Below are 72,089 nucleotides of genomic sequence, written 5' to 3' on the forward strand. Positions count from 1 at the left end.
CATGGTGTAAATAGTGCAGCAGAAGAATGTTTTTGTTTTTTTTTTGTGAAAATTTTACAAATTATTTATGTTTTGCATAACCCCTATAAATTGATTTAATCACCCAAGTTGTAAGCTCTGTGCACTAATTAGTTCTGCTTTGGTGCATTATTATCAGAGGGAGTGCTAATTGCCTCTGCATGCAGAATAACCGAGCTGTATTTGCTTTTAGTTCATAAAAGAGATTTGTGAGCCACACATTCTTCCCTGGAGTCTGACTATGGTACAGCTTTTCTTCTCATTGTGTTATGAGCACCAATGTCCTTGTATATTTCATATTGCATAAACATTTGACATTAATATTTAACAGTATAACATTGCATTATTTTCTAATTTAGTACAGTCTATGAGATACAATAACTCGAATATACATTTTCAAATTTTGATGTTAATGTGTCCGTTTATCACAAGGTTCCTATCTACATGAATATTTCAAGTAAAGAGCTTTACTGTATGTAGTGACGAAGGGAAGCCAATCAGTTCATGTGAATTTCATCTTTGGAAGTACCTATAAGCTAGGCTTTCTCACTTTCACTGGCTTTCCCTTATGGCTTTTATTTTTTTGGGGGGGAAGGCTGAAAATATTCAGTTGCAAGGGATTCAAATGGAAATCTGTGTTTTTTTCTGTCTAAATGTGTGTGTATGTCTTTATAAGAGTTAGAATGGACTGATTTCCTTATATCCCTTTGACAAGCAATTTCCTGAGTATATAGTGCACTTTTGATTACTAATCTATAAAATCACATCAGCAAGCTTGAAAGTGCTCAGAGAATAGCAACCAGTTCAATTAAGGGAATGAGTAACAAATCTTATTATTCATCTCCCAGTCTGTCACTCAAACAACTGGCTGGTTGCTAGGGTAAACTGTACCCAAAACCGCAGAGCTTTTAAAAAATGAGAGTTATTCAAATATATATATATAGTTTATTATATAAATAATATAATATAATATATTATTATATAATTTATAGTTAATATATATATATATATATATATATATTATTTACAATGTATATATATATATATATATCCAAAAAAGACCAGCAACACCGAGTTATGTTCCAAAAACAATCAATTGTGTATTAAAAACGCATGAACAGCCTGTTCATGCGTTTTTAATACACAATTGATTGTTTTTGGAACATAACTCGGTGTTGCTGGTCTTTTTTGGATATTTAATTCATTTACCTTGCACCCGAGCTAAGAGCTGAAGCAGAGTGCCACCCTGGGTTCGCTATATATATATATATATATATATATATATATATATATATATATATTGTTTGTTTTTTGTTTTAATATATTTCCCTCCCTAGGCGTGTATGAATTAATGGACAAAATAAGGTTTCTTTATTGTAAGTGCAGATATACATTCTCAACTGATATGTACAGCATAGAGCAGCCACTGCAGCAAACTAACCAAAGCACTGTTCTAATGAGGCAAATAAACCAACCGACCACTGTAACAGCACAACCTTTCTGTGGTGCTATTAAAGCACTTATACCCATGAAACAAACACAGCTGCAGTCACTCAGCTCCTTATAGTAGTAGTTCCCAAGACAAATACAGCATGAAACAACCATTGAATCAGCATAATTGATTTAAATTAGTATTAAATCAGATATCGCTTTGGAAAACACATTGAATGAATCAACTACATAGGTGTAATAACCCCTAGTTGTCCTGAATTGGAATTCTGTGAGATGTCAGGGATGTCTTTCACATTTCATGGGGTATCTACTGCATAATTCAAAACTCAGACTGCCAGAAAGCCCTTGAAAAATGACAGTGATCTTGTTGTCAGGGGCACAGCATCTTTAATTCTGTTTAGTTGTCCCCATGACAACCACCTTGTGATTTTCAAGGACTTTCAAATGACATGATTGGACTTATGCAGTTGATTGCCCATGAAGTCCACTATGTTTCACAAAAAAAATCTAGTTTAAGGAGGATTTAATGACACAGCACATTAGAAAAGAACATAAAGGTATGAAAATCAACCTTTAACAACAATTATTACCCTTGCCATATGAACCGTTTCCCATGGCCCTACTCACTGCCATTACTGCTTATCATAGGCAGTTATGTATTATTCCACAAAAATTTAATTTACATTCATGTAAGTCTCTAAGGATTCTTTATGGAGTGAAGGGAAAGGAAGAATAAGTAGCTTCAATGAAGACTGGAGAGTAACGGGTGTATTTTTTGGAGACCAACATCGGCAGTGATCCGATCTTTGCTTTTGTTTTCTAACTTGTAGGTGAACGTTCAAACCTAATTGCTGATTGGTTGCTATGGCCAACATCACCAGTGATATTTGTCTCCAGTGTTAATAAATACACCCTCAGTGTCAGACTGAGCTAGTTTACTAACCTTTAGTGCCTCCCTCTCCCATGACTGCAACAGATCCTCTGCACACCCCCCCCCCCCCAACACCACACTAACACTGCGGATCCATGATACACCACACAAACTACAGCTGATCACTTCAGCATCGGCCTCCATAATTTCAGTGGCACCATGGCAGGTTGCAGGTGGGACTACTGGGAGAGGGGGCTCTCTGGGGTTTCCCAGCAGGCCTACTTGACCATAAGCTCACTTGCTGTGATAGTAAAAGACATTCTATAGACCTGCATTATATTAGGAACTCTAAATCAGTTACCGAGGGCCAGAATTTTTCTGACCTACGTGGTGGAGGGCCGATAATGGAAGCCAGTTCTGACCACTCCCTATTTAAACCACACCTATTTCAAACAACACCCATGTTATCACAAGAGCTTTTTAGACCATACCCACATTAATGGTGGTAGCACAGCAAAAAAAAAACCAAACAAACAACAAATAATTGTTGCTCTCTGCAGGGATATCATCCTTCACTCATATGTGAAAGAATTTGATGTCATATTAGGACATACCCTTAAATCTGTATGGGTCCTCCTTCTCTGTGGATAGCAACCCTCAGACAAAATTACACACCTTAGGGATCCTCTAACAACTATTTCCAAATGCTAACAAACTCCTAGAACAAACCCCTGCCAAGTTCACCTACCACAGGCATCATAATGCAGGCAGACTATGGCACACACAGGCAGCATAGGGCAGGCAGAGTATGGCACACATGCAGCATAGGGCAGGCAGAGTATGGCAGGCAGAGTGTGGCACACACAGGCAGCATAGGGCAGGCAGAGTATGGCACACACAGGCTGGGTAGGGCAGGCAGAGTATGGCACAAACAGGCAGGGTAGGGCAGGCAGAATATGGAACACAGCAGTATATGGCAGGCAGAGTATGGCACACACAGGCAGCATAGGGCAGGCAGAGTATGGCACAAACAGGCTGGGTAGGGCAGGCAGAGTATGGCACAAACAGGCAGGGTAGGGCAGGCAGAATATGGAACACAGCAGTATATGGCAGGCAGAGTATGGCACACACAGGCAGCATAGGGCAGGCAGAGTATGGCACACACAGGTAGCATAGGGCAGGCAGAATATGGCAAACAGCAGTATATGGCAGGCAGAGTATGGCACACACAGGCAGCATAGGGCAGGCAGAGTATGCCACACACAGCAGTAGGGTAGGGAGAGAGTCAGGGAAACCAAGCATAGGGCAGGCAGAGTATAGCACACACAGGTAGCATAGGGCAGGCAGAGTATGGCACACAGGCAGTATAGGGCAGGCAGAGTATGGCACACACAGGCAGCATAGGGCAGGCAGAGTATGCCACACACAGCAGTAGGGTAGGGAGAGAGTCAGGGAAACCAAGCATATGGCAGGCAAAGTATGGCACACACAGGTAGCATAGGGCAGACAGAGTACGCCACACACAGCAATAGGGTAGGGAGAGAGTCAGGGAAACCAAGCATAGGGCAGGCAAAGTATGGCACACACAGGTAGCATAGGGCAGGCAGAGTATGGCACACACAGGCAGCATAGGGCAGGCAGAGTATGGCACACACAGCAATAGGGTAGGGAGAGAGTCAGGGAAACCAAGCATAGGGCAGGCAGAGTATGGCACACACAGGCAGGGTAGGGCAGGCAGAGTATGGCACACACAGGCAGGGTAGGGCAGACAGAGTACGTCACACACAGGCAGCACAGGGCAGGCAGAGTATGGCACACACAGCAGAAGGGTAGGGAGAGAGTCAGGGAAACCATGCATGACTACACAAGTAACTTATCATGATTGCATCTTATAACAGTTTGTACTGCACTATGACACAATGCCAGCATTGCTCCTACAGTCTGTCTGAGGTCTAAATCTGAGGTCTCACAGGTAGGAACAATACAGGAGCTTACAGCCTGAATCTGAGGCGTGAACAATGCAGAGGCCAGTTAATCTCAGTCCTGATACCATTAAAAGCTTACACAAATGTAAGCAGTTACAGCAGCCAGACAGATAGGGGGCCACATGTGGGGGGGCAGGGCTGCCAGTTGGACAGCGCTGCTCTAAATAAATGATCATCAAGGCTTTAGAATATCTGTGGCTAATTTAGAGTGCTTATTAAAAACTGCTATTTCTGTTGAATCTAAACAAAAAAGTCACTTTTTAATGGTTTCAGTAGCAAAACTAAGCTGTAAAAGGATATTTTGGAAAATTTGCATAACAAAACATTTGTTGACAAAAAGTGTCTGGAGGAGTAAAAATTTTGCTTCAGATTTAAATTATAACAGTTACCTTTTTTCATTAAAGCAGCAAAAATATGAATCCATTTTCTAACTCAAATACAGTTGAAGTTTTCTCAGGGGTTTATTCAGTCTGCATTCAGTTTGATGTCCCTATCGCTGATTAATTTGGCTGTTAGCAGAACTGCTGATGTGCTCAGATATATCAGAAAGTAAGAAATACAAAAAGAAATAGTTTCTTACATCTATCCGCAAAAACACAAACAAATGCAGCATCAAATGCCTAAGGTTTCTAAAGGGATTCTATCATTTCATTTATTTTTTATTTAAGCAGAGATAAAATGATTGATTTTTAACCCTACTTAAACCCCTCAAAAATAAATTTTTTTTTTCTTGTTGGAGGGGGGAAATGGACTTGCCTAGGTAGCAGGTTAACCCGCACATCACTACCGTAGGGGATAAAGTGTCACACGTGCCCAGGGGCTTGGCTTGTTGGTGCTGAGACCCCTGAAAAACAATCTTTGCACAGCACTACCTACCTGGCCCTTTGATTTTTTTATACATGTTAAGCTAATAATTAAGGCATGTTTGTGAAATTCTGGCATCATTGAAGAAGCAAATGGGCAATTCTGTTGGAGCAATAGCACTGCACTTAAGTCTGTCTGGCAGCATTTCCGATGTTCCTATGCCCCTTATTCTTTTGGTGCATGTGAGCCTGTATCGACACCGGGCACTGAGGAACAGGGCTGGAACTAGGTGTAGGGGGAAGAGACACCTACCTTGGGTGCAACGATGGGGGTGCTATGCACATACCCCTACTCCACACTTGACACGACGCACTCCCCTCTTTAATCTGCCTTTCCAGATGCTGATCTGGGATTTTCACATATTTAATCATTCCCCTGCCAAGACTTGTGATTCTGGAGCAATAGAGGTCAGTAGGAAGGTTATTTCTACATGAAATAAATGCCTTGCCCCTTCTAGCCCAGCTTTGTATTTAAAGGGTAGAACAAAACATGATAAATAATGCAAGCTTCAAATTGAAACTGTCACTTTAAGGATATATTTGTCTGTAAAACATATTTATTCAGAACTGTCAGACTTCATTCAGCAACATGAGGAAAGTGGTAAAAAAAATTGATTGGAAATAGTTGTTTACGCCTCAAACAAAACCAGAAAGCATGTAAAAAAGCAACTGACATCCTTGTGATTTTTTAAGAATTTTTTTTACTTTGCTTTTTGTTATTAAACTTTATGGAAACAGGTCTTAACCATGCCAAATGGATATAATATTTTGCTGAACTGAATTTTTACTGCGATATTAATGGGTTGGAAATAATAGGACAATAAAAGACTTTAGCAGCGCCACAACCTTCCGTACACCTCTAACAACACACAATGGCACTTGCATACCTACAATAGATGTGGAACAAATGAATATTTACAATTTTACAGCTGTATCTACACTGGCAAGTTGCATCAATGTATTGCTCTGTGATGTTCTAATCATTTATTTAGAAAATGCAAATGTAAACGATTTTGTGTATGGAAAGACCATTCTGCTTGATCCACCAGTGGAAATGTAAGTTCCATTTCATTAATCCTACTCATCACTTGGTTGCACCTTAAATACAAGAATGTCAGTTTTTATTGTTTGCATTGAGATTTTCCCCTAATCAATCAGCCTGAATTGCAGGGAATGCTATTTAAAGGCAGAATAGTTAAGTGCTCTACAAAATAAACATTAGCAGCTCACACTGTGCTCACTCAACATGCAATAAAGTATTTCTGGGCATTTAGACTTCTGAATTTTGGTCATGGAATTAAACTTCAAATTTGCGTCGTGATTACAGTAAAAAAACATGGAAATAGTCTTGAAAGGATGATGGAAATTGCACTTTAACTGCAGTGGCAGAATGTAGAACTTGGATAAAGCTTGGATATTAGCAGTCTTAGGCTGATGCTCCATAGAGCGAGTTAACTGCTTGAGATAGATCTCTGCTACCACGGGCGACTAACCTCTCCAAAATGCCTTTCCAATGGCAACAATAGGAGTCACTGGAAAAGGGAAGCATCTATAGGCCTTTCCCCCAGCAACTCCTAGAGGCACATTTACTAATCCACGAACGTTCGAAAGCGCCCGAATGCATTTTTTCGTAATAATCGGTAATTTTGCGATTGTTTCGTATTTTGCGCAACTTTTTTGTCACCATTACGACTTTATCGTATATTTTCTGCGACTTTTTCGTCGCCGTCGCGAAAAATTCGGATTGGTTTTTCCGCCATTTACTATAGCACAATACGAAAAAATTGCGACGGCAATGAAATAATCGTGCAAAATACGATAAAGTTTTGTTTCCAATCCGTTTTTTTCCCATTCGGATTCGAGGATTAGTAAATGTGCCCCCTATTGTTGCCAGTGGAAAGGCATTTGGGAGCGGTTAGTCACCCACGATAGCAGAGATCTATCGCAAGCAACTAACTCGCTCCATGGAGCATCAGCCTTAGATTAGTTTAGTTTACTTTTTCACATATGAGGGAATGAAGAAGTTAGCAAGAGATTGTCATATTCTGCTTCTCATTACTGTATCAAGCCTAGTGCCGCATGTGATTTTGTTATACTGTACTATGGTATGCCGTATATGCAATAATGGCAGTTTCTCAGTCTCTGTCTCCTGATGGAATACAAAGTATTTTTACTATATTTAGAAGATGCAATGCCAACTATAAGGGGGTTATTTATCAATGTTTATATTTTTTTCAGGATTCTAGTTTTTTTTGCACCAAAAATCATGAATTTGAATAATGATTTTAAAAACACAAAAACGTGTTAAACTCTAATGTAAAGCTTCAGCATCTGAAAGCTTGCAAGGTCATGTAGAAGGTCATAGGAGCTGGCTTGGGCAAAATGTTAACTATTTAAACATGAATGTTACCTTATTTAATAAAAAAACATGAATCAATAAAACCATGAAAAAACTAGAACTAGAACACCACAAATTCGTATTTAACTCATCATTTTTAATTTTTAACATCGACAGGGCTCCTTCATGACCTTTTTAAAATTTCAAGGTTATTTGCAGTAGAAAAAAATATGAAAATGTGAATACAAATACAAATTTATACAAACACACATTTTAATAAATAGGCCTCTATATGTCTGTCAGTGTGGAGGCTTCACTAGACACATTGCCCTTTTGTAAGGAGCTGTTCCTCTGTCTTTTCAAAACTCAGATCCAACCTCTTGGATCACCAGCACAGTATCTGATCTAGTCATGGCCAACAACACAACCATTGCACTAAGCTATTTATAAATAAAAATATACATACATACATACATACATACATACATAAAACAGCAACACTCATTATTCTCCCTCTTAGCTTGTATCTTCTATGAGGCATGGATCTCCCTCCTCCTTCCTCCCAGCATGTCACTGAAATAATATATATTTATTTGTTGCAATAATTGTTTGTTTCATATGATCATAATTATTATTATTATAGATAAATGTCAGTCTTGTGACAAAAATGACATCAGTAAGCACCAATTATAACTGATGACATCACTAAGCACCATTTCTAAGGATATAATTTACAGGATATTCATGGATCTTGTGTATTTTATATATTTATACTGTATATAAATGATGGCATTTATGACTTCATGTACTAAAGGCACAAGTGTATCTGCAAAAAACGCTATACTGTAAGCAATGGCACCTACATTATCTTTTGCACAGAGCAAATTTCCCCATTACACCAAAAATGTGAGATGGGATATGTAGCATTAATGTATGAAAGGGTGCCCAGCTCTATTACATTTACTCACACAATTTATAATCACCTTATGCTGATTTAAGCAAGATTTTTTATATATGTTAAGATACAAGTCATTGGCCCTCTACATTTATGTTTGTATTTCTGCTATTCACATTTCTCTGTTTACTCCTTTCCTTTCAGATTCTGCTGGCCTTGCTTTATGCCTGTGATTCCAGCTGACAGGGCATCAATCAGACAAGTCAGGGATCCTCTCCTCTAATCTATTCAGTAAATCACTGCAGGATTAAGGATTAATTGATGTGTTTAAGGGAAATGACTCACAGTGAAAGTTTGGGTGTTTTGTTTTATTCTTTACTCAATCAAACAAACAAATAAATAGTGTCAGGATCCCTAACATTGCCCTCAATTGGCCACAATGAGGATTCATTGAAAACAACCGCTTTTTTTTTTTACTAAAAACTCACAATCTCCTTGCACCCCTGTGTGCCATTGAAAGGAAGCTGCATACCCTACAACAGAACGCCTGCAAAGCATTATATACTGTAAACAAGGTCAAAAAATTACATAGGAAAATTATAGCAAGAAAAGGATTTAATGGCACTGCAACTGCACCAGGGAGCATAGTTATTAAAAACTCAGATTAGTTTTGAAGATTAAAACCTGCATAAAATGTGTGCACGACTTTTCCTGTATTTACATTTTGTTGTGATTTGAATATTTATGAAAAATTTTAAATGGGCAACAAGCTTGGCGACCAAATGTGATAAGAAAAAAAATCTTAACAAATAATACAAATATTGAAAAGGACTAGGCCCACACTGGCCCCCAATGTTACATTCAGCAGTTGGCTAGCTATATATGTCTCATTTACAATAACTGCTGTCTGTGCACAAGTTCTTCACTTTGAGTGTATGGTGTTAGTAATGCTATTAGCTTTAGTTTACTGGTCACAAGTCAGTAACATGAGTAGCTACCATTAAGGGAACCCTGGAAGTAACAATTCCTTTGGCTTAATTTCAGGGTTCCAAAATACAAATCATTTAGTAGTGGGACTTGTACCTGGTGTTGTTAGTCACAGTTTTTCTTGCGCTCTCCATCAGTGTGTGTCTAATCCAAAAACAATACATGTTATAAACCCGCAGATGCCTTTATTGTGTGATTCACAATATGTTTCAACATAACCTACCTTTATCAATTCTTTGGGGCTGATTTACTTACCCACGAACGGGTCGAATGGAGTCCGATTGCGTTTTTTTCGTAATGAACGGTACTTTGCGATTTTTTCGTATGTTTTGCGATTTTTTCGGATTCTTTACGAATTTTTCGGATCCAATGCGCAACTTTTCGCATAAGTTTTAACGCTACGCAAAATGCGCAACTTTTTACGCAACTTTCGTAATGGATACGAAAAACTCGCGTTTTTACGCAAAAATCGTATTGGATCCGAAAAATTCGTACAGAATCCGAAAAAATCGCAAAACATACGAAAAAGTCGCAAAATATTCGTTTTCAAGTCGGAACTTTTCCAATTCGGGTCGGATTCGTGGGTTAGTAAATCAGCCCCTTTGTGTTTGAATTTCAGGGATATCTTGTATCCATGCATCCCATTCTTTACACTTGCACACTTTTCAAAAGAGCAGGCTAAATAGGCACATTGGCACCACGTGCAGCTTGTAAGGAACAGGCATGGGATTAATGTACTTTTATGAGCAGTGTCCATGTTTGCACAGATTTCTGTTAATTTTAGCTCTTTAGCTCTTTTAACCTTTTTGTGTATGTGGGCTGGTGGATTTTGAATTTGGTAGGAGGGGGCATCTCTGGGCCAATATGGTTTCATTTTCTGCTTTTTTATTGTATTGAATACTACGGGGCCGATTCACTAAAGGTTGATAACGCTTATCGCATGCTTTTTTGCATTAAAAAGCATGCGATAATTAAGTCCTGATTCATCAAAGTCATTTCGCATGCGTTAAGATGCATATTGCATGCGCAAAAAAACGCACTATCGCAATGCGTTATTTACCTTGCATTGCATTAATTAGCGAATAGATATAATACTAACGCATGATTCACAAACACATATGAAGCGTTAAACGCGCTAAATATTGCATTAGTCTGTGCGAAAATTAACACCTATTTGGGGCAGGCGGTACTTAAAGAAAATTGCGGTTCCTGAGCTTTTGGCAACACAACATGGACTTTGCAGTGGGATTTATTCAAGTCTGTGTTGGTCCTTGAGTGATGCAGCCTCCAGTTTTCAGGGAAATGGTAATTTTTAGAAAGTAATGGTTACGTGCGTAAAATCGTGCGCTAAATATTGCACGTGACAAAATATATCGCGCGCGACAGGAAAAACCGCACGCGGCGGGAAATAACGCAAGACAGTCGCTCATCGCGAGTTAAATAATGCAAAGAACATTGCGTCTTAATTATTACGCCTGTCCTTTTAGTGAATCGAGCGTTTAGTCCCAAAAAATAAGTAGCAATAAAATTTTTAACACATGCTATAAATAGCTCTTGTTTTATCGACCTTTAGTGAATCGGCCCCTACATGTTTTACGTGATTTTATTTATAATTATTATCACACCCAATCCCTCATGATTCAAAGCCCCTACATTCATTTTATGATCAATTTCTGTCTGTTGTATTTGGTGATCTTCTTATTCTTAAGATAACTTAGATCAATATTAACAGGCTTTTGATTTTTATTTTTCATCTATGTTGAAAACCATTGTCTTTACTGAGCCTGAATAATTTCATATGGAAACAGTGTGGGACTGCCCCACCAGGATACCAGGAAAACTCCCGGTGGGCCCAGGTGTCAGTGGGCCCTCCTGCTCCTGACCATTTGGCCTGCTTCATGGTTATTCCCTATTTCTGAATGGGAAGAAAGAGGAGAAATAGATGGAAGAATAGATGCTAGCATGTAAATAAAAGAGACTAGGAGAATAAAGAGGTTGGGCGAGGAAAGGAAATAGTTTGGAAAGTGGGCCTAGGGTCTACGGATTTCTGGTGGGCCCCTGGGGTCCCAGTCCTACTCTGTATGGAAAGGCTTTTTATAGAACACTTTTGGTTTAGCTGTCCTGCACATTTTTTGGGATGCCTTAAGGTTTGTCTTAGCCCTCTAAGGGAAAAAAGATAATATTTCTAGGGTACTTTAGCTCCCCCCCCCAACTTATGGAAACATTCCTAAAATCCATTGAAAAATATTTTAAAATGAAAAAAGAATAAATTGTTTTGATAGAAACATAAATGTATACTAGTTTGTTTAGAGCAAGTGAAAGGTGCCATTATTGCAGGTTAAGAAAAAATCACTCAGCTATAGTGAATGGTTGATTAAATGATGCACTATGGGAAATGGAGTTCAACAAAATAAGTGCCATACATGATCATCCATACAAGTATCAGCATTTAATTGTAGCACTTGAAATTAAACATACAAATTATTCTCATGGATTGCAAACTGATAAGCCAATTTAAATAAACCATTAGTAATAATTTAAGAATTATGTCTTGCTTAATTTCAATTGCACATAGCAGTGTTTCTGATGCATAGCCAATATAGTTTGAACTCAAATCAATTTAAATAATTACCACTGTAGATGGGTTTGAAATATGTTCTCAACATGACTGAAATGTTGTTCTCATATCTAACATTAAATTATTCAGCAGGTTTATATTTTCCTTCCAGCTTACATTAATTGCATGGCTAAATGTACAACCTAATCATGCCTGTAAACAAGAAGTCATTAAAAGCTCATTAAATGATTATGGTGAGCGGATATCCTTGTTATGGAGACCTCTTTTCCAAAGCTTCTGGGTTCAGCCACTGAATTGGCTCTTCCCTGTGGTTAAACATTCCATTTGCATGGAATCTACATATTAGTACTATGTATGTATGCATATATATCTTTATTTATAAAGCACTACTTATGTACGCAGCGCTGTACAGTAGAATACATTAATACAGAAAGGGGGTTAAAGATAATGGATAAATACAAAGTACAACAATAAATACAAATAAATACAAGGTGCAGTTGCAATAAGAGTCAGAAACACAAGATGAAGGAGGTCCCTGCCCCGTAGAGCTTACAATCTATATGGGAGGGGTAACTAACAGACACAAATGGGCATGCTACTTGTACAATGTACTATGCTACCTTACATAGATATAAGGGGAAATTCAGAATAAATGGCATTGTAGTCAATGAGAATTGAAATATCCACTGGAAGCAGTAGTAAATAACATCTAGAATCTACACAGTTGGAAGGAAAATTATAGGTCAGGGATATTTTGCTTTTTTAGCAACCGTGCAATGTAAATAAAACATTGGTAGGAAGCCCCCCTTTCAGTAGTATTCAGTATAGATAAGTGTAAAGTTGCAAGAGGTGGTTTGATTGCATCTACTTGTAGTGTTGAGTATAATACACACTTTATATAAGTCATCATTGTCACCAACGGGAAAGGTTATGGGCCATTCTGTGTGTTCATAACAATAATAATCATACAGAGGAATACCTGCAGTGCACTCAGTGGGAAGTGACCCATGGAAAATGGCAGGTCCTTTGACTACTGCTACAAGCAACAATGATCAACACATGCCTAAAGAAGTCATTATTAAACTCTACTGCCTTCAGGTTCCACAGAAAGTACAGTTTATCATGATGCCATGCACACAGACCTTCCAGAATAATCACTTCAACAAGATCAATATCTGTCGTAGTGGCAATTTATCTTCAGTTACTGCCATAATAGAATCTAGAAAGAGGTACAAGTCTGACTACATTCTAAACTTTAAACTAATCATGACTGCTCTGTCGGGATAGCCAAAGGCATATATCCGCCCAGGGCTGCCATCAGAAACTTTGGGGTCCCATTCAAGTTATTTATATGGGCCCCCCAAGAATGCAAGTACGCAGAGCCAAAATTTTGACCATTCTCCTTGTGTGTGCAATATAAACAGCTGATGTTACTCTATAATAAATAGTTCAATAAGAGTTCAATCAATGTGCTAATCAACAGTCAGTTCATTGGGGGTAAGTGGAGTTTGCCCTACCCACCCACCGGCCCCTGTCACCAACTTATCTGCCTGCTGTTGCTTAATACCACTCCATAACTCATGTAACTAATGACACTGATATAATTCAGTTATAGATACCGATATAAACAGCTGTTACTCTATAATAATGTGCTAATTAGTCAGTCAGTTCATTGGGGGGCAGTAGAGTTTGCCCTGACTAAGCTCTACACACCACTGCTTCCTGCCCCTGCTCTGCACTGTCATTGCACAATATGGAAGTTATGTTAGTTTTTGCATAAGTTATGTAAACTGCATAAGTTTAGGGGCCCAATGATCTTGCTGTGGGGCCCAATAACTAGGCAGTAGTAGTTCATACAAAATAGTAAATATAATTAATGTGCTAAGTCAGTCTTTTAATTGGAGGTTTATATGTAAGTTTCTTAGAAAGTAGTGTAAGTTTTTGCATGAGTTATGTTAACTGTGTAAGTCTGGGGGGCCCAGTGATGTTGCTGTGGGGCCTAATAACTAGTCATCCCACTGCTGGAAAGTTCATGTAGGAGACACTCATATCATTCAGTAAATAGTTGCCATTAGAAACAGCTGAAGTTACTCTATAATAAGTGGTTTATATAAAAAGTTAATAAAATAGTTAATTAATGTTCTAATAAATCACTGAGTTCATTGTAGGCAGTGGGATTTACCTTATGTTTTATAATTCATTGGTGGTCAGGGAAATTTGCCCGTGCCTGCCCCTATCACACTGCACTGTCTCTTGCTTGGTACGCAAGTTAAGTATGTTTCTAGGCTGCTTTTGGACAAAGATTTTGCCAGGCCGGCACAATAGTAGCCCCTCTCAGCCCCCTGATCCTCACTTGCCTGGATAATACTGGTCTGAGCTCAGTAAGTGATAGTATTGCAAAAAAGAGTAAGTTGTTCTCACTGGTAAATTTTAAACCATTAGGCAGTGGTGCAATAAGGCTGTGACCACAAAATTCAAACAGCAAAAACAGGACCTCTGCACCCACCCATTATCAATATATCTAGAACATTAAGACATTCTATGCATTAAGCTACCATGCAAAGCCCCCCCCCCTTTAATCAAAACAGGGATTGCTTGTCCATATAGTGCAATATACTTCAAGCTGGCCAACTGCGTCAAAGTCATCCCCATTACGAATTCAACTGTTTCAATGAGTTTTACCTGCAACTTGCTTATTTTCAAGGCTAAAATATTTGCTCTATTATTGTCTCCACTCGGATCACCTGACAGTAGCTTGGAAGTAGGCCGGATTTGAGGAAAGGCCACAGTGACCCAGGCCTAGGGCAGCAGAGTTTATGGGGCAGCATGCCATCCACCTTCTGCAATAATAGTGTGCTGTGCTGGGACTGTGCCAGGTTTAAATACACAAAGTAGACTAGATAAGTATAATCTATGGCTACAGTTATTTAAAGGCACTACATTTATTCAGTTACTTTGTGTATGTATGTTTCTATATGTGTGTGCTTCTCTAAATTACCTATGCAACTATGCAATGTCCATAAGCAGGATTTTCATGGGTGAATTTCCTTAAATTGGCTCTTTAGCATTCCATAAATCTCCAAAGCAGACAGTACTGACTTACAGATGTAAGGGGATTCTCCAGTGAGAATGATATAGTGATACATCAGTCATCTCATCGTTATCGGAATATACTGAAATTACCATTGTTACTTGGCATTATTCATTATTACACTTCAGATGGGTAGGTATAGTGCTATTTAGGTATCCCAAACTAGACAAAAAGGCTGAACTGATGCATCCTCCAATGACAATTTTGCCTCCAGTTTTTGCATTGACTCTCTCTTTGTGAATTCATACAGTCAGAACACTTAAAGGGACACTAAACCCTGCTGCACAGCGCTGCTCAACCAAACTTTACTCAGCTGTTGCTGGACTACAAATCCCAGAATAATGTAACATATAATGAAGGGTGAGGCATGCTGGGAGCTGTAGTCCAACAACATCAGGGTTGTATTCTTAAAGCAATATTGCACAATAAAACTTTTCAGGCTCTCCAGGGCCTGCGGCAGTATTGATATGCAAAATAATCCTCCAATGAGAATCCCAGTTGATGTGAGTAAATTTGGCTCCCTGTTCTCTGCAATCTCTCTCTCTCTGCAATTGGAGTTGGGAGCATTAAGCGCAGTTTCCCAGCACTGAACAAGTCTGTCCCTTTATCCCCATGTCTGATTCCTGTGCCATATAATGAAGGGAAGAAATGACATATTTATCTCTATATGTAAGATAACAGCAAGATGCCTGGCACAGTGCTGGGAATCAGCATTCTCATTGGCCAATTCTCTTGCATCTTTAATTAGGTTTTCAGTCAGTTGAATCCTTATTGGTGAATTGGTTTCCATGTGTAATTATGTTTTTCATCAACTTCTATAGAGAACTAGGGGGCGCAGTGGGACAGCTTTACGGTTGGGTTTAGTGTCCCTTTAAGCAGCACAACATCTGCCCTCGTGAAGTTTCTTTGCAGTGCAATACTGACAGTAGTTCCATATATGTTAGATAGCAATGAGATGTCTGATGTACAACTGCTTGAACCTGTAAATAAGCTGGAAGTGTTACTTTGGAGAGCTTCAGGGAGCTGTGTCCCCTTTAAGTTTGGGATGTTGGTGAGTCCCTAAGTGCAGGTAAGTTTTATATCCCCTTTAACAAACTGGATTGTAAAAAAAAAACAAAAAACACACAGTTTGCACCTCTATGCAATTCGCCTGTGGGTCGTAGAAATAAATGTGCTGCATTATTTATGCATGGGCAATGCATGGCCCTGGGGGTTTTTAATTATTTGAACTGCATGCTTTCCTCTTTTCTGTATAAAAAAAGTCATCATAGATGAAAAACGATGACAGGCAGGAACCATAAAATGACTCACCCATGTTCTATTCATTGCTGTGGAATTTTTAAAAGTGTATTTTCAAATGGTGCACGCCAATTGTTACCCATTGATAAATACAGTGGGTGAGTTTTTAAATATTAAGCTCTAAACTCACATTTTCATAAATCTGCCCCTTGATGCTTGGACCTTAAAACATTATAAATCTAGCCATAGTCGTTGATAGATATACCAAACTGTCACCACGTATATTGATTACTAAGTTCTTGCTGGCAGGATTATCAGAAAGATACACTGTTTTATTGGATTTGATCAAAGAAATGTACCTGCTTGTCTACATTTATTTCAAGTAGCAAGTCATTTATAGCACAGAGAAAATTCATTGTTATAGATGTGCAAAATATTGCACCAGCACTGCTCTTATACAGTTGTATACAGAGATATAGTTAGTATTAGAAAACTGGCAATAGGTTGTGTGGTAGCATGGGAAAATCTTGTCTCAATTCATTTTCTATAACAGCCAATTAGATGTTTTCTGCCATCATGCTAACTGCTAAAGCACGCAATTCAAATATGCAGTTACCTATGTTTTTACCCAGAATGCAAGGGGGCAGAAAGTTATGCCCCCTAGAAAATGATGCCACTGATTCTGTACTATATTGGCAAAACATCCCTGTATCCCTAATGTGGTTGGGGGATGGATAGCCACTTGGAAATTCAAATGTATGTGGGACAAGTATACCCACAATACTGTCACTGTTGCTTTACTGAGATTTAGCAGGTGCTCACAAGAGTCTCCTAAGACATTAATGATGCAACTTTTTTGCAATAATAGCACTAAAAGTCATGTTTCATTAATAGACAACCCCCTAAGCAATCTGATCTTATACATTATGTTGTATATGTTGTATATACATATTATGTAGGGCAGTGGTTCTCAACCTTTCTTATGCCGCTACCCTTTAATACAGTTCCTTGTGTTGTGGTGACCCCCAACCATAAAATTATTCCTAAAACCATCGGAAATATGTGTATTCCCATGGTCTTAGGCGACCCCTGTGAAAGGGTCATTCAACCCCCAAAGGGGTCCCGACCCACAGGTTGAGAACCACTGATGTAGGGGGTGCAACAAATCCAGGATTTGGTTTGGGATTCGGTCAAGATTCAGCCATTTCTAGCAGGGTTCAGATTTGGCCGAATCCACACTCTTGGGAAATTTTTCACCCGCACACTGTGCTCTTTGACCTCTTTTGTAACCTAATTTACATATGCAAATTAGGATTCGGTTCGGTATTCAGCCAAATCTATTACAAATCCAGGTTTGCCCGGATCCAAAAATTGTTTGATTTGGTTCAGTGTATCCCTAATATTACAGTATGTGGTGTAGCAATTTCTCACAAAGGATACCTGTGTAATTCTTCATGGGTATTACCCCACTTTCTCTGATTAGACAGAGTGTCCCTCATGTGCCTTCCAACTACTTAGTATTTTTCTTGATGAGCCCCTAATTAGCTTTCACAGCAATGGACTGTTCCTTTGTTTCTATCACCTGTTTTGAGACATAAAACTGTACAATGTCTGCTAACAAGAGAAAACCAATTACTTTTTTTTTCAATACAAAATACAAAACTATACAAAGAAGCAAAAAAAAAAAAAAAGTACTGAAGCAATGCTGAGCTAAATCCAACTGGATCTACCAAATGTATTATTAGCTTTATCGCCTAATAGACATAAAGCTGAACTCTAGAATCCAATAAACTAAAGAATTCATTTAAATGTAAACTTGGGAAAGGAAATGCTAGGATATATTTATATTTTTACACGTACCTAAACTTACATTTCCCACTTAAGCTAAATGGATAAAGCTGAACGATGGGCAAATTGAAAAAAAATAATGGGAAGAATGAGTTAAAAACCAGGGAAGTAAAGATGCCTGATGTATAATCGTAAATCAAAGGGCATTAAAAATGTAATAATGTATACAAAAAAATGTATAGTCTATATTAATGTCGTTCAGACTTGCAGTGAACCATAATCTCTAAAATCACAGTGCTCCATCTAATATTACATGGTCCTTCTATTATTATATACATACAGAATGTCATTGGTTGACATTTTGAGTGATCACGGCAGTTTTTGATTGCTTAAATTACAACCTTTCCATGCATATTCACAAATATCAAACTTCGTTATTTTTAGCTATGCAAAGTCTTTCACTTAGTCTGATTTGTTGGAGTTTGGTTGGGTGGAACTTCTATTATAATTTACAGTAATCGCTTCTTATAATATTTAGTCTCATTTTAGATCTTTACTTTCTTCGTAAGACACCTTTGCAGCTGCCAGACATAGAAATACATCTGTATTTTTTTGCTGATAGAAAATAATATAAGGCATTAGTCTTTCCATCACCAAAATTCTTTGTAAGTAAAGCACATAGAACAAGGTAGAAAAAGTCATGTGTATTCAACATTAATAAAGTCCAATTGTTTCAAAATAAAATATCTGCTGTGTTTTAACATTTCACTTTCCCTTTCAGATCCCTTTGGTGGCTGAACAAATGCATAAAGCGGAATAAATCATGTATTCAGCAGAATAGAATGTTATTTGGATTAACCTCTCGGCACTACCTATTCTTTCATTTTGAAATCAAAAACAATTGCTTTTTCTCACATGTCCAACAAATTTGCAGCAAGGGCCTGAAAATATATTTGACAGATGGTATAACTGAGATATTGCCTAACTTGCATGTCTCATTATTTTATAAATCTTGTCACTTTCACTTTCTAGAGTAATCAACCCAGCTCTTTTAGTGTGTGGTGTCATGACCCGAGAATGTCACAGAAAGAGTTCCACTTCAAAGAAATATAAATTCAAGTTACTTTCTATTCCCTCTATATATCTATCTAGACAAGCAATAAATCACTCTTCTCAACCAGAAGTCATCATTTAATATTGCGCAGGATAATCCATCTTTTACAGAGCTTGGTATCAGCAAGTGTTTTCACAAAGACATCTCTAGGATATCATGTCCTTTTCCGTAGTCTTACACATTTAGTAGATTATGCCAAGCTTATTTTTCATTGCCTAAGGCTGGTGGTCTAGCCTAAGCTGAACTACCCAAAATTTCTCCCCAAATAAACACACTGACAGTTCAGGGTTGAATTATAAAGGCCACAACTTTATTAACACATTGATCAGTAACACAATAATTTGTCGTTCAAATTGCCAACTCCATGGGAATGCTTGTGAGAACTCCACAAGAGTGAATGGGCTGCCCACCATGCTGGCCAACCAGCACAGCTGCACACGTGTGGGCAAGTGGAGGCAAGGCAAGCCGCACTCCAGCCCCTTACAACCCAGGACCAATACCCAAGGAGGTTGTAACTATACTCCACTAAGCCGGGAAACACCAATTCCCTAAAACATCAGCATGCATTCCCCCTGCCACCCTCTGCTGCGACTAGTATCACTTTCCAGAGTAATGCTCCAACACTAAATCACCAACCACCATATAATATTATTATAATAGATTGTAAGCTCTACAGGGCAGGGACCTCCTTCCTACTGTGTCTCATACCACATGGCACTTATATATATATATGCATATATGTATTTATTGTATTTATTTATTATATCACTTGTCCTCCCTGTGTGTAATTTTGTATTCTGTAAGACTGTACAGCGCTGTGTACCCTTGTGGCGCTTTATAAATAAAGTTATACATACATACATACATAGGGCAGAAGGGCGGGACGCTACTCCCACATTGCTCAGATAGGAGAGAAGCAACTTCTGGCAGATACCAGCTATTAACCCTTCAGCTAAGGTACACCCCCTTTCCTTACGTCTGCATACTTCCATTACCACCTTTCTAGCCTCTTTTAAAGGACAAGCAAAGTCAAAATCTATTAAGCACACTATTAAATAGTACTACTATTGCTGTGTAAAAACGCTATATTCCTGGCTTGCCTAATGAAAGATTTACAGAGATACACATACTAGAACCTACATACTTGTTTCAGTTAATGGCGCCACCATCTTGTCCAGCGTGTCTGTATGGGCTATTCCTGAAAAGCACAAGCCAGCCCCACCATCCGATCCCCGCACCTGCTCACAAACCCCTCATAAACCCCTCCTTAATATGTTTGCCTGACAGTTGCATTTGCCTTCTGCCACAACCAACCCCCCCCCCCCCCGCACTTGCTGGGTCTACATGTCACAAAGTTTAGCAGAGTTTGGCAGAGTTTAGAATTGCCCCCCCCCCCGCTCCCTGCTCCTGCCAAAAAGCCCCCCCGCTCCTGCCACAAACCCCTCACTCCCTGCTCCTGCCACAAACCCCTCACTCCCCGCTCCTGCCACAAACCCCCCCGCTCCCCGCTCCTGCCACAAACCCCCCCCCGCTCCCCACTCCTGCCACAAACCCCCCCGCTCCATGCTCCTGCCACAAACCTCCCCGCTCCTGCCACAAACCCCCCCCACACCTGCCCCCCCCGCTCCCCCCACCTGCCCAGTCTGCATGTCACAGAGCAGAGTTTAGCACCCTCCCCCCAGCTCATCGCTACTCACCCCACATCTGTCGCCTGCCGGGTGTGCATGTCTGCATGTTCAGCATCCTCCCCCCCGCTCACCGCTACTGGCTCTCCTGTTGGCTGCGTTGCCATGGCAAACAGACGCTCCTGCTGTGTGCGCATGTGCACGCTATGGATCTGGTCAAATTGTCAGTGCAGGAGCGTTGCATTATGGGAATCTTCTCTACCCTGCTCAGCGTTTTTTTTTTCCTGTTTGGCTTCTGATCTTCTGAACAGGTGAAGTATGGGGAGACTTAAGGGCACTATCTTGTATATATATTCAAGTTAAAACACATCAAGACAGCGTCAGACTGGGGTCGGACTGGTGTGTCCAGTCATGGACTTTTCCACTGCTGAGTTTTTTTTCCAGTGTCCCACCTGCCCAGTCCAACCCTGCATCAAGATTTTATATAGGTGAATGGCATCTAAAACAATCATGCAAGTCTCAGGGGCACATTTACTAATCCAGGAACGTCCGAAAAGCGCCCGAATGCGTTTTTTTTCCGTAAGGATCGGTATTTTGCGACTTTTTCGCGAATTGTCGCAAATTTTTCGAGCTCAATACGAAAAAGTCGCGACAATTCGTGAAAGTCGTAATGGCTATGAAAAAGTCGCGACAATTCATGAAAGTCGTAATGGCTATGAAAAAGTCGTGACAATTCGTGAAGGTCGTAATGGCTATGAAAAAGTCGCGACAATTCACAAAAGTCATAATGGCTATGAAAAAGTCGTGACAATTCGCGCAAGTCGTAAAGGCTACGAAAAAGTCGCGACGGTGACGAAAAAAATCGCAAAAAATACGAAAAAGTCGCAAAATGTTCGTTTCCAATTCGATTTTTTTCCATTCGGATTCGTGGATTAGTAAATCAACCCCTCAGTGTTGCAATCTTGATCCTGTTTGGGCTTCCTAACACCTAGGTATCATTTCTAAGTGCCCAACATATAAGCCCCCTTTTTGTTTTAAAGTTGGAAATAAAGAATATATTGACATCACTGAGTTTCATCTGGTATGCTGAAACCATATCCATATTACTAGTTTATAATGTTTATGCTACTAGGTAGCTACTAGGTAGCATGCTGGGAGCGCTTTATGGTATCTAAAATAATTATATATCAATTGCAGCCTTGGCATTCATTTTTTTTTTTGTAATTTTGTCTTATGCTAACAATTATTGGCAGCAAAATGTTTCTGCAAATAATTAGTAAGAACAGATTCCAGCAACACAGCAAATCACAAATAAATAACTTGGCTAAATAGCTGCCAAATTCAACCTATTAGCTACCAATGGGGTAGAATCTACATCATTTGCAAAATTTGAAGTTTATGAAATGAAGACTCTGCCAGCTTACCCTTTTACTTGTGATCATGCTGTGTAACTACAGTTGACTGCATTTGCACTAATTGATCCCCATCCCTATGTTTCTTTATTGTTTTCACTACTTAATGTAGATAACAGTATTAAAGTGTAAATATGCTGTATAGTCCTGTTTTAACTCCCACGTATTTTCCTATTGAACCTCATTTGATTAGTTTGACATGGCCAGCCCCTGCTAAAACCTTACTGAACCTTCCTAATGAATTTATTGATTTTTTCTGTTGTCTTTCTTGCAGCATCTCCATAATCCATTAATAAGCATCCTTGACAATGTAATATGTTTTACATGTTACATTGCAAATGGGGAATCCTAGAAGATTTTTCTTGGTAACATTTTTGGGTGATTTGAGGTATATGCACGTGGCTAGGTTTGGAGATAATAATATATATATATAATTAATATATAACTAATATTTACATTGTTATAGGCAGTGTATAATAATATTAAAAGAACAGTATCTGCAAGAGAGAAAAGTCAGACAAGTCTTCTCTGCTCTTTTCTAAGCAGAATGTAGTTACATACAGTATTTACATAGTTACATAGTTAATTTGGGTTGAAAAAAAGACCAAAATCGATCAAGTTTAACCCTTCTGAAAGCACCTCCAGTGCACTGTTTTTATGGGAAAAAGAACATCCCCTATCTGCCTATAATCCCCTCTAATGTACGTAAACAGAAGGAGACTTCTTCTTTATCTGAAATTTCTACCAGCCTGAACTGACCAGCAGATAATGTTTTGTTTCAATTCAATTATATCAGCAGTTAAAAAATTAAAAATGTAAATTGCTAAAGTGCACTCTGACTAACTTTGCACTGCTTTGAGGGTTTACACTTCCTTAAATCATCATTTCCACATTTATGATTTTAATCAGAAATAAAGAATATATATAAAAAGAATTCTCAGTCAGATACACAGTCTAGCAATAAGAGTAAAGTTTTCTTTGAAATGAAGCTTTGACTGTCAATATTGCTGTTCTTGCAGTTTATTCTTAATTAATTGCTAGGAATGAGATTAAATTCTTCATTTTGTATCATTAATATAAATGCTTAACCATCTGAATACAAGTTATGTTGGGGTTTTTTTTTTATCAAAGGGGCCTTGCAGTATGGGGGAGAAGATTCAGCTGCAACTGTAAAATAAATTGTTCCTAGGGTGTGATTTATCCAAGTTTTTTTTTTCTCGATTCGAGTTTCTTTGCACTTAAAAGACTTGAATGTCTGGTATTTATTAAGTGCAAATAACCTGAAAACTTGAATGTAAAAATTTGCCATCTAAAAGTGAGTTTCTATATAGAAGCCAATGGGAGTAGTCGTAGGCAAAGTCAAGCCATATTCTCAAACTTAAATTTTTAGAGTTTTTCAAAGTTCTTAGAGTTCATAGATTCAAGATATTCAGGGTTTTTTTTTTTTTCAAACGAGTTTACCTTATTAATAAATAAGTGACTATTTGAAATGCAAGCTTATTTCATTTAGAAAAACAAACTCAAGTTCACAAACTCGAAAATTGATAAATAAGCCCATTAGTGTGCCTACACCATGCCTTATGCACTGACATGCCTAATGTACTGGCTACAGCGTTAACAAGAATGGGCAGTGTCCTATTGTACAATTCATGTTGTGAGTGATCATTTAAAAACACATACAGTAGTGTGGGCAATCTAAAATGCATGCAGTGGAGAGCGCATATTGATGCAATTTATTAAGGTACCTGCATCCAGACTTGCACTGTTTGCACTTTTCCGTGACTGCTAATGTAACCCATCCTGCCTCTTCTGATGAATGGTGTGCAACTGTGCCTACCGGTGCTAGGAAATTATGAGCTACCACCACCCTGGACCAGATGATAGCTCCATTGATTTTAAAAGAGCTTAGGGTTGATTCACTAAAGTGAAATAAAACAAGCGCTATTTATAGCATGCGTTAAAATTTTATCGCGTCACAAGCATACTTGTGTTAATTTAGACGCAATGCTGTTTGCGTTATTTAAGTTGTGAAGACTATTTTTGTGCGGTATTTGACGCAATGCACGCTAATTAACGCAGCGCGCACAAACTGTCGCCGCATACGAAAAAACGCATGCCATATTAGCCATACACACCATTACTTTCGGAAAACTACTGTTCTGAAAATGCCCATTTCCCTGCAAACTGGAGGCTGCATCACTCTAGGGCCAACACAGACTTGAATAAATCCCACTGCAAAGTCCTTATTGTGTTGCCAAAAGCTCATGAACTGTACTTTTCTATAATTACCGCCTGCCCCATGTAGGTGTTAATTTCCGCAGGCTACTGCGATATTTAGCGCGTCTAAGTGTTTGTGAATCATGCGTTAGTATTATTTCTGTGCGAGAATTAACGCAATGCATTAAAATTAACACCTTGCGTTATGCAACTTAACGCACATGATAATACTTTAGCGAATCGCTCTGTAATACAAGAATTCTGGACTGCAATACTCCAAATATGCAACGATAAACTCCAATTGGAAATAGACAAAGACCCGGCTACAGTTTTCCTATATTTCAACGTCCAATCCGTCTCATCATACAAAAAATCTCTCACACAATATGCACTCAATGCGGCCAAACTGTTAATTCCCCGCAAATGGAAATCTACAACTCTGCCTACCATTGCGGAATGGACCCAAGAAATGGAGGACATCCGCAAGTTTGAGGAAACACATACGGACTCATATAAAGCCAAACAAACTCACTGGGCTACTTGGAGACCTTGGCGAGCCTTCTTGGAAACAAAAATATCAAACCCAACAAATCATCCTAATTAACAACTAATGGAGTGTTCGCTCTGCTGCAACAGGAGTAATAAATGGCAGCATATAGACTCCATAGGCCTGGGTAAGGGAAGCTAGTACAAGAGATGGACCCACGACTACTCTACACCTGACGTTCCTTCTGTCTGATACCCCCTTTCCCCCCTCCCTTCCCCGGTTACCTTAACTCAATCCAACAGCTATAAGCAATACACAACAACGGACAGTCTCTTCCCTAATACAATTTTATGCTTTAAGTATTGTGTATAATAGATAGCATCATCAAACCACTTTCTGTGATGTTCACTATGCTTTTTCTCATTATCCTTGAACCAATGCTCGACTATGTCTATTGCTTGTTTGGATTGTACACAAAACCCAATAAAAATTTCAAAAATTAAAAAAAAAAAAAACTTTAGCGAATCATGCATTTTTTTCACGTCAATTTTAACGCAAAAAAGCATGCGATAACACTTATCGCACTTTATTGAATCAACCCTCTTGTGTCAATAGGCAAACCAGCCTTGTGCCCAGTAAATCGGCTGCAAATGCCACTTTGAATAGATGCTACTCTCACTATTGCACCAGATTTGCCTCAAAACACAAGTGCAATTATGCCCATTTTTAAGCATCAGTTGCATTTGCAGTCAACTTTACTTGTAGGACGCATGCAATTAGACTGGAATTATAAGGGACAATACTGCATTATATATGTAAAAATGATTTGCACCCAAAATTGCATTTTGAACATTACCCTTGTGTTGTAAATGACTTCTACAGTACAGGGGCAATGGCATGGCAGCACATAAAATGCAGCGTACATCACATCCTGGGTATTTGCAATAAATTATGGAAAATGGGTTCAACATTTTCACCTCATTCTGGCATTATAAAGTTGATTTAAAAGTTCACACTGATATAAAAATACAGTTCAATCAAACACCTAAAGGTGATTACATTTTTTGCGAATAGCAAATCGCCATATGATATTTGGCTCCTCAGTAGTGATGAGTGAATCTTTTCCATATGGCTTCTCTTTTTTTTATTTTCAAATTTGACCAATATTTACTTAAAAAGTCAGCTTTTTCGAATTGTCAAAAATCACAACTTTATCAAATTGTTGCTGCAACAATTCAAAAAAGTTGAGTTTTTGGACAAAAAAAAACCCCTCTAAAGTTTCAAGACAAAACAATGAACTTCAAGCAAAGGGAAGAAAGATTTACCATTGACTTCTACATGAACTTGGCAAGGTTAAACTGGTGAATAGTTATGGGCGAAATGGTGCCAAAATTCACAGTGGAAAAAAATCACACACAAACTATTTTTTTTTTGCTGCGTGCAACATTTTTGCCATTTCGGGAATTTTCCAGCAAAGCCAAATGGGACAGATTCGCTCATCACTACTGCTGAATTGTCGAAATTCTGATTTTTAGCTGTTTAGATGCATAGTAAATCTCTGGAAAGTCACAGCATTTTTTCCTCTGCAACTTTTTTGGAAATAATCCAAATCAAGTTTAAAGTAAAAAAATCGATGGTTAGTAAATGAGCCCCAAAATGATAGACAAGTTACTCATCTGTAAATATAGTATAGGATTTGAGATGAAGTGAGTGATGCAGCGGTACTTTTGTGAGCACTTTACTGCAGGTCTCTGCTCTCCATATTGGAATGCAAGCTCATGTGGCTAGAGTGCAGGGTATGGTGCAAACGTGCAAAAAAAATTTAACATTTTTAACTTAGTAAATGAGACCTAATATTTGCAATCTTACATACTGTATACGTGTAACATATATTTACTATTGCATGGTGTATATTTTATCCATTAACATCATTTGTTACATTTGACCTTGTGTATTTTGTCACTGGTTTGTTGTCCTTCAACAGTCACTCCTACTACGAAGATGATTCTAAAGTGACTTTATTATTTGTGTGACGATAAATGTAATAAGATGAGGTGAAACAGAAAGCTACTTTCTTCATTATATTTATATTGTATGCATTATAGACACACGTATTTGTATACTACTACAGAATTTTCATTTCTGGCTGACACTGATGACACCCTTTTTCTCATCAGGATTTCTTATTTAACATTGCAGCAGAATTGCGCTAATTATTCCCACTCTTGCATTTTTGATGCAAGATTTCAACAGAATGTAATCATTGCCCTGTCAGTAGAAGGCACCTGTAACACTGGAACAATAACCAAATGCCTGGAAAATACCTCCCACTCACAATATATCACTGTATAACTATTTTTTTTTGTACATTTGTGTCAGAAATTAACTCTGGAAGTTCACTTATTAAAGGGACAGTGTACCCAACACTCTTTACTACACAATTATGCTTAATATGTGAAAATAGCTACAGTATTCTGGCATAGTTTTATGTATTCTGAACTGGCTTTGCCTTTTAAGAAAACCTAGAGTTTTCATTGCTGAGAAGTTTCCACTTTTTGGCAAGTGAAGCTGTCTTTGCCCTTTGCCATGTCAAGCCTTGCCACTTCCAGATTTTTTTTTTAGTTATAAAGCAATAAGATGGCAAAGGGAACTAATAACAAATTCAGTGTAGGGGGGAAGACAAAAAACTAAATTAACTATATATTTGCCACTTAATACAACCCATTATCCAGAAAGTTTAGAATTACAAGAAGGCCATCTCCCATAGTCTCCATTTTAATCAAACTTTTCAAATTTATACATTTTTTTCTCTGTAATAATAAAACAGTACCTTGTACTTGATCCCCAATAAGATATTATTAATCCTTATTGGAGGCAAAACAATTCCAGACCACTTATCTGGAAAACCCCAGGTTCCAAGCATTCTGGATAACAGGTCCCATACATGTATACACATTAGATAAATACATAGGGCAAATATAATCACTTGAATTTCTAAAGCTGTGTTAAGTGTGTGAGCTTTACAATAAAATATACAGAAGCAATGTGGGCAGAAAATATGGCAGTCCTCATATTCTCAATGGCCTTCGTATGTTATGTCGCAATGGGCATATAACCTGACAGTAACACAACAGACTTTGGTATTGGAAATAAATCATGTTTGTGCAATACAAGACAATCGATTTGCATTAGTGATGAACTGCCCCCATTTTCCTTTTCAGAAAAATTCATGAAATGGTGAATTTTGCTGAAGAATTTTTTCAAATAGAATGTTTTAGCCCTTTCTTAATGGATTATCTATCATCTAGTAGTATCTTCCTGAGTAGCTGTGTTTCTGTCTCTACGTTTATTTTTACTTCTTTTCCCAAAGTCTCTTTATAGTATTTCTTATGAAACATTAGTTGTAAAATATTTAGAACCCTTTCTTGGTCCAAACTGTACTTTTAGCTACTTTGTACTAGAACCCCTTCTCTCAGCTGGACTTCCTTAGTCAGTAGGGGATTTACATATGGTTTGCACCATAAAAACACATGAATGTTAAAAAATATTGTAGAGTAGTTTAATAAATGTTTTTGACAATGTCCAAATAAAAATGTTATGTTTTTCCCTTCCAGTTGTTAATTTAAATGTTACATGTAAACATTTGCATTAAAAAATTCTGAGCAATTTGTTGCTCTTGATTGTTAAATCAATGCCTTATTATGTTTGAAATGTATAATTCTTTCAGACTTTAGCCCTCTCTGTATATTGTTTTTCTCCTGCCTTGACAATAATGAATTCCAGCTCTAACTTTACTGTATTATGAATATTAAGGATGGTAAAACAAATCAATATTGGGCAGGGAGCTGGGATGTTCATTCAACTCCTTCTCTGAGACGGTTTCACCTGAAAGGTTTGGTCAGTGTAATGTTATTTAGTTATGGGAAGCACTGATCCTGTCACTTGGACAGGGTCCTACTTTGAGCAATGTAATTCTGATGGCTTCACTTCATGCCAGGCAGCGCTGGAATCTATCTATTGCTAAGTCATAAAGATTATAGCCAAGAACCTCTCATCGATCATAAAACAAGAGCACTGGTACAGAACAGTAGACGTGCCTAGAATAGCACTTTGATTTATTGATAGAATGTTTATCAAAAAGAAAAAAATGGTTGGCTGAAAATCCCTTTTAGCATTATCCTAATTATATTGACTTGTGCTATAAACATAATTAGATCTGAAGCTCACAGTCTCAGTTATACAGTATATGCAGTTGTGTATGCACCAAATATATGTGCTTTAGAATAGAGGTGAGATATGAACTACTGGTTTGCTGCAAAATCCCCCAGTATTCAGCTATCAGCTGCTTGTAAATTGGTTCCAGTGTATGGCAATTTTAATTTTTAACACATGTAAATCTTTATCATATTGGAAATAAAAATGTATTCAGGCCAAATATGAATTCTGAAAAAGTGGATTTTTTATGGCTTTGTCTGCAGTGTACTACAGGGATGCAATTATGCTAAGCAAACAATTACTACTACTTTTGTTCTTTTGTTCTAGATAATCTAATCACTGGTAACTCTATTCCACCCTGAATGGCAAATTATAACTTTTACTGACAATATACTAGCAATATGTTGATGTGGTATGAAGTATGTATTATAGTGGGTTAAGACCTACTATAATACATACTTCATACCACATCAAAATATTGCTAGTACAGGTATGGGATCCCTTATCTGGAAACCCGTTATCCAGAAAGCTACGAATTATGGAAAGGCCGTCTCCCATAGACTCCATTTTAATCAAATAATTCAGAATTTTTAAACTGATTTGCTTTTTCTCTGTAATAATAAAACAGTACCTTGTAATTGATCCCAACTAAGATATAAATAATCCTTATTGGGTGCAAAACTATCCCATAGGGTTTAATTAATGTTTTATACATTTTTTTTAGTAGACCTAAGGTATGGAGATCTAAATTACTGAAAGACCTCTTAACTGGAATACCCTTGGTCCTGAGCATTCTGGATAATGGGTCCTATAACTGTATATTGATCACATCCTACTGCAACATGGCTGGAAACAGAGAGCCCTAGGATCTATACAGCATATTAAGCATAGTTCAAACGAACCCATAAACTGGATTCGGTGCATCCCTAGTTTGTACAAGTATCATGGTTTAGTTTCAGTCTATAGAAACAGGTATGGCTGTGTAAAAGAACTGAGGTCATGACAAAAAGGAGAGGTTGAATTTTCCTTTTAAAAACAGGATTGAATTAATGCTTAATTTTGCCTGCAAGGATCTCTTCTCCTAGCTTGGGGCCTATGCTGTCCCAGCTGTTTTTTTGGTGTTGGGGCTGACTTGAAAGCCACTGCCCTGGTTCTGTAGCTCAGATAATCACTTCCATGTTTGAGTTGAAAAACCTACTCTGTCTCTCTGCAGAGTGGTGATATTTGGAGTATGACATTTGGGGTAAGGATGTAATTTTACTTGATTTCAGTTTAGGATGGGCTTCCTAAAACCCTCGGTGTCCCATGTGTGCAACTGGCCCAAACACAATGTGCAACACCTACCCAAGCAACAGTTCTGGTCTTTACTAATTTTAGAGTCCAAGTGTATAACAGGATTTAGTAATGCATGGGTGAGGTTAGAAAAGGAAAGACAGTTGAAGCTCCAAATTTCACAGAAGTGAAGAAGCCATTTACATGTACTTAATTGGATAATTCATAATTAGTTAACTTTCTCAACTGTACCCTGTCAACAGCAGGTGGATTTGGACATAACTGAGAATCTTGCTCCCTGCCCCAGCGTCAGCACTGGGTGGCACAGGTCCTCGTGCCCCAGAATGATGAAGAAGTAAGACCTGTGCTTCCAACAGTAATACATTTTTAATTTGGTGCAGAGAGCAGCAAGACCTCTGGATACCCATGATTATTGAATGAGCACAAAGGGGTGCAATTTTGTAAGGGATGTCCCTGACTCTCAAAAGAGGATTTTTCAGGCCTAATTTCTAATGCAAGAATGTTTACCAATGTGAATCTTGCTCCCTTTATATTTATTTGTCTGAGGTCCTCTTGACATTCTATCTCCACAAATAGTGTTATCAAGCTCTTTTCTGACTCAAGTATATTTAATATTATCTATTATAAAATGGAAAAGATAAAAATTACACTAACTTTAAAATTTGCAAGGAGCAGTCACTGATCAATAGATTACCCCATATTTATTGACATGTCACTAATGTTTTTCTACTTCAGCAACCTCCGTTGATTTAATTATAGCCTTCTGACAGCTTTATGTTACGATTTTCAATCTTTCTTCTGGGTCAACAAAGTCTTCCTTTTAGTGAATTATACATTTTTTTTAAAGGAAGAAATGGAAAACTATCATTCTGATGGATGTCTGTCTGGCCCAAAATTAACAAATAAAAGCCAAGAGAATGTTTGCAGATAATTAAAATAGTTTGTAGAGGAAACCTTCCATGCACACTCTAACTTATAATTACTGTCCAATGCAAACGCCACTTAGTTAGGCTCCCTACATTTATTCACAAAGGTAAATGAACTAGAACAGTGCTGTCCAACTGGCGGCCCGCGACCCCCCTCTGTGTGGCCCCCCACCTGTCTGGCTGCTTTGATGCCTTACTCTTGTGTAAGCATTAAATGGTATCAGTACTGTGATTAACTGCCCCCCCTGCATGGTTCTCACCTCAGATTCAGGCTGTAATCCCTCTGTATTGTTTAAATATGTAATCCCCTGTGTTGTTCACACCTTTTAATCTCTGTATTGTTCCCCCCTGCAGTGTTCACACCTCAGGCTCAGGCTGTAATAACCCCCATTGTTCCCCTGTTCACACCTCAGGAGCAGTAGAAACCCACAAATAATCCCCACACACTACAAAAAGAACATATACTGAGGTGGTACTGCAATTAAAAAGTTTTTTAATATACAGTTATTGTGCAGACTGTAGGAGCAGTGCCAGCATTTTGTCACTGTAGGCTGCCTGTGTGTGCCATACAGTATTGCACACACAGGCAGGGTAGGAAAGGCAGAGTATGGCACACACAGGCAGGGTAGGGAAGGCAGAGTATGGCACACACAGGCAGGGTAGGGAAGGCAGAGTATGGCACACACAGGCAGGGTAGGGAAGGCTGAGTATGGCACACACAGGCAGAGTAGGGCAGGCAGAGTATGGCACACACAGGCAGAGTAGGGCAGGCAGAGTATGGCACACACAGGCCAAGTTTGGCACAAACCAGCCAAGAATGGCACACACAGTGAAAGTATGGCACACGCAGGCAGGGTAGGGAAGGCAGAGTATGGCACATACAGGCAGAGTAGGGCAGGCAGAGTATGGCACACACAGGCCAAGTTTGGCACAAACCAGCCAAGAATGGCACACACAGTGAAAGTATGGCACGCAGGCAGGGTAGGGCAGGCAGAGTATGGCACACACAGGCAGGGTAGGGAAGGCAGAGTATGGCACACACAAAGGCAAGGTAGGGTAGGCAGAGTATGGCACACAGGCAGGGTAGGGCAGGCAGAGTATGGCAGGTTTTTGCTGTACTACAACCATTAATATGGGTATGGTCATGTGATAACATGGGTGTGGTTTCAAGTGGGTGCGGTTTCAAAAAGGGGAGTGGTCAAAACTGGCTTCCATTATCGGCCCTCCACCACGTAGGTCGGAAAAATTCCGGCCCTCGGTACAACAGAAGTTGGACAGCACTGAACTAGAATATTTATGTAGGTTTTCCTACATGTACTGTATGCAACCCTTTTATTGATATATACGAATATATTAGAAAAAATATATTTGTATACTAATAACATCTATAATATTGAAACTGTCAAGCCTATATCTAATTACTATTAAAATTGCACATGAATAGTAACATAGTAAGTTAGGTTGAAAAAGACGTACATCCATCGAGTTCAACCTTTTATGCCTATATAAAACCTGCCTACCTGCTACCTTATGCAGAGGAAGGCGAAAAACCCCATCTGAAGCCTCTCCAATTTGCTGCAGAGGGGAAAAAATTCCCTCCTGGCTGCAAGATGGCAATCGGACCAGTCCCTGGATTAACTTGTACTGAGAGCTATTTTTAATTACCCTTCTATTTCCTTACTTGTTAAAAAGCCATCCAACATCTTCTTAAAGCTGTCTAATATATCTGCCAGTACAACAATTCCAGGAGATAATTCCACAACTTCACAGCTCTGTAAAAAACACTTTCCAAATATTTAAGTGGTACCAACTTGTTTCTAATCAGAATAGGAATAGGAAGTTTTATAGGATGTTTTAATGGGATTTAATTAATGTATTCATGAGGACAGTTTGAACTACAAGTTTTTGATATAGTATTGTGACATGATGTAACTATGATTGGCCAGTCCCCCTCACAAAAATCTTCAGGGGGGGCTGGCACCCATGGAAACCCTCCCACCCTGTGCCACTTGTCTGCCCGCTCACTTACTTACTTGCAGCATGTGCCAAATTTAACTTCTTTTGCTAGGAGGACTACCACACAGCAGACCCGGGCCCCTCTGTACCAAGTTAGCTGGCAACAGCCACTTCAGCCTCATTAAGAATACTATTGTGTAGTAGGGTATGACACCAGAGCTGATTGTGTGCTAGTTATGGATATTAGTGAGCAGAAACCTATGTGAAGTTAGTGAGGGTATATAGGAGCTGTTGTGCATGGTGGTACTGGGCACGACTGAGCCAGGGGTCAGGTGTCTCCTCAATAGCCCCAGCTGTTCTGCCATGCTGTTTTCATGTGACAGCCAGGCACTGAGAGTGGGTATATGAGTGTGTCAAGTGAGTTAAAGATACAGAGTGTTCAGCTCATAAGTTTTGCCAACAAGGGATGATTTGATTGTCTTCACATCTAATCTATGTGTACTGCGTCATTTCCACATTAAAGGCCTGCTGAGACATCTTTTTTTTGTGAGCAGAGTTAACTGGCCATGGGTACCCACTTACATGCTTGCTGTTCTTTTCCAGTGCAATTACTGGTAACAATAACCATCATTTTTCATCTCTGATGAATAGCGCTATATCTGCCCTGGGGGTGTTTGATTGTAGAAAAGTATTTGCAAGAGAAATGTTCATGGTAATCTCATGTTTGACTTTATACAGAATTTATTTAGTATTGATATATCATCGCATTAAAATCATTTTAAAAATTGGCTGGCCAGCCCACCATCACATCCACATATAATCACATTAATACCATAAGTGTACAGTATAGCAGGAGGTAAGAAATCTCATACTCTCATGTTTGACAACAGCAAGATGACAGTGTAAGCATTGGTAGGAATAGGTCTCACTGGAGTATCTGCTTGTATTTGTAGGTACATTACGATGCTACTAGGGACAATTATGGGTGCAAATAGTTTCTGTTCCTTACCTTCAAGTGCATGTCAATGGAAACTGCGTTGTCACCTGTGAAGTTTGGACTGGAAGGTCCAATGATCACACAGGCTGAAAAAAAGGGAACTCACTCACTATGTTTTATTCAGCAGCCATAATTCATAGTAACATGCCTCTTCAGTCATTGCTCTAAGCTATTAAAAAACTAAAATATTAAACAGATGTGAGCTAAAACAGTCCTTCTATTTGTAGCAATAAATTCTCTTCCCACATGTAATTTTAGAATTCTGTACGTGGATTTTTGTATAGTCTGTATTTCAAGAATGAACAAAGGTATTTAATTCATTGCACATATTTTATACTGTTTTCAAACTGAATGTCATTAGTTTAAATTAAGACATTCATACACTGTGTAGTGTACAGCCTATGTTCAAATAAATAACTGAATGCAGCCCATTCCTTATGGGGTGTTTCCTCTGCCGGCATATATTAACTGTCTGAAATACATCAGGCAAATATTTCAGTTTTCCATTACTTTAAGGTAAGGATGTTAATTTGTAAAGGAAGTGATCTGTTCATTAGTCATTAATCTGTTCATTAATCAGCGCAAAGGGGGAACACGTCAGGAGTTTTTTTAAGAATTATGTTTTTTTGCTCCAAAACTGGAGTGGCAAAACTACAGCTGTGTGTGTGTGGGGGGGGGGGGGGCGGTCTGCTTCCAATATAGGGGGGGCCCATGAGTGACCCACTATTCACCTGAAATAACTTTTTGTGGGGGGGGGCAGGTCCTCTTAGTTACACACTGGCTCCACTCACAATAAGTTTACCATTATACAATTAGCTCATCCAAGCAGCTTCTTCAGTTCAGTTGATTTTGGGTGAATATATTGTATAAATTATTATTTCAAGCCTCCCTGGCAAATTTCTAGTTTTAGTACCAGTACACAGCCCCCTCCCCAACATGTCACTGACGAAAGTCAATGGTAATGAAGAGTCACATGGCCAAAGACGGGTTGCAGTGCTACAGTTATGTACAATGGGCCACAGTATAGTTGGTGCAAGTGTACCTGATGTGCTTGGGGAGGGAGAATGAAGAATCTGTGCACTGGCACTAAAACTTTTTTTCAGGAGGTTTTACTTCCCCTTTAAGAGGAGACAACGCCTGCTGGATATAACGTATGTGATGCTGTATTAATCAAATGAGAGATGAGAAATTCCGTGCTCCCCCACTGTGTCCTTCCGCTCCCCGTTGGGTCCTCTGGCTCCCTGCTGTGTCTGCAGACAGGGGTGAGGACGCAGCAGGGTCTGGGTAAATTACCTTGGGGGGCCGGATCAGTTTAAGAATCCCTGCCCTAGACTGTGAACTTCAGGCAGCAATTAAAGGATGAAGTGAGCATCCTGCCATAGCAAATAAATATAGTCACTGGCAGTTACCTACGTTTCAATGTTAATGTTTTCTTTGCGAGCGTTTGGCAGCTGATCATGATTAATGGATGCATATTTGTTATGTTAAGTTCATAATTTATTTTGTTTTGCTCTCTAAAGGTTATTCTATTATAAACAGTAAATACTGCAGTTTGGTGACTTTCAAAGCAAAGTCTTAATACCTGTAGGGAGATTGAATGATAATAAAAATGGTGGAATGGTGCCATTAATTATCAGGATTTTTCCTGTCATGATGTAAGCCTGATGTTTTTCATATTATCCACTCAAGCAGCTTTCTCTGGAATTCAGCACTGAATACAGGAGACTGGACAGAACACCACATTTTATTGTAAGTTATTCTGATCATGATTTTTTTTAAGAAGGGTGGTTGTTAAAGCTAGACAATAAGAAAACATTTACCTTATTGCATCCCAAATTAACCTGTAATTACGAAACCAATGCCATTTTTAGTACATATCTAAGCTGATTTGTGATCACCCTCAAGCATAATGGTTTTATAGATGCAGTAAAAATTCCCAAGCTGTAGGTGTTATTTGGTGTATATTTGGGTAACTTGCAGCCGAAGTAATGGATCAAATGCTAAACTGTAGATCTTGATATTTTTGTCAGTGTCGGACTGGCCCACTGGGATACCGGAAAAACTCAGAATGGGCCCAGGTGTCAGTGGGACCTCCTGTTTTCCCGACCATTTTTCTTGTATGTCTATACTACAGCCATTCCCCATTTCTATTTGAGACAAAAGAGAAGAAATGGAAGGAAGGATGCGTGATGATATGTGAGGAGAAGTGAATAAGAGAATAAAGAAAATGAATTAAGAGTAAAAGAAAAATAGTTCAGAGAGTGGGCTTGCCATATATGCAGGGCCGCCATCAGAAATCACAGGGTCCCTCACAATAAAATTTTCCGGGCCCCCCCTCTCCCACGCCCCCAATGGCCCCTCCCCCAGTGACCCCTCCCATCAATACAAAGGACACACAAACATTGGTAGCCAGGGCCCCCCTAAAACATTTGTGGCAAGGGGTTACATTTTGCATTGGTGCCAGAGCAGGTGCCCCTTAAAACATTACTAGCCAGCCTAGGGCCCCCTAAAACATTGGTGGTCCTCCCCCAAATACTATGTCCCACTCCCTGCTGCTTTCTCCCGCTCCCCCCGCGTCCTCCTGCATCCTTCAGCCCCCCCCCAGTATCCTCCGGCTTCCCCCCAAGTATCCTCTGGCTCTCCCAGCATCCTCCTGCTTCCTCCCAGGCCCCCCAAGCATCCTCCGGCTCCCCCCAGCATCCTCCTGCTTCCTCCAGGGCCGCCCAAGCATCCTCTCGCTCCCCCAGCATCCTCCTGCTTTCTTCTGGGCCCCCAAGCATCCTCCGGCTCCCCCCAGCATCCTCCTGCTTCCTCTCGGGCCCCCCAAGCATCCTCCGGCTCCCCCCAGCATCCTCCTGCTTACTCCAGGGCCCCCCAAGCATCCTCCGGCTCCCCCCAGCATCCTCCTGGGCCCCCCAAGCATCCTCCAGCTCCCTCCAAGCATCCTCCAGCTCACCCCCAGTATCCTCCTGCTTCCCCCAGGGCCCCCCCAAGCATCCTTCAGCTCCCCCCAGCATCCTCCTGCTTCCCACAGGTCCCCCCAATCATCCTCCAGCTCCCCCCAGTGTCCTCCTGCTTCCTTCAGGTGCCCCCCAGCATCCTCCTGCTTCCTCCAGCTCCCCCCCAAACATCCTCCAGTTCCCCAGCCAGCTCCCTTCCAAGCACCATCCAGTTCCCCCCCCCCCCCTCAGCATCCTCCTGCTTCCCCTAGGGCCCCCTGAAGCATCCTTCAGCTCCCCCCAGCATCCTCCAGGGCCCCCCAAGCTTCCCCCTGTGTCGGCTCCCCTGTGTCGGCTCCGACTTCGGTGACGTCCTCCGCTATGTCCTGCTGCTCCCCGCTCCATCTGCGCTTATATAAGGTTACGCCCCATACGTGTGACGTCACTACTCACGGGGCGCAACCTTATATAAGCGCAGATGTAGCGGAGAGCACCAGGACATAGCGGAGGACACAAGCAGTGATAGGGCCCAGACATGATTAAAGGGGGCCCAAGCTAAGAAAACTTTAGCACGGCTGGGCCCCCTTTAAAGTTAAAAACGTCCCGGGACCCGGGGGGCCCGGGACAACTGTCCCCCCTGTGCCCCCCTGATGGCGGCCCTGCATATATGGCTTAGTGGTGGGCCCCTGGAAACCCAGTTCAACACAGTTTGCAACCTTACTTTCTGCTCAGCCTCCACAGTCTAACTTCCTACTTAGGGTTGCCACCTTTTAAAAAAAAAAAATATATATATATATACTGGCCTTCCTTTATTTTTGTGGTTTTCCCCTATTAACAACATTGGCATCAAGTAAAATTTTTACCAGTCAGGCTTGTAAAAAGGTAGCAACCATATTCCTATTCCAGCAAGCACATAGAGCAAGCTAAAGCCACTGATCATAAACTGGGCTGCTTGCCTTAGAGCCAACACATTGTTTTTTACTTACATTTACCAGACTTGCCCCCATATGTAATAAAAGCAAGTAAGTTTGCCCAAGTGCAGTAACCTGTAGCATCTAATAAAATGTTTGCTTTTAAACAGGTGGCAGTGCTGAATAGTTGCTATTGGTTTCTGCACCTGAACAAGCTTAGTGTCTTTTATTACATAACCCCATTTATTTCCATACACTTCAATGCACCATGTCAAGTTCATTTAGGCTTACAATATGATGTAAAATTCAGCCAAACTCAGGTGTACACACATTTACATAGGGAAGGAAAATTTTGATATGTGATTAACGTTACAGAAACATTTTAAAGCGTAAAACTGAAACAAAGCAATGGAGAAAATTAAATAAATAATTTATGTCTAGAACAACCGATTAAATTTACAGGAAACCCATTATTCAGAAGGCTCTGAATTATGGAAAAGTCATACTCCATTCACTCCACTTTAATCAAATAATTCTATTTTTTAAAAATGATTTATTTTCTCTGTAATATAAAACAATACCTAACATTTAAACTGTGTGTATTTATATTTGTGGCAATAACAATCCTATTGAGTTTATTTAATGGTTTATATGATTTTTAGCAGACTTAACATATGAAGATCCAAATTACAGAAATCCCTTATCTGGAAAACCCCAGGTCCCAAATATTTAAAAGGTTTGGGACCCCTGGTGTAACCTATGGCCATTATATGAGACTACCCAAGACAAATTTAACTGGTTCCTTCAAATATTAAACAGCAAAAAAGATGCACTTATATTAAGTATAATGATTTTATTCAGTATTTAGCCCTGGTACTACCATTTATATTCTCTTTTTTCCATAAATATGTTTGCAATATTTTTTGATTCTCTACAGCCCCAGAAACCAATACAGCAAAACATGGCCCCTTAATGGATTAAAGAAATCTTTTTTTTTATTTATTGTGGGTATCTCTTTATAGCTCAGTTGTATGGGAATGGCACCATTTTATATCTCAACAATAAAATGTATGCCAGCCATGCCAATTTTTTGGCTCTAAATATCCTAGTGATTATTAAACATTTTTATTCTCACTTTGGCTATTCAGGACTACAGGAAACTCTGGATATTTAAGTTCAAAACAAATGTAAAACCTATTTAATAATTTTTACCGCAAATGCCAGGATTTTCTTATTCTAACAATTGCCTGCCACAGTTATACAGGACAGTTCTTACAAAGTGTCCTTACATGGCAGTTCTACTTAAGGATCTGTAAATATCTAGAAAAATAATCAATAACAGTTGAGGCAGGGCTATCTTTTATTACCAGCACTGTTTCACCCTACTACAGACTCCCTTTCCCATGCATTTAGCCTTTCTCCATTCTTTAATACTCTATTATCTACCACCTTTTTTATATGAACCTTTTCCTGACATGTTTGCAACAGTTTCTGCATACAAATTGAGTATACTATAGTTGATAAAAGGTACATAGGTTTCTTCTAGCAGCCCCATGAGCTGTACCAGAAACTCTGTAGGCAGGACCAGGCATACAACTTAAAAATACAGGTATGGGATCCATTATCTGCAACCCTGTTATCCAGAAACCGTTGAATTATGGGAAGACCATCTCTAATAGACTCCATTTTAATCAAATAATTCACATTTGTAAAAATAATTTGCTTTTTCTCTGTAATAATAAAACATATCTTAATTAGGAAGTACAAGGTACTAATTTACCCTTATTAGTGTCAAAACAACCCTGTTGGGATTAACTAATGTTTAAATTATTGCATTTCAGGTATGGAGTTCCAATTACAGAAATAGCTCTTATCTGGAAAACCCTAGGTCCTGAGCATTCTGAATAACAGGTCTCATACATGTAACCAGTACAGTAAGCAATAAAGCAATCTGGCTGATTATGTGATTATGTAAAACAGTTTTAATTTTTGTAGTATTGTTGACTCAGTTCTTTGTCTTTGGTTTAATTTCCATTTTATAACTCACTATATTCATTCAATTTTACTGGATATTAAATCTTAATTGTCTGAAAATTGTCTGCTTCAGTTAGGCAGTCCTTGATTAGGTAAAAACCACATGAATTTGGTACGGAGCCAGAGCATTCACAGGATCGCTGCTTGCTAAATTTGTATTGTCATTGGGCGCTGCATTGTGAATTGATTCAGTAATAAATGAATATTTTCTTTCCCTCAATTTTTATACACAGACAAAACTGTCAATTCCCTTGAGATAAACTGTGTACATTATTTATTACATTTTTTAGTTAGATGTTTCTAGGTGTTAATAAAGATTGCATATTTGTAGTTAGATCCATATACATAATTATTAGACTGAAACAAATGACTCTCTATTAAAGAGCAATTAGGAAGAGTGCTCGCTAATTGGAAATTCTGTACAACTGCCATAACTTATCTTTTAAAGTTCTTTTAGTTTATTCCAGCGTTTCAGTTCAAGAGTTTCTGCTACATTTGAAATTCAAAATAATACTATGAGCACTTTTTATGGGGAAGAATAGCTAACTTGTGTCTAAGCAGTGGCCCTCCAGCTGTCAGACACAAGCTGCCAGCACTCCTTGTAACCCTTTAGCTTTTGGGGGTTGCTGGGAGGTGTACTTCAACAATAACCAGAGATGTTGAAGCTAGATGCACTATTTGCATATTAATAGCCTTGAGAGCCATGTTTTTGATCCCACAATATATGCAGGGATTGATGTCAAAGATAGCCAAATGTGATGGAATTCCTGGTGCTGGCCTTTGCATGTTGGGATTAATATCACTGGGGTAGTTTAGGCTCATTTTATTTTGGCATGAATGGACAGTTGTTTCCATAGGCACCACATGTACACCAGGGAATGTAATGTAAGGGCCACTCTTTGAAGTTTAGTTGCCAAACAAGCAATTGTATATTATGTAGGTTGCTTTAATTTCTTCACATGTTCATTCCGTAGAATACAATGGGTTTCGTTCTTACACAGGAAGATAAACGGGGGCCATTCATTGTCCTCTACTACTGATTGAAAACTTTTTTTCATAAAAAGCAGGACATTTTTTTTTACCAAGAAATAGTTTATTTGAAGGCTCTGGATCAAAATCTACAAACTCTAAATCTAAAAAGAAGTTTTAGATATAATTAGCACTTTAAGTAAATTTTACTGTACTTATCAAATGCTCTGAACCTTTGTCTTTATTTGTTTTTACTTTTCATATTGGTTTTTGAAGAACTTCCTTACAACTGATTATGGTTTTTAATTTATCACTTCTGCCAGACACAAACATTTTTTAAAGCCCCAAAGCCTGTGACTTTGTCATCAAAAGATTGTTCACTGCAACCTGGAGCATGTTTAAATCCCTAACAAATTCAAAATTATGGCAGGTATCAGATTATGCGGACACAGATAAATAAAACATTGTTTTTAGTACCCACTGAAGATTTATAATGAAAATTAACATATTTTTAATGTTAAGATTCATGTTTCATTCATACACAGTATATAAAGCAAAAGTTTACAAATTGTGGAGGTACCCCACCTAGAGAGGCCCAGAGCAACCTCAAGACTAATTGGAATGGCATTTGGCATATATAATTATATGTATACTCCAAAGTTCAATCAGTTATAGAGTAAAGGTGGCCATCTGCCCATGTATGGGGCCCCCGATGGACCTACTTGACTGATATGTGGCTGAAAATTGTTTGGGTGTCAATTGGCCAGGTTTGATTTTCCCTTCAGTTTGGTGACCACATCAGTGCTTTGATGCAGCCCTTGTTCCAACTGCTTCTATTCTGTTGTAATCCAATTGTTTGCCAGTTTCCATGAAACAGGGGCTAATAACTGCTAAGATTTTCAGAGTATGGCAGTTTTGGCTCAGGTGGCATGCCACCCAGGGCAAGAACAAGGGGTAGAAAGAAGAGGCATGTGTCTCTTTGCCTGCCCCTAGTTCCTGAAACTGCCTGGCAATGTGAGATAGATGTGATGCACTTGTCACCAAAGAGCATTGCAACCCTCCTCCACCCACCCATATGCCGCTCCTCTCCAACCCTCTCGCCAAGTCAAAATGAAACACACAATTTGTATTACAACTCCCATACCATTCCCATGTAGCATGAAAAAGAAAATGTGGTAGAGAATATAACTATATACAATTTGTTTAAAATATGTTATAGAGATGTGATAACATTAGAGTTTGCAGTGTGTGAATAATAGCAGAGAAAAAGATCTTTAAAAAAATTCCAGAACTTAGTTTCCATGTACCTTTCAGGTTTATCAGATATATATTTTTCCATTACACATTCTTCTATAAAATCCTTCAGCAGTCAAAATATTTTTTTTTTTTTAAGTATCAGTTCTCGAAAAGGACTTGATTGGCTGAAGAGAAGGGATTTAAGAACAAAAGTCTTATCAAAGGGTTTTACTGGATGCATTTGTTTTCTCCTTCCAAACCTAATTTATAGTTGATTTGCATTATGGTTATGGCCCTTATGAAATGCAAATGTACCATCTTATGAATCATATAATTTTTCAGAACGGGCCAGGAAACTCAGATGTCTATTTACTGAGAGCTAAACTGCAAAGTAGTTAATGGAGCTAAGAAACACAATAGTGGAATTCAGCCTTCTTTTCTTAGTTTCATGGGCCATTTATGTACAGTAATTTAAAATATCAACACTGCTCAATATGCTGCCTGTACTCTTGCACCCATACTTATTCTTGTTATGGACACGAGTTTTGATTTACTAACCTTAAATCCTTGCTTGGCACATTTGTGCAGGTCCCAGTGACTTCAGGTAGCCTTTGGGCTATTGCAGTTTGAATGCATTTTGCTCCCTGTTGGTACTAATACAGGCATTCTGACATACTGGCGGAAACTGCTATAAACCAATGGGCAGGAAAGGCAAGTGCCATTGAGGTTAGCAATGGCCACTGTGTCATCCAAGTAAGTCCTAAGTTGTTACAAATATTGCAGATTCCACCCTCCATAACTATAATAGCCCAAGCCCCATATTTACCTGAATCACAGGCAGAGAAAGTGCTTTATCATTAGAAGCAGCAGTTTCAGAGAAGCTGTAGAAAAACCTAGGTTGTTCAGCTGATGTTTTGATGAGATTAATACAGACTAGGCCAAGCAACACTAAAGCCTAAATGTGAAATTCTGGGTACAATACTAAACTCCCTTTTGCTAAGCAATATTACACTTCCCCGTAACCCTCCTTGCTTTTTATTTCATTTTGGGATAACAGAGCATGCTTTCAAGGTACACCATGCAGGGTGGCACAATGCAGTTAAATCATGTGACTGGATAGTCAGTTTGTATATGACAGCCTTACATGAGGTCCAATAAGCAGCCATACCACAAATTATAATAAAAGCAGAATTCAAAGAATTATAGGTGTTTTGACGTAGAGTATATTTGAATATTAAATACAGGACCAATAGTTTTCCTACTGTGGCACCTTACAGCCCCCCTGGCATTCCCAGTACCCAGTATTTTTAAAGAGAGAGTCTTCTGTAACATGAACTTAGAGATATGTAGAGATTATATATATATATCATTATAATGCCGAAAAGCCAGGAATGCCCTGTAAATTATATCCTTATAAACGGTACTTAGTGATGTCATCAATTATAATCAGAGCTTTGTGATGTAATTTCTGTCACATGTCTCACTGAACCTTGTATTATAATAAAAAACAGTACCCCCTATTGTAAAATATAAAGATGTTATAAGTCACTTGGGAGTTTCATAACCACATAAAAGCATAAGATTGAAGGCTTTTATACAGGAAATGCAATTCTGAGGTGACTTCTAATATCCTCATATTTTTCACTATATCAGCAGCCAGTGCTTCTGGAATACTGCAGGAGTAATGTTTGCTCCAATTCCATAGCAACCAACCAACAACTAGCATTTACTGGTCAGCTGTTTCAAATCAAATATGTGGATGGTTGCTATGGGTTAATGGCCTAGCAGCAAACTTTGCAATTGTTATTACATTACATTACTGTGAAGGTTGCAGTAGGGTGATTTAGGAACTCAAAATAGGTCTTATCTGCTTGAGAATCATCACCAGAATCATTAGATATTATTATCATTTTAATAAATGAATTCCAGTATGTTTGTTTGCTGCAACAACATATTGATGTTTTATAATTTTTTTGCTTTACAAACAAAGAAGCAATTTTATTTGGAGTAATGAGGTTATGCAAGTTTGTTTTTGCTGTAATATCATTTCCTTTCTATTCTCATCTATATTAAAAGGTTAAGTATGGACAATTAGCTCTGTATGATATTTCACAGGCATTTATCAAGAGGAATAATATTACTTACTATTTATAGAAAACCTGTTATAAAACAGAAGTATCTCACTGTGGCCCAAGATTTGATTTGATAAAATTCAATTTAAAAGCATGCACATAAATTACTTACTTACCATGCTACTGCATTGCAGCCAGATACAAAAATAATGCTCTGATTCCTGAAGTTATGAACCACCATTACCATTATGCTCTCTGTAGATAAATATACTGGGTGGGGAAGATAAAATTATTACTAATAAGTATGGTCTGTTTAGTCTAAAATTACATTTTAGCTCATTTAAGACCTAGTTTGTTAATTATGCAACATAGGGCTTAATAAGAAAGTGCAAGGTCTGTAACAGCCTCCTTTTTACGTTGATCTATAACATCACTTAAACAAAATAGAAAAAATAAAAATAGATATTCCGTTCAAACATTATTCATGCAGAAAATTAAAAGTATCTGGTGCAATGGCCCATAATCACTTCTTTACAAAAGAAATTATATTATATAATATATCACTCTCATTACCATCTTAAGTATTTAGAGTAAGCTTGACCCCCCCATGATAGACTTAATTGCATCAACCCCATATAATTGAAGGGAAACTCCCCCCAAGTACATCCTTAGCATATACATAATTTCAAGCAATATACATCTGTTAAAAAATATGCAGCTTTTTCTTGATTTTAATGTAATTATATGGTTCGGAACAGTTATCTAAGCCTTGCATCCCTGGCTGACTACGTTGAGATGCCAACCCCCCCCCAAAAAATCCAGAAGTTTACTGTCCTCAGCCTGCATCCTGCAAATCCCATAATTCCCTGCACATGTGAAAAATTCGTCACACGGAAAAAAAGTTTGTGTCATGTCAAATTGGGCACAGTCATGTCAAAATTGGGCACGTCGTGTAAAAAAGATTAACAGTACCCTTAGCCTAGAAGGTGATTTGATACTTAAGACAAATCGCTCTCTGAGAATGTTAAATATCAGTCTTGGTCAAACTAGTCAAATCAGCCATGATCAGATGGCTGCTCCTTCAAAATCTACTTCTGAATGCTTCAACTTTTAAAATATATTATCCCTGCAGTACTGAAGTATGTAAATGAAACATTGTCCCTCCCCAATATCTTTTCTCCAAAAGTGTGCTTGTTAGGGGTGCTGGAAGACTTGGCTTTAATGTATGAGACACATGGTTAAAGGAATAGTTCAGTGTAAAAATGAAACTGGGTAAAATAGATAGACTGCACAGAATAAAACATGTTTTCAATATAGTTAGTTAGACAAAAATGTAATCTATAAATGCTGGAGTGGCCAGATGTCTAACATAATAGCCAGAACACTACTTCCTGCTTTACAACTCTCTAAGCTGTTAGGAGTCAGTAACCAATCAGTGGCTTAAGGGGGGGGGGCATATGGGACATAACTTTTCAGTTTATTTGCATTTGACTCTGACCTGCGTCTTTACAAACTAAAGCTGGCCATACACATGGCGATCTGATGATGTTTCGTGCGACCATCGGTCGCACGAAACATTGTCGGATCCACCACACACCATTCAGGGCTGAATAGGCAGGTAAGGAGGTAGAAACAATAGGATTTCTACCTCCTTCTGCCAATTCAGCACTGAAGGGAGATTTTGGTCAGACGCCTTCTATGGCGCCCGATCAAAATTTTCAAACTGGTCCGATCGGCGAGTCGGCCGATATCAGCAGCTTCCTGCGATATCGGTCGACTCGCCGACATACCATACACGCACCGAATATCGTACGAAATGAGGTTTCGTACGATATTATCGGTGTGTGTATGGCCACCTTAACTGAACAGTTATGTCCCATATGCCCCCCCAAAAGTCACTGACTAACTAAGAGGTTAGAGAGCTGTAAAGGAGGAAGTAGTGTTCTGGCTATTATGTTAGGCATCTGGCCACTCCAGCCTTTATAGATTACAATTACTAACTATATTGCAACCATTTTTTATTTTGCACAGTTTATCTGTTTTACCCAGTTTCATTTTTACACTGAACTGTTCCTTTAAATGCGCAATCCTAATAATTAAACAAGGCTCGCTCTAGCCACTTATGTTTTCCTTTGTTTTCTCCTTCTCTCTTTCTCTATATTGCTGTTAAAATGTTGAATCTTTAAAAAATTTAGAATTAACACAATCACTTTTAGTATGTTACAGATGGACATGTGCCCCATTTTTACTTGTCTTCTTAACAATAAATGAATGTTATACTTCTCTGACAAAATAAGGAACAGGGATCTGTTCTCCTAAATTAAATTAAGAAAATCTGCTGTATTTGACATTATTAATAGGCCACAGTGTAAGATTCGAACTATATATAATAATATTAATATAATATTAATAATAATATTAATCACCCCTCTTACTAGGGTTCCGGTTCTTTTGAGAAGCAGACAAATAACCCACACCAATAAGTGTATATTAAAATGAATATATTGAGTAGCAAATCAATGGATTGTTACACTTAAATGATTAGTTAACAAAAAACAATATTTATACATTATTTACATTTACAGATTAATGACAAAATCTACATTATAGCTACCGATAAACAAAGAACATGGTGGTCTCGTTCCTTTTCTCTAGCCATGGCCTCTTCTCTCTGGTCTGTCTCACATCTTGCCCGGTCACTTCTGATCCAGTCCCCAGGTGCTCCTTCCAGGTTGCTCTCCCAGGTTGCTCTCCCCCGGTTCTCTCTTGACCACCGTCCAGCCCACATTTATGCACCTTTCAGCCACTGCCCCCCACATACCAACTGATCAGATGGGGGTTGATAAAAACCACACCTTGCCCCTTGTTCAGTAACTGTTGAGTTTTATGGCTTCTCGGAGACGTACTGTCCCACCATCCACAGAAAAACCCTTTGATATGGAGATTTACTTGAACAACTGGTTTATAGTAATCAGTTTAGTAATCAGTAGAGCTCCCCCCATACTCAGTGTATAACACAATAGAGCCACAAACACACATATATATATATTTATATATATCACAAATAATGGCACCCAAATACACGATTTCTTACAAATCCCCACCTAGAGGGCGAAGGACTTCACAAGGAAAGAGCCCTCTAAATACAAAAAGGTATAACATTCAGGGACACCCATTAATCTATAATTTGTATTTGTGCTGAAAGTGAAAGGATTACTGAGACCCAAATTATATAACACTCACACATGCTTAAGTTTTAGGGTACTGTGAGGTAATATTTAACCTAATTATAAAAACACTCACAGTTCATACTCATAATTTGAACCCTTCTGCCAGTTAGAAAATGCCACACACTTTTAGAGGCTTTGTTTCCAGCTTACTTTGCTGTATTGTCTGTGCGCTGTACTCACCACTTACCCACGTGACACTACTCCACCCATGTCTGGGCTGGATCCCATTTTAGGCCTCTGCAGTAACCCATGGCCATTAAACTTTGGTGTTTGCAACACCCAACACATTTTGCTTACCACGGTTACCATATGAATGAGACCACACAGGGAAAATCCTTTATTATTGTGGGGTAGGGTGAGAATCTCTGCGGCACATTTTATTAATCAGCATAGCTGGGATTAGCACCTCAATTCATGGATAGTTGTGACCATAACCAATACTGACTTCAGAAATTAAACAGATATACTACACTAAAGTGTGCAGCACTATCTTAGCCAAATCACTAGTGAGTTGTTTGTCATCTTTGTCTCAGTATTTCCACCTCAGTTTCATGCCTGATCATCTAAAATAGAGTAACATAGAGGTAAGGAGCATCATTGTTAGGCCTAGCTGTTTTTTTGTTCTGGACAGACAGACCATAAACATAAACAAAGTACTAGAAACCAGTACTAGAAACCAGATTGGTATCTATAATGCAGACTAGTGAAGTGAATTGGTTTTAAAACACCCCACCTTGAAGACTTTACACACACATCAAACTCAAGATAAAAACAACAAAAGACAAACTTTGGAGAAAAAAAACTATAGACTGAATACTGCTTTGATACAGAAACACATAACATACATTGAGGTTATCAAGCAGCATGCAGTCTATGTAAAAATGTCACAAACGTGTTGCTGCTAATACAAAGAGTAAAAAAAACAAAATCTGACTCAGGCAAATCATATCAAAAATAAAATTGAAATTGTGCCTCAGTGATTTTTACTCTCTTACTAAACTAAAGCAGCAGCCATTTTACTCCCTCACAGTGCAGGTCATTCTAACTATTAAAACCCAAAAAATGTTTTTGAATTTGTATAACCTGACTGTACCAAACCAATTTAGAGGCTTCTCCTTCTGTGTAAAAAGGAAAAAAAAAACACAAATAAATAAGGTCCTCTATAATTTTTTCTTTTTTTTTTTTTTTTTTTCCACAGGACAGGGTAAGGCACGGAATTCTCCTTTACATAATCTTGAATCCTTGTTTATCCTGTAAAATATAAACTTGGTGAAGGGAAAAAGTTAGGGCATATTCACATTGTGTTTCCCTCTATTCTCATTAGCCCTTCTTCCTTTAATTTGAGAAAGTTCTAATTTGATACTTTCCAACTCTTTTTTAAATGCTTCCCATGCATTTTGGAGATTGCAGTTCTCTGCACTCAGCCTTTCTCTCTGAGTTGTAAGAACCTGATATGGGACCCATGTATTCCCATTCCTACTTTTCTTTTGAAATCCCCACCTAGAGGAATTCCAATTCTCTCTTTCATTGTACCAATTATTATTATCCCAATACTAGTTTTTCAGGGTACAATACCTGGCTATGTGCCCAACTTTTGAACACACATAGCACCTAAACACTTTCTTTTCTGTGTGTTTTTTAACTGAATTGTTACAATTCTGTTTAGCAGGGAGAGAAACCTTTATCACCGACACCCTTTCCTTGTTATGCTGTTTTCTAGATTGCAGGAGGTTAGAAACCTGTTTTCCTGGACTGTTGTCTTTCAGTTTATCAGTCCTGTACTCGGCACAATTAGAAATCAATTTAGAAGGCCTGGCATGACTAGTACATTCTAAACTAGTCACATTACCTTCACTTGCAGTTTCACATTTCCTACTGCTTTCATTTAAACCATTAGCAGACAGATCTCTATCCTTAGTATTACTCTGCCCGGTAACAGCTAATACAACAGGACTTCTTAACTGAGCTTTTAACCCTTTAATCTCTGATGAATGATCAGCTCCTACATTGCTGGTTGAGGTTGCAACCAAACTTTTAATGGTGCCCTCTGCATCTCTCAGCCTCTGTTGGAGCTGCGCAATCTCCTTCTGGTTTTCTGCCATTGTTTGCTGGTTGCTAATGGAAATAGCAGCAGCATTTTCAACAGAAAATTTTAGAGAATCTATCGTATCATTCAAATAAAGAATCTTTCCCTCCAGATTCTCTTTCTGCACCGCTAGAGTTTTATACTGTTCTGCTATCCAGCAGGCAGCAAAAACCAGTGCACTTTTCCCTTTTGCTTTAGACATGCATTTTTCCTGTATTGCCCTGGTCACATACGCCTGAGCCTTAGCCCATGGATCTGGAGATCCCTGCATACACTTAACAATCTCCCCTGAGCACGTGACCTTGGCAATCTTTTTTGCTAAGACATCCATTTTTTAAACTTAAAACAAAGACTCAACCAACACAAAACAAAACAATCGATTGGTTTGCTACACAATAATATACACTTATAAATATGAATTAAATGCCATGCATTGCTCTCCTGCCTGGCTCGCCATCTGTAAGATTCGAACTATATATAATAATATTAATATAATATTAATAATAATATTAATCACCCCTCTTACTAGGGTTCCGGTTCTTTTGAGAAGCAGACAAATAACCCACACCAATAAGTGTATATTAAAATGAATATATTGAGTAGCAAATCAATGGATTGTTACACTTAAATGATTAGTTAACAAAAAACAATATTTATACATTATTTACATTTACAGATTAATGACAAAATCTACATTATAGCTACCGATAAACAAAGAACATGGTGGTCTCGTTCCTTTTCTCTAGCCATGGCCTCTTCTCTCTGGTCTGTCTCACATCTTGCCCGGTCACTTCTGATCCAGTCCCCAGGTGCTCCTTCCAGGTTGCTCTCCCAGGTTGCTCTCCCCCGGTTCTCTCTTGACCACCGTCCAGCCCACATTTATGCACCTTTCAGCCACTGCCCCCCACATACCAACTGATCAGATGGGGGTTGATAAAAACCACACCTTGCCCCTTGTTCAGTAACTGTTGAGTTTTATGGCTTCTCGGAGACGTACTGTCCCACCATCCACAGAAAAACCCTTTGATATGGAGATTTACTTGAACAACTGGTTTATAGTAATCAGTTTAGTAATCAGTAGAGCTCCCCCCATACTCAGTGTATAACACAATAGAGCTACAAACACACATATATATATATTTATATATATCACAAATAATGGCACCCAAATACACGATTTCTTACAACAGTCAGTCTTCTGATATAACCCATGGGTGTCAAAGAGCAGCAAGTTGGGTGTCAAAGAGCAGCAAGGAAATGCTACATCTACTTTATTACATTACTCCTTCCTCGGGATCTTCTTTATGGGTTTCATTTACTGAGTCTGGCTGTCTATTATTTTTATTAATGAAAGTAGTTTTTCATTTTACAGCAGGATAGTAAGTTATTGTACTAAATGCATTCAGCATTTGTTGGAGGATATAATACCTGCTATGCCCCGATCTTTCCTGAACAGAACCATGTTATTAAAAACAAGAGCAAAGCAATTAAAATATTGTGTTCGGTTCTCAGGCAAGAAATGCATCAAGAACAATCTGAGTAAAATTATTACTATATAAAATAAAGGGTAAAAGCATTTATTAGAACTGTAAAATAGTAGGACCTGGAGCGCATAAAAAGAATCAAATGATGCAATAAATATTGTAATGTCTGTATGCATATTTTATAAGGGCATGTTCATGTTTTCACTTTATATAATTTAACATGCTTTGGACAACAGGTTTTTCTTTAATAATGCTGTATTGGATTATGCAGTTATGTGATATCAATCCAAATACTACACTCTTCCCAAAAGAGACCTAAACTATTCCCAGGCTGTGGTTTACTCTTAAACAAAGAACATAGTGAACCAGATTGACCTGAGCATACTTAATACTTTGGATTTCCATTCTAAACCAGGCACTAGTTTAAAAAAAAAAAAAAAATGGTCATTAACAAAAATAATCAACCTTATCTTATCTGCCTTTCTACAGCAGAGCAGATATGTGTCTTATGCAGGAGGTTGGATAGTGGAGAGGATCACAGGATTTCTGCCTCCCAATGTTTATAAGTTGGTACTTATGGAGTGCTGGATGTATACAGAATCAGCAGTGGTATAATATCAAAATAAGGGACCTCTACAGTTCCTCGAGGCAGTTGTGACACCTTGTGCGCAAATACATACAATTTATCAGCAGGATGAGCCAGCACATGGGTACTAACCCACATAGGGTATATGTAGTACAGGTATGGAACCAAAATGCTTGGGATTTGGGTTTGTTCAGATAAGGGGTCTAACTGTAATATGGATCACCATATCTTAAGTCTACTAAAAAATCATTTAAACATTAAGTAACACAATAGGACTTTTTGCCTCCAGTAGGCATTAATTATATTTTACTTGGGGTCAAGTACAAGGTACTGCTTTATTATTTCAGAAAAAAGGAAATCATTTGTAAAAATTTGAATTACCGGATTTAAATAAAGGGTTTCTGGATAAAGAACCCTATAACTGTACCTTTGTGAAAAGCATTACATTATGGAACATTTCATATGCATTTAAGTGCTTTGCACTTGCCATTTGTTTTCTTCTATTATGGCAAATTATATTGGGAGATGTTTTTGAGAATAATGCACAGTGCAGGGTTTATCATTACAGTTTATTTCTATGCATTACTATGTGCCAGTTAATTATAGGTGCTGTGATTGGTGTAACTATTCATTGTCTTTCAATTTGCTAGTAAGAAAGCTGGTTATTTGCCACAGGTGGCTACAGGATTGGAAAAATACTGGAGGTAAATGTCCCATTTTGTAACTTTAAGAAGTCTTCCATCAAAGTCCTCCTCTAGACTGTAAATGCTAGAAATTGACTCGTTGACTTCGTTGACACGTTGACTTCAGAGTTAATGGTTCTGTTTCTCAGTTAAGCATTATGGCTTTACAACTGTTTTTATTTAATTGGCATTTTATTGTATAAGATATATATCTACATTTTTTACATAAATAGACAAATAAAAAAAACAAAACAAAAACATTACAAACCTCCTAGGGTAGGCACCTACCTATAATGGTCACTATAACCAAACCAGCTATAAAACTGCAAATGTTTTGCCTGTGTTGTTTGTGAAAAAGAGATGGTTAAAGGAAATGCAAGTACAGTACATCCAATCAGACTACAGGTCAAGAAGTCTGTTATGGGCATTATATGAAACAAGCATTACTTGTAGTTAGTGATGAGCAAATCTGTCCCGTTTCGCCAAAAAATTTACAATTCTTTGAAAATATTCATGAAACAGCAAAAAATTAGCAAAATGTTGTGTGTTGTTTTGCGGCAAATTTTGTCACCCGTTTCACAAAAAATATCCACCAATGGTAAAACACAGAAATTCAGTGCTAATCCATACCTACCGAATTATTTCGCCCATCACTACTTGTAGCTCCTAGGACCCATTTTTTAAACTCTCTGGATTAATTAATACTTTGAATTCCCATTCTAAAACACGCACTAGTTTTAAAAAAAAAAAAGCTGAACTGGCGATTAAATGGCTAGGATTCAAGCAGGAAACCTGCAGGATTTCTCATTTGATCTTTTGATTTCTCCATTGGCGAATTGTTTCGGGAAACTTCAGCGAAAATTTGCTTCAGAAAAATTTGTTCAATAGGGTTCTTGGACAAGCCACAGTGCCAAGTTGCAAAATAATGCTTGACTCTATCATTCTAGCAAACAACAGACACATAAACAGCTCTGAACAAATTGACACACAAATGTAATGTATTTATTTAATATAAAAATGCAGTCTTTAATCTAAAAAATAAATAATAAAAAAGCCTAGAAACTAGATTAATACAGAACTGCAAAGCGTAGGAAAAAACACTGAGCTTAATGAATATGCATTTATAATGAATTTATTATAACAGATTGAAGTCTACATTTTCCAAAGAACATATTTTAGTTTATAAACCATTTCCCGAGTATAAAAATGCAATGTTTTTGCCATTAAAAAGGTGTTATTTAAGCAATAAATGTATTCTTAATGCAGATTTTTTTTTTACTGTCTAACCAATATCATTTTTCCAATAATCATTTTGGTGGCCCATCATTCATTAGTATGGGATAGAAAATGCATTTTCTCTGGTCAATTAATAATCATTTTGACACGCAATAAAAATTTAGCATGCTGTAATTTTTCTAAATTATACATATCACTTAATTGCTTTTTATTGTGACATGTTTTCTTCAGCTAATGGCAATAAACATTATAAAATGTAAGGCAAGATCATAACCTCTCTTCAAGCTGTTAGAAATATACACATAATAAATGATATGGCCATACCAAGTTAATTTAAAATAATAACTGATAACTTTGTTTTGCACCAAAAGAAACAGGTGTGCTCCCCAAAAATGATGTAAAATAGTCCACAGCATGTTTACAATCTTCGGTTTCGTTTTTATGATATTAGCAGTTTTATACTGCTATTATATCCCCTCCAGAAATAACAAAGAGCACACTGCGGCATTTCTATTTACAAAAGATGAAAAAAGTGTTTATTAAGGTTAAAGACCAGACCTGTGGCAGAAATGCCACAGTTCTTTTTATAGGATTTATTACCCCTGGAAAGGATATAAGCTGCCACTAAAGGATTATGTCTCCTCCTCATGGCAGCCTTGCTGAGAATTTAAGCCTATTTCAGTCTTCATCGACCAAAAATGTTGGGTGAATCAGTAACAGAATCCTACTTAGGAGAATCTTCACTTACTTCTTCTTGTCTTAGTAGGTTGCCTCTTCACACACTTGGCAGCGTTCTGTTCCATTGATTTAAATCAGTATGCCCGAAAAGCTCTGGAAGATTATCTGGAAGACCAGTTAGTAAAAGGTAGCCATACTCTAACCTTGTGCTGTATGACCTAGAAGTTTCATTTATGACCAGAAGTATAAGAAGTAAAATGCATGGGTAACTGAGTATGCATTGGTGCTATCTAGAAAGATCCCTGCATCAATATACACTCACCTAAAGGATTATTTGGAACACCATACTAATAACCTTCTCTGACCTCTAGCATCAACAAGGCATTTTCGCCCACAGGACTGCCGCATACTGGATGTTTTTCCCTTTTCACACCATTCTTTGTAAACCCTAGAAATGGTTGTGCGTGAAAATCCCAGTAACTGAGCAGCTTGGGAAATACTCAGACCGGCCCGTCTGGCACCAACAACCATGCCACGCTCAAAATTGCTTAAATCATCTTTCTTTCCCATTCTGACATTCAGTTTGGAGTTCAGGAGATTGTCTTGACCAGGACCACACCCCTAAATGCATTGAAGCAACTGCCATGTGATTGGTTGATTAGATAATTGCATTAATGAGAAATTGAACAGGCGTTCCTAATAAACCTTTAGGTGAGTGTATGTTCCCTTGAAACTTGTGGCCTTTGTTTCCATCCAGTCTGTTTTGATAAATTGTGCATAATAGCATGTATGGATGGAATGGAACCCAGGAATTACTGGCTGTGTGAACCTGTTGGTAACTGCCCTTAGTGGCCTCTATTCCCAGTGGCACTGACTTGCACTGAGCATATTACATGCTAATGGCATAATGGAAGCTGTGTGGAAGTAAGGCAATTAACATCCAAAATGCAGCAAGAGCAACATGAGTGACAACTAGCACATGATTAGCCAAAGTGGATGCTAATTGTGTCCATATTTGTGTCTGGAATATAAATAAAACATACTTTGGGGGTTCTGAGATTTTTGAGAAAACACTGCATTTTGGGTAAAACAAATGGAAATTTGTGTCCAACACAAGACATAAACAGTGTTTTTTAAAGAGGATGTGCCAAATAATTAAGTAATATTTAAAATTGCCTGAAAAACACAAAAATTCTACAAAGCCAAGCTTGCTACTATATGTTTAATAACTATGGTTCACTTCTATAATATGTTGTCATGTCTACAGTTAAATAATGATCACAAACCAGATATTTGTACAGGTATCGGACCCCTTATCCGGAAACCCGTTATCCAGAAAGCTCCGAATTACGGAAAGCCCGTCTCCCATAGGCTCTATTATAAGCAAATAATTCAGAATTTTAAAACTGATTTCCTTTTTTTATGTAGAAATAAAACAGAACCTTGTAATTGATCCCAACTAAGATATAAATAATCCTTATTGGATGCAAAACAATCCTATTGGGTTTAATTAATGTTTTATTAATTTTTTAGTAGACTTAAGGTATGGAGATCCAAATTACGGAAAGACCCCTTATCCGGAATACCCTTGGTCCCGAGCATTCTGGATAATGGGTCCTATACCTGTATATGTATACATATTACATATATGTACAAACTTAAAAATACTGTCATTATATAAATAATGTGAATAAACCATGACAAAGTACAAAATACAGTAAGAAGAAAAAAGAAGCATAGAAAATCTCTAGTGCAACTGTGAGCACTAATGCTTTAGGGCTATTTCTTTTATGAAATATTTAGAATTATTTGCACAGGGCTCCATCACTTCATAGTATATATACCCATAATTCCTTATTAAGAATTCCGTTTGCTGTCTCTATAACTCTTGAGCATCTATATTCCTTCCTGGATCTGTGCTGCTGCCACTAAGCTAAGATGTTGCCTTTGAGCTCCTCTAAAGTATTTAGGAGGCACTCTTGGCAAACTACAAAGCCAGCAGGGGGCACGTAACCTTTAATCTTAAATTTAGTGTTACATTTATATGTTTAATCTCTTTTCAATCAAACACAAAAGGTATATCACCCTGCATACCCTGGGTCAGAGTCGTCATACAGGATTTTTATTACAGAATCCAGTAACTATATTGAAATAAATAAATCCCTTCTGAAAAACTCTCATGGGAGTGTGCTTAGTAATATATATATATATATATATATATATACAGTATATATATATATATTTTTTTTTTATATATATTCTCATGGCTTTCCGTTCTATAACTCAGACACTTAGGGGCTGATTTACCAACCCACGAATCCGACCTGAATTGGAAAAGTTCTGACTTGAAAACGAACATTTTGCGGCTTTTTCGTATTTTTTGCGATTTTTTGGCGTCTTTCCGAAATTTTCGATACCAATATGATTTTTGCGTAAAAACGCGAGTTTTTCGTAGCCATTACGAAAGTTGCGTAAAATCGCCCGATTTTCCGTAGCGTTAAAGCTTACGCGAAAAGTTGCGCCTTTTTCGTAGCGTTAAAACGTAAAAGGTGCGAAGTTTCGCGTAAGTTTTAACGCTACGAAAAAAGCGCAACTTTTTGCGCAAGTTTTAACGCTACGAAAAATCGCAAGATTTTACGCAACTTTCGTAATGGCTACGAAAAACTCGCGTTTTTACGCAAAAATCGTATTGGTAACGAAAAATTCGTAAAGACGCCGAAAAAATCGCAAAAAATACGAAAAAATCGCAAAATACCGATCATTATGAAAAAAACGCAATCGGACTCATTTCGACCCGTTCGTGGGTTAGTAAATGTGCCCCTAAGTCTCTCAGTCGCTTTGTCAAGGGCTCCCTCTGCTCTTTGCAGTGGCAGGCAGCACCCCTAGCCCTTCTGGGAGTTCCAAACACAGGCAGGCAGCCTTCCTGCTCTGTGCCCTGCTCTGAGAGACCTTACACACATTTTCTATATAATACCTTTCCACAGTACAGCCTCCCTGTGGAAAGTGAGCTCCAAAATGTGAGCTGTACCACTGGAATGGATTTTCTGGCTTGCCTGTTCCTTCCAGAACTCTCTAGGTTCCAGGACCAGACAACAAAGAGAACAGAGAAAATACTAAATACTCTCCCTTGAGACTTACAGCTCCCACTATAGAGAAAGTAAAGAGAAAACTTAAATTTTTACTTATTTCTTTGGTCACTCACCACAAAATATATATACTGTATATATATATATACTGTGTATATATATATATATATATATATATAACCTTTAGGTGGCACACACCATTCCAGTATTCTGTACTCTTGGGTCCATAGTAGATAGTTTAAAGGGAAAAAAGTAACAACAAGTTTATCATGAACAGCGGATGTGACGGTACCCCTTGGGACTTCTCAGGGCCTCAACACGTTAAACCTTTTTTCACTTCAAACTCTGTGTTGCTGTTTTTCTCTACAATATATTGGGGTGGGGGAAGAGTAGCCCCCTCACCATTCAAAACTTTGCTCCTGAAGGGCCAGATCTGGTTTAATTATGGGTTTATTATGTTTTCCCATACACTGCATACTCCACTAAAATGTATGAGCAAATCTAGAATTGATTTAGGAGATAACCATTCTGTTCAAATTGAATCTGGCCCTGAATTCCTCACTGAGTGAAAATTGAGCAGCCTGTAAGATTAAAAATTGAGGTTTTAAGTACAGAGTTCAGTTGTTAGCACCTTTTTGCTTAATCACTAAATTTATTAGCCTATGCTACTTAAGTATAGCTTTTCATTTTATTTTTTTTAACTTTGTTTTTATTTTCATATTACCAGACATATCTGTTACAACATTTGTAATGGTATTTCGTTTTGCATTCATGTCTCATTGGTAAAAGAACATTGAGTAAAACATTTGAATTTAACATTTATAACAAAACTTTTAGCTCATACCTGCTTTCTTTGAGCTTTTCATTTTTAATTACCAAAGTTCTCTTGCCATTGGCAACAAAGAGCCATTATTCCTCCTCTCACTTGCTTAACATCATCATGCTGCATCTTCTTGTCTCAGGCAATATTTCTCCCAATCCAAGTCCTTGTTTGCTCCTATCCATGTGCCACTAGACACTTTAACCCGGGGATCCCCAACCTTTTTTACCTGTGAGCTACACTCAAATGTAAAAAGTGTTGGAGAGCAACACAAATATAAAAATGTTTCTGGGGTGCCAAATAAGGGCCATTATTGGGTATTTGGTATTCCCTATATCAGGGATCCCCAACCTTTCTTACTTGTCAGCTACAATCAAATGTTGGAGAGCAACACAAGCACCATAAAAGTTCATGGAGGTGCCAAATAAGGGCTAAGATTGGCTATTAGGCAGCCTCTATGCACACTATCAGCTTACAGGGGCTTTATTTGGTAGTAAATCTTGTTTTTATTCAACCAAAACTTGCCACCAAGTCAGGAATTCAAAAATACTGTAACTACCTGGTTTGGGGGCACTGAGAGCAACATCCAAGGGGTTGGTGAGCAACATGTTGCTCCTGAGCCACTGGTTGGGGATCGCTGCCCTATATGGATTGGCAGCCTACATGAGGCTCTGTTTGGCAGTACACCTGGTTTTTATGCAACCAAAACTTGTCTCCAAGCCAGGAATTCAAAGATAAGCACCTGCTTTGATGCCACTGGGAGCAACATCCAAGGGGTTGGTGAGCAACATGCTGCTCATGAGCCACTGGTTGGAGATCACTGCTTTAGCTCCTTATTAAATAAAACATGGACAACTCATTATATACCACACATCTTTATCCCTTTCTATTCTCCTGTGCACTATGAAATGCACACACACTTATTAATAAGATACTCTCTGCTTGCAATCTCTTTCTCTTCTGCTCTCTTAAAGTAAAAGTGACATGTTCAAATTTTAACAGGAACATTTCACTATACCTACATATAACTGCTATTCTTTTATAAGGGATGATTCCCCCTTCCTCCCCATGTCCCCCTCCTTATTAACCTGTGTAGGTCATTTTCAGTAGACAAAATAGCGGTGCTAGGGTTTATGTAGGTATAGTGGCACATTTAAATATATGTTTGACATCCCAAAGCACCTTTTACAGGGATATAAGGCACAAGAGCAATGAAAATACTGCAAATTATATCCCCATTAATGGTGCTTAGTGATGGAATGTGTGTCATACGACTCACTGAAAATACTGTTGTATTTGTGAACTCCTCATTCAAAATGCCCCCCCCCAAAAAAAATGTCAGCAATCATTTGCATGGGGCATTGTGCAAATATCCGCAGGCCTCTGCACTCTATTCTGTAAAGCAAAGACTTGCAGAATGCACTTTGAATGGAACTCCACCTGCATTAGGCAGTGTTGCATTTAATAAACTCCCACCCCCTACCTGCCCTGTACCTTGCGTGTCCACATTGGGGCCCTGTCCTTGCTACCTTCCTTAGAGCAAGCATTAAAGGAACAGTAACACCAAAAAATGAAAGTGTATAAAAGTAACTAAGATATAATGTGCTGCTGCCCTGCACTGGTAAAAGTTGTGTGTTTACTTCAGAAAGTCTACTATAATTTATATAAGTAAGCTGCTATGTAGCCATAGAGGCAGCCATTCAAAGGAGAAAAGGCACCGGCACATAGGAGATAACAGATAAAACACTATTGTATTCTACAGAGCTTATCTGTTATCTGCTATGTAACCTGTGCCTTTTCTCCTTTTTTCCAGCTTGAATGGCTGCCCCCGTGGCTACACAGCAGCTTATTATATAAATTATAGTAGTGTTACTGTAGCAAACACACCAGTTTTACCAGTGCAGGGCAACAGTGCATTATATTTTTATTACTTTAAAGCTCTTTCATTTTTTGGAGTTACTGTTCCTTTAAGGACAAGGCTGTGTTGCCTAATGCCCCTATAATATCCTCATTTTACAAGATATTCATGGATCTAGTGCATTTGTCTTGCCTTAGTTTGTAATTATTTTGTGACTTTTTGTTTCTATTTCTTGGTTTTTAATATAGTTTATTACAGTGCTGACATGTTAAATTATGTTTAAGCTGTTTTACTTACATTTTTATTAGGATGCATTCCATTAAATGTGTTCTTGTTGCTGTAATTTATTTGTCTGTAAATAAGATTATTTATCCAAAGGAAAACTTTGAATACAAAGTATATTGCATCTGATTAGTGTCTCACAATGTGTTTCCCTAAAGGGTCTCCACTGTGCCTCAAAGGGAGCTCACACATTATCCCTGGGTCGGTCCTACCCTACCTTTATTTCACCTGGGGAAACACCCCACCCTATATTCTCCTCAGTGAAGCACAAAGCTGCTTCTTAGCTCAAACTGTCCAACTCCAAAGGGCATATTTAAGTGTAAAATTAGAGCTCACTACAAAAAACTCATCCACATGATTTTTAGAAGCATATTTATCAGTAGGTAAAAGTTAGAGCTTGCAATCCCATAGGAATGAATAGAAAGTAGGTGAGGTTTTTTTTATGTAGGGAGCTATGATTTCACATTTTAATAAAATTGCCCTGTAGTGTTAGGTAGGAGAAGGTCTTTCCCCCCAACTTCCACTAATGTGTTATCTACCTTAGCGTCCTGGCTTCTCCATACTGAGGCAGCACATTCACGTTTTATAGACTAGGGAACTGTTACTGCTCACGTCACCCTTGGGCTAATGGGGATAACTCCCTTTCCATAGTATAGGTTACACATTACACAAAAGGGATGGTTTATTTCTTGACATTCCCTACAAAACATGCCTGGGGTAGCATTGCTGCAAATAAGAAGCAAATGTGCTCTATATCACACAGAAGTTGTTATCAGGGAGTTTTTTTAATAGGCTCTCATGCTCACAGGCATCAGCCTAAATATATATACCGTATATATATACAGGCATTGCAGTAGCCTTTTTACTATTCAGAGATACATGCTTATATGGAACTTTTAGCTCAGCTCTCCATTTAGATATCCATTTAGAGTGCGTACCACTTCCAGCAGGCTCGCCTATTATAGTGAATGTTGATGTAATGTTTAAAGAAAATACAGGTATGGGACCTGTTATCCAGAATGCTGGGGACCTGGGGTTTTCTGGATAAGGGATTTTTTCTGTAATTTGGATCTCCATATCTTAAAGGACAAGTCAACCCAAAAAATAAGTTCTTGCCTAATAAAACAAAACATAAGTCTAAGAAACTTCCCAATATGAATTTATTAAAAACTGAAGTGCTTTAAAAGTTATTTGTAAATGTTATCGCTATTGAAAGCAGTATTTGCTGAACTGCTGGATATTGAAAAGTTGCAAATGTGGAGGTTTCTGAAACACAGATCCCATTCCTGTATTAATAAAATGTCAGACCTGGTAAAATTCCGTTATTCCCTATAATATTTTACTACCCCTCAATAATTGAATAAGAACTACTGAAATCATGGAATGTCACCAACATTCTTCTGCTTTGTCAAAAGTTCCATTGCTTCATTTACAGCTATTTCACTTTGCTACAATTTTTAGGGCCACAGGGAGATTAGTCGCCCGCAGTTTATTCTCGGCTACTGCAGGCAACTAATCTTCATTTTCCAAAGTCATGCAAAGCTTCTTCCTGCAGGCAACTTTGGTGCCACATATGCCTTCCCACTGCTGATTCACTTTATTGCCGCTGGGAGGGCTTTTCAGGGAGATTAGTTGCGTGTGATACCCGAGACTTACCGTGGGCAATTAATCTTCCAGTTGGCCATGGCCCTAAAGAACCTTCTACAAGTTTTATTAGATTCTAACATGTTAAACATTCAATTATTTTATAAATAGAACCCTTATCTATAACGCCAATATAAGCTTTTAAAAACAGTTCTGTATAGTCCACTATATCTTTTTTTCTATTAAATGTTATGAAATCATGCAATTTCATGCTTGACTACAGAAAAACTAGAATCTAGAAAACAAAGACTTTTTATGTTCACAGTTAAAGGACTTTGTAATCCAGAAAAAGAGAAGAACTTAAAGGTGCTTAAGAATTGCTGTGGCTTTGAACTTGTGTGCCATTGCATTTCACAGCAAATGTCTCCAAATATTTAAGCATAACAAGTGAAATGTTTGCATTTTAACAAGACTTTTATTAGCAACAGTGGAAGGCTAAGCTGCTAGAAAGTTATTGCTGTTTGTCAGTTATGTGATTAATGGATATCTGCAGTGTTCTGAATTGAACACATCTCATAAATATTAAAAGTACGGTTTCAAATATATTCCTCACATGTGTCTCTCTCTTGTTCTAAATAAATATATATATGTATACCCCTACATAATAGTTCATTTCAGCCTGACAACATTTTGTAAGGTATTTACTGAAGCAAAGGAAAGACCTGCTTTATTGGAGATGAAAAGACTGCCGATGTTTTTTTACAATGGCTGAATGCTGATAAACAATGGTTTCAAACTACAGGTATGGGACCTGTTATCCAGAATGCTCGGGACCCGGATAAGGGATCTTTCCGTAATTTTGATCTCCATAACTTAAGTCTGCTAAAAATCATTCAAATATTAATTAAACCCAATAGGTTTTTTTTGCCTCCAATAAGGGGTAATTATATCTTAGTTGGGATCAAGTACAAAGCACTGCTTTATTATTACAGAGAAAAGGAATCATTTTCAAAAATTAAAAGGATTTGCTAATAATGGAGTCTATGGGAGATGGCCTTTCCGTAATTCAGAACTTTCTGGATAATGGGTTTCTGGATAAGGGATCCCATACCTGTACTATATCTTAAACTCATGTTATTGTGCATCCTTGAATGGTTAATTTAATAGAAGATACATTTTGAAGTGTGTTTCAAAATTTTTTTAGAAAAATATTTAGGGCTCATTTGCAATGCAGGAGACAACATCCAAATTGCAAAAAGTTACAAAAAGTTGTAATCGGCCACTTTGTGGGCCACGTCCCGCTTTGTGTTACTTGCCTCAAGCCTCTGTGCGCCTCTTTGGAGTGTAGGGACCTACGACATGCCCTGTGGCTCAAGCTCTGATCTTCCAGATAAGGGGTCTTTTTATAATTTGGATCACCTTACCTTAATGGGCCTATTTATCAAAGTACGATCGGCTCCAAATGCAAAAAAATTGTATTTTTTCGTACCTTGCGTATTTTCAACATTTTTTTTTCCGTTAATTTGCGTGACTTTTTCGTACGGGGCATCAAAAATTATGCAACAAAGTCGTATTGTTGCAACGAGTAGGAAAGTTTCGGATTCATTCAAGCTTCGTTATCGTGACTTTCCTTGGGCCAGGTTGGAGCTGCAGAGTGCCATTGAGTCCTATGGGAGGCTTTCCTTGGGCCGGGTTGGAGCTGCAGAGTGCCATTGAGCCCTATGGGAGACTTTCCTTGGGCCAGGTTGGAGCTGCAGAGTGCCATTGAGCCCTATGGGAGACTTTCCTTGGGCCGGGTTGGAGCTGCAGAGTGCCATTGAGCCCTATGGGAGACTTTCCTTGGGCCGGGTTGGAGCTGCAGAGTGCCATTGAGCCCTATGGGAGACTTTCCTTGGGCCAGGTTGGAGCTGCAGAGTGCCATTGAGCCCTATGGGAGACTTTCCTTGGGCCAGGTTGGAGCTGCAGAGTGCCATTGAGCCCTATGGGAGACTTTCCTTGGGCCAGGTTGGAGCTGCAGAGTGCCATTGAGCCCTATGGGAGACTTTCCTTGGGCCAGGTTGGAGCTGCAGAGTGCCATTGAGCCCTATGGGAGACTTTCCTTGGGCCAGGTTGGAGCTGCAGAGTGCCATTGAGCCCTATGGGAGACTTTCCTTGGGCCAGGTTGGAGCTGCAGAGTGCCATTGAGCCCTATGGGAGACTTTCCTTGGGCCAGGTTGGAGCTGCAGAGTGCCATTGAGCCCTATGGGAGACTTTCCTTGGGCCAGGTTGGAGCTGCAGAGTGCCATTGAGCCCTATGGGAGACTTTCCTTGGGCCAGGATGGAGCTGCAGAGTGCCATTGAGCCCTATGGGAGACTTTCCTTCGGCCAGGTTGGAGCTGCAGAGTGCCATTGAGCCCTATGGGAGGCTTCCAAAATCATGCACAGAAGGATCAAAGTCAGAGAGGTTTTCCCGCTGTTAAGAACGTTTGGTCCGAAAATTTTGTGACTTTCGGATCGCCAATACGATATTAGCATGACTAATATAATTTTTTCGTAAGCATTTTCGTGACATTTATCGTATTAAATTATCGTATCTAATCCGAATTTTACCCATTTCGGGATTCAAACTCGTACTTGAATGAATCAGCCCCTAAGTCTGCTAAAAATCATTGACACTTTAAATAAACCCAAAAGGATCATTTTGCCACCAATATGGATTCATTTAGTATTACAGAGAAAGAAATAGTTTTTTGCACATAATACATAGCCCAAACCTTAGTAGGGCCAGTCAGCAGAATATTTTGCCATGGATGGGCTTCTATTATTTCAAGCAAAATATTATGTATATATGGCATAATCCAGCATACTGGATACCATGATTTAACACATAAACATTTGCACACAGTACTACATTTTGCTGTGCCGATCTGCTTTTTTTTATTTTTATTGATCAGAGATTGTATGCTATTTTGACCTTTGCTTTTTGCATTTGCATGTGAATGGTTAAGTGCTCATGAATTATTCATCTCAGTATACATTTTATAATATTGATTGTTTATGGGTTATTTTTACGGCAGCATCCATGTTTATTGTTTTTTTACTTGAGTAGAGCCCAGTTACGGGTTTTATTTTTTTATATTTGCATTAGTTGGTGAATAGGAAAACATATGTATTTTACAGTATTAAAAATACATTTCTAGTCTTTAGAGTTATTTACAGTAAATACAACATTCAAATATATCCATTCGTCATGTTTACCTTTTGTTTAATTTGTTTTGTGACTGTCATCTAGCTGCTCTAACCCATAGTTACCATTCTACTGAAGTTATATTGTCCCTGTAGTTCCAGGGTTGGACTGGGCCATCAGGACACCAAGAAAATACCCTGGAGGCCTACCGACCCAGACCCGATCCACACCTGTAAGTATAGTCTCTGGCCTGTTGCTGTCGCTCCCCCACAGCCTTCCATCTCTTGATCACAGAGAAAATAATAAAAGGTCTGCGTTTGGGTGGAAGAGGCTGGCGATGAGGCCCCTGTGGTAGCAGCCCCGGTGGGCCTCACACACCCCAGTTTGACATTGTATGGTTATGACTTTTTATTTACACATCTTCACTTCCATATTTGAATTTTTAAAGGAAAATTCAGGTTTAAATGGTTTCTAAGTATCCATCAAACATGTCATTAACCCTGCATTGACCTGTCTCCCTACTACATTTGGCTAAAGAAACCGTTGTGACCACGTAGATATTGAAGTTCCAAACGGATGAGCTGCTTGTTATTTATTATACAAACAAATAAAAAAGACAACAAATTGTTAATTATATTAAAATACTAGAAGGGAGAAAAAGGTGAGAATAAGGAGGGAATGTTAAGCAAGTGAGAAAAATACAAATACAGAGAGACTAAAAGAGACTGTGGGTTAAAAGGGTAGGGGTCCTTTTGCATAAATTGTATCTTAATTGATAAATCAGGCATTTTGTGCCAAGGGGAGTAGATCGTACGTAGTTTTTTTACTAACAGTATTAAAAACAACAAGGTCTGGGCTGAGAAAGCATCAACAACAGTGACACAGGGGAAGGTTAGTCGCCATCCCACCGGCTAGAATGTAAATCGCCGATGGGATGGCATACGCGGCACTGTGATTTCCCTAAGTCACCCGAAGTTTCCTTTTTAAGGCGACTTCAGCACGTATGCCATCCCATCGGCAATTTACATTTTAGCCGGTGGGATGGCATTGTGGGGAGATTAGTCGCCTGCGACAACAAAGATTTGTCGCACGGTGACTAATCTCCTTGTGTGTCATTGCCCTTACTGGCACCAGATGTTCTTTAGGCCAAGTAGGTTCTTTTTATGTCCCAACCCCCTTACATATGTTCTTGGGCCTGGGTCTCTCTCCCTATTGGGGGAGAGGGACCCAACCTTATGGGCAGCTTTCATGTACTGGTGGAACTGAATATTGTATTAACAATACAATAATATACTGTATTTCATGGAGACCAACAGCGCCAATATTGTCACCCAAAGCATTAACTATAGCTTGAGGTGATTTTATTGTCAATGGGGATGAGCAGTTTTTTTCAGAAATTTTCACGGACTAGGTGCTAGAAATGCACCAGGAAAAAAATGGTGCATTTTCATGCAGTAAAAAGTAAGAAAAAAATTGACTTCAATGTATTTGCCATGAGAAAAAACTCTTATAGACTCGAATGTATTTAGAGTGAGACAAAACTCCCAGTGACTTCAATTCATTTGGCACAAGAAAAAAATGCAAGAAAAAGGCCAATTGGCACCAATGCATTTGGCATGAAAAAAAATGGCAAAAAATGCCCATTCATGCTAATGCATTTAACAAATTTTCAGCAATAATTTACCACCATTTCACTTATTTTTCTGTGGGTTTGCAAATTTTTCAGTGAAGCAAAATAGGGCAGTTTCGTTCATCACTAGTTGTGAATTGTTATTTTTGTGAAATGTGTTGTTACTGTTTATAAAGGAACTGTTATTATAAAAGATTGTGCATCAGGAACTGTAATAGACAAGTCTATGGGGCTGATTTACTAACCCACGAATCCGACCCGAATTGGAAAAGTTCCGACTTGAAAACGAATATTTTGCGACTTTTTCGTATGTTTTGCGATTTTTTCGGATTCTGTACGAATTTTTCGGATCCAATACGATTTTTGCGTAAAAACGCGAGTTTTTCGTATCCATTACGAAAGTTGCGTAAAAAGTTGCGCATTTTGCGTAGCGTTAAAACTTACGCGAAAAGTTGCGCATTTTTCGTAGCGTTAAGTTTTAACGCTACGAAAAATGCGCAACTTTTCGCGTAAGTTTTAACGCTACGCAAAATGCGCAACTTTTTACGCAACTTTCGTAATGGATAGGAAAACTCGCATTTTTACGCAAAAATCATATTGGATCCGAAAAATTCGTAAAGAATCCGAAAAAATCGCAAAACATACGAAAAAATCGCAAAGTACCGATCATTACGAAAAAAACGCAATCGGACTCCATTCGACCCGTTCGTGGGTAAGTAAATCAGCCCCTATGACTAATGGCTTAAGTGTTAGCTGTGCTTAGCGTGTACATTTTATATGCACATTAGAGAAACCATGAAGAGGTTACCTCACTACAATGGTTACCAAGTTGCACTCTTATCTAAATGCAATCCCATGGAAGACAATGAGTGTAACTAGGGACTTTAAACCCTAGGGTACCAAGGTATTTTTCCAGATATGTTTTGCTTATGTAGCACTACAGAAGTTACTATTGGTATTTTGCTTGCTTAACTACCTGGCTTCTTACCAGTGTTGGGCTGAGATGCCAGGGGCCCACCAGAAAACTTCAAACCACGGACCCATTCTCCAAACTATTTTTCTTCCTCTTCTCATTTAACCTTTTTGTTCCACTAGTCTATTTTATTTACATACTATGATCTATTCTTCAATCTCTTTGTTTCCAAGCAAAAAAAGGGAATGGCCATGAACAACTAAATGGTTAGATGCAGGAGGGCCCACTGACACCTGGGCCCACCGGGAGTTTTCCTGGTATCCCTGTGGGCCAGTTCGACACTGCTTCTTACAATAAACTGATAATGCTAAAACTGTTTTTATAAATTTAGCTTATGGTGTCCAGTTCTTACCTCTAAGGATAATTTATTTACAAGGAAACTCTAATGAACATTAAAAATAGGATTCTGTGCTCATTCTATTGATGCAATCTAAAAAGTATATTCTTTTGTTATTAATGATGGTATGTTAATTAACAGCACTTAGTTAAATTAGATGTTTCATTATTATTACTTTGACTTAACCAGAGTTTATGATACCATTAAGATCTTCTGTAAAGTGAATATTTAAATTAAGCCTTTGTGCTGTGTTGTATTCTTGTACCCAGGCAAGGAACATCAGGAACAATGTGGTCTCTGAAAAGTTAGGGATATTTACTCAAATGAATTGTAATGGGGTATTAAAGGGGACCTTTCACCCTAAGAAATAACTCAAAATTATTTTCTATATTCTTAGTTGAGCAAAATAAACTTTACTTACTCTATATAAATAATATAAATCTTGTTTCTTTCTGTCTTGGAATTACTCAATCACAGCAAGCAGGCAGCTGCCATTTTGTGGGACACTGTTATGAAGGCAAGTATCATGGCAAAATCTTGTTTCTGTGTTGGAATGGGGTACTAGATGTCTAGGCCCATGCTCTGGCTACACAATTAGATGATGAGGAGGGAGGGGAAAAGTGAGATGTGCAGTGACATCTAGGAAGTGCTGAATGGAAAGCTAAAATTATTGTCTGCCCCGCCTCTATGCCTAAGGCATAGAGGCGGGGCAAGCAATATATGATTGACAGCTGGGATTTTTAAATGCCTTTATAATGGGTTTGGATATGTCAATATAAAATGAATTTGGATTTCATGTTTTATTTGAAAAGGACTTTTATTATACAGCTTTTTATGTCTGGGTGACAGGTCCACTTTAACTCTTAACTATAATGGATAGGGATGGAACAACATGTTGCTCACCAACCCATTAGATGTTGCTCCCAGTGGCCTCAAAGAAGGTTTTTATTATCAAATTCTTGGATTGGAGTGTGTACTGACAAACAAAACCTCCTGTAGGCTTCAAGTCCATATAGGGGCTACTAAATAGCCTATCACAGCCCTTATTTGGTACCCTAGGAACTTTTTTACTCTTTTTATATTTGAATGTGGTTCAAGGGTAAAAAAGGTTGGGGATCCCTGATATAAAGGTATAAAGTAATCATTCTAAAGGTATAATCACTGGAAGGGAATGTGAAAATGTTACGCGCCCCAGTGTTTATTATTGCATGCCTGATACCCTGGGCCAGTGCTACTGTCGATAAAAACTGTGCTAGTCCGAGGTATTTCTATATAAGTTCATTTTCCTCCATCTTTTGTTTGTTCTGGTCCGGGCAGGCACACATGCAATAGAGTAAAAAAAGCCGAACTTAGATGTAATAAGCTAACATGCTCCTGCCAAGGCCCAGAGAAAAAGACCCCAGTTCAGTCTTTAGCAACCAGGAGAACCAGTTGGGGGTAGCAGGTAAATGATTATAATTACTGTGGGGTACAACCCCCGGTGATTATACCTTTAGTTCACCTTTAATTTGACTGGATGGAGTAGTACAAATAGCCATTATTAAATTAATTTTAACATTTGCAAGGCACACGCAGGGCACTGTATTAGGAGTATAGTCAATATCACCCACCTTAAACATTCCTATTAATCAGAAACTTTAATTTATATTTACCCACATAGATATATTAATTAAACTCTATCCAATCTCCATTTGTAAAGATTACAAAAAGAGACAGGTAGTTAACAATATTGTTCCCTCCAGCTCACAAAAATGTAGGTTGCCCCTTGGCATATCATTCCTGCCAACACTAATAATGAATAGGATGGATATACCTAATCACAGAGCAAAGACAATTAATCAAGATCTGTATCTGTATGGAGATTGGAGTGGAAAAGTCGCTGTAGAAAAGCTTGTATGATACCCTATATTCACAAAAATTTTAAAGTTAGATGAAAATTGCCATTTTTTCCCCACATTGAAAAGGTTTTACTGTAGAATTCCAGCATAATATTATGAGCTTGCAAAATATTAAGCAACGCATATTAGCTTCTACTTTCATAAAGCACTACTACCGTGATCGCACATGTGTGGGGCTTTACACGTGCATACCGAGAAGTGGGGAGAGGCCCCCATTGCTCCATATGGGAGAAAAAGTTGAATATTTTGGTGCGGCGGGGCAGCATGCCGCCCCCAAATTATTGCCGCCCTAGGCCCGGGCCTTTGTGGCCTTTCCACAAATCTGGGCCTGGGCACTTCTGGTATGTGGTATCAGTTTTGGTGTTATTGTGCAGTTCAGTAGGTTCAAGTCTGTTTTGTGTGTAGGCGCTATGCTATAAATGGGAACCCTGAAAGTAAGCAGCTCCTCAGAGGTATTAATTTTAAGCTCCCTTGTGTCCATGGGACATGTACTTTATGTCCAGTTTATCATATTATGATCAATTGGTGCACTCGTGCAAGTTATAAAGCTATAGCGTAGTGGCCTTCTGCTTATGTTTGTAAATGAGCCTTGTCTCATGTAGATACATAAAAGACAAGTTTAATGCAATACATAAAAACGGATTTAAATAAAAATTGATTTATTGGTCACAAAAGACAGCATTAGCATGCTTGAAAAGCAAATCAATATCACACCATGGCTTTATTTAGCCTCCCATTGGCCTTTTATTAATATGAGGAAAACAACTCATTTTTTTCAATTAAAAATAATGAATGTTAATAAATGTGGCTGTATAGAGAGGTCTAGCATTCCATTTAGTGCACTTCTCTATTTCTTTTCCTCTCTTTAGATTTTGGTGAAGGTATATATGTATGGATTCTTTAAGGAACACGTAACAAATTTGAAATTAGATTTTTTTTTCAGAAAGTAGAGGAGCTAGTTCAGTTCTTTAACTTAAAAGAACACTACAATCAGAGTATAACCTCCATAGTCTATTCTGTGCTTTAATACAGAGATATCTCTTCTCTTCTGGCAGTTGTAGATAATATTCTAGTTACTGTTAAAGGGGACCTGTCACCCTAAGAAATAACTCCAAATTATTTTCTATATTGTTAGTTGAGTAAAATAAACTTTACTTACTCTATATAAATAATATAAATCTTGTTTCATTCCCTCGTGAAATTACTCAATCAAAGCAAGCAGGCAGGCACCATTTTGTGGACACTGTTATGAAGACAAGCTTTGTATCATGCCAAAATCTTGTTTAAATGCCAGAATAGGGGAACAGATGCCCATACCCATGTACTGGCTACACAATTAGATGAGGAGGAGGGAGGGGAAAAGTGAGATGTGCAGTGACATCTAGGTAGTGCTGAATGGAAAGCTAAAGTTACTGTCTGCCCCGCCTCTATGCCTAAGGCATAGAGGCGGGGCAAGCAATATATGATTGACAGATGGGATTTTTAAATGCCTTTATAATGGGTTTGGATGTGTTAATATAAAAGTGAATTTGGGTTTCATGTTTAATTTGAAAAGGACTTTTATTATACAGCTTTTTATGGGTGACAGGTCCACTTTAAACCCGAGCATTCTATCTCTAAGACAGTGGATTACTGGACAAATGTGATATAAAGTGAAATTAACAGTGTTAATACATTGCTATGAAAACACCTAATGGGTATTGTCTGTAACAAGACAAAAAAATATTAAAAATCCTTCCAGTGGTGGGAGGCTAAAGGTCTAACAGTATTGAGACACCTGTACGGAATCTCCGGTCCCTTAAAGTGGGACAGATTCCAACAATTATACTCTCCTCCCCGGGAGAACTTTTCAGATTTATGCAGGTGCAACACTACTTGAAATCCAAATGCAAAGGTACAAGGGTACCACCTTCTACATACCTTGAAACGATATGCACAAAATATCCATACTCAAAAGGAGTGCT

The sequence above is a fragment of the Xenopus tropicalis genome, chromosome 5 (genome assembly GCF_000004195.4).
Source record: "Xenopus tropicalis strain Nigerian chromosome 5, UCB_Xtro_10.0, whole genome shotgun sequence".
Classification (NCBI taxonomy): Eukaryota; Metazoa; Chordata; class Amphibia; order Anura; family Pipidae; genus Xenopus; species Xenopus tropicalis.